The 50,784-nt window shown below is 54.0% G+C and overlaps 1 protein-coding gene across 1 annotated transcript; it reads left to right on the top strand.

Moving 5' to 3' along the window:
* The first annotated feature begins 8,573 nt into the window (after positions 1–8,573).
* TERB1 (telomere repeat binding bouquet formation protein 1) lies at positions 8,574–49,773 on the top strand. Its single transcript, XM_089667970.1, has 11 exons — positions 8,574–9,099; positions 14,865–14,990; positions 17,251–17,402; positions 19,714–19,941; positions 21,771–22,054; positions 24,489–24,538; positions 26,908–26,997; positions 35,737–35,904; positions 41,940–42,014; positions 44,769–44,834; positions 49,676–49,773. Exons 1-11 carry the CDS (start codon positions 8,796–8,798, stop codon positions 49,771–49,773), a joined length of 1,641 nt encoding a protein of 546 aa, XP_089524096.1. The 5' UTR covers positions 8,574–8,795.
* Positions 49,774–50,784: the final 1,011 nt, after the last annotated feature.

Below are 50,784 nucleotides of genomic sequence, written 5' to 3'. Positions count from 1 at the left end.
GGGAGAGCGGATGTAGTGAATGCGGGGTCCGGGGAGAGCGGATATAGTGAATGCGGGGTCCGGGGAGAGCGGATACAGTGAATGCGGGGTCCGGGGAGAGCGGATATAGCGAATGCGGGGTCCGGGGAGAGCGGATACAGTGAATGCGGGGTCCGGGGAGAGCGGATATAGTGAATGCGGGGTCCGGGGAGGGGGTCAGGCTCGGGGTCCAGTAGCAGTAGAGAGGCTCCCACCGACCAGCTAGGTAAGTACATGAGATGTCGGCTCTCCCGAGGTGCGGGGTCTGAGCACTAACCGGTATTCACCAGAGCCCCTGATGGTGGGGATGGGTTTTGCTGCATGTTAGTACCAGGCCCGGTCCTCAGGATCGCCCCACCAGGAGGTGGGCAGGCCGGGGTCCACTAGCAGACATAGCAGGTAGGGGTCAGGCAGAAGCGCAGGCAGTAAACAAGTAAAGGGCGGTACAAGTGGTTGCAGGTTGGGATCCGGCAGAAGCAAGGTGTGTCAGTGATGGTGACAACAGCGGGAGGTACACAGGTGAGGAGGATATTGGTTGGCACAACAATCTGGGAAGCAGGAAGTTGATGGCTGAAGGTGTTTTTATCTTCTTGTATTCTTTGTATGAAGGTAACAAACCTCCTGTGTGCAGCAGTGCCCCCCCCCCCTTCCCCGCCCCCCCCCCCCTTCCCCGGCCCCCCAAGCCTCCTCTCGATCCAGCGATGTGTACTGGAGTCTCAGCTATCCCGGGGCTCCCTTTCCTTAGATTCCCGTTGCTGTCAGTCAAAGCCAGTGAGCCAATGAGAAAGAGGGGGTGGAGCAGAGGCACGGCTGTGTGTGTGAATGGGCACACGGAGGAGCTGGTGCCCCCATTGCAAGCTACTTGCTGTAGGGGCACCTGAGAGGAGGGAGGGTCCAGGAGTACCTGCGGGGACCCGAGAAGAGGAGGATCTGCTCTTTGTCACACAACAGGTAAGTACGATGTGTTTGTTACTAAAAAAAATAATAAGCCTTTAGTATCACTTTAAATTGTAGGTTCGTGGGAGGAGCCAAGAGTTCAAGGTTCACCAGAAACAAGGCGGGATTATTCAAGGGATCAGATAGGATGCTGTCCAGGATCTCAGGTGGCTCAGCAAGAGGTTGTGGGTTCAGATCCCAGTCCTGACAGGACCGTTTATACTCACATGTGCATCCGGGCCGTTCTCTAGCGGAGTATGGACCGTCCACAGGAGTGGGTTTGTGGCAGTTGTGCCTCACTAGGAGGCACAGTGCAGCTCACAGGAGCAGAGATGACGGTATGACGTCACCCAGCTTTCACTTAGGAGGTTCAGCCTTTGTTTAAAGGACAATTCCACTTAAAGGAACGTTCCTTTATATATGTTCTCAGTAATCCTCGTAAATAACGGAAGCCTAGCCGTGTGATATACAGATCTCCATCACCTTCCTTACATACGTGTCAGTACCGTGATGTGGTATGTGCAGGACAACGGGATATCGGGATATATGGAGATGTAAGGCTCGGTCCACATCTGTGTGGGTGGTGCCGCTATGGATCTGCACAAGAATCTGTGCAACCGCACCACCCACACAGAGGAATGCGATCCGCGGGTAGGTGCCATTCTAGTGACACGCCGGCCGCACTGGGAACCGAGGATCCGTGTGGGCTGTGCCGGGACTTCCCTGCGTGTCCATCCAAATGACTGGGCTCTCGTACCCGCGCAAAACACGGCCCACACGGCTACATGTATGTGAACCGGAGAATATAGAGGTGTCAGGTTTTATGAAGCCATCGCTCAGCAGGACGTCTGTCTCCTCAGGGTTCTCTCAGGATCGCTTTGCTGCTGTCGGGGGGCTGGACACCTTGGCCAATCTTCTCCTGCAGATGGTGAATGGTGCGCACACGAGAGCGATGGACTGCACATTGGCCGTTGTGGTGTCCAAGACTCTGGATGCTTGTATCGCAGAAAAACGGTAAGCGATCGGCAGAACACGGTAAGCGATCGGCAGAACACGGTAAGCGATCGGCAGAACACGGTAAGGGATCGGCAGAACACGGTAAGCGATCGGCAGAACACGGTAAGCGATCGGCAGAACACGGTAAGCGATCAACAGGAAACGGTAAGGGATCGGCAGAACACGGTAAGCGATCGGCAGAAACACGGTAAGCGATCGGCAGAACACGGTATGCGATCAACAGGAAACGGTAAGGGATCGGCAGAACACGGTAAGCGATCGGCAGAACACGGTATGCGATCAACAGGAAACGGTAAGGGATCGGCAGAACACGGTAAGCGATCAGCAGAACACGGTAAGCGATCGGCAGAACACGGTATGCGATCAACAGGAAACGGTAAGCGATCGGCAGAACACGGTAAGCGATCGGCAGAACACGGTAAGCGATCGGCAGAACACGGTAAGCGATCGGCAGAACACGGTAAGCGATCGGCAGAACACGGTAAGCGATCGGCAGAACACGGTATGCGATCAACAGGAAACGGTAAGGGATCGGCAGAACACGGTAAGCGATCGGCAGAACACGGTAAGCGATCGGCAGAACACGGTAAGCGATCGGCAGAAAACGGTAAGCGATCGGCAGAAAACGGTAAGCGATCGGCAGAACACGGTAAGCGATCGGCAGAAAACGGTAAGCGATCGGCAGAACACGGTAAGCGATCGGCAGAACACGGTATGCGATCAACAGGAAACGGTAAGGGATCGGCAGAACACGGTAAGCGATCGGCAGAACACGGTATGCGATCAACAGGAAACGGTAAGGGATCGGCAGAACACGGTAAGCGATCAGCAGAACACGGTAAGCGATCGGCAGAACACGGTATGCGATCAACAGGAAACGGTAAGCGATCGGCAGAACACGGTAAGCGATCGGCAGAACACGGTAAGCGATCGGCAGAACACGGTAAGCGATCGGCAGAACACGGTAAGCGATCGGCAGAACACGGTAAGCGATCGGCAGAACACGGTATGCGATCAACAGGAAACGGTAAGGGATCGGCAGAACACGGTAAGCGATCGGCAGAACACGGTAAGCGATCGGCAGAACACGGTAAGCGATCGGCAGAAAACGGTAAGCGATCGGCAGAAAACGGTAAGCGATCGGCAGAACACGGTAAGCGATCGGCAGAAAACGGTAAGCGATCGGCAGAACACGGTAAGCGATCGGCAGAACACGGTAAGCGATCGGCAGGACACGGTAAGGGATCGGCAGAACACGGTAAGCGATCGGCAGAAAACGGTAAGCGATCGGCAGAACACGGTAAGGGATCGGCAGAACACGGTAAGCGATCAACAGGAAACGGTAAGGGATCGGCAGAACACGGTAAGCGATCGGCAGAACACGGTAAGCGATCGGCAGAACACGGTAAGCGATCGGCAGAACACGGTAAGCGATCGGCAGAACACGGTAAGGGATCGGCAGAACACGGTAAGCGATCGGCAGAAAACGGTAAGCGATCGGCAGAACACGGTAAGCGATCGGCAGAACACGGTAAGCGATCGGCAGAAACCGGTAAGCGATCGGCAGAACACGGTAAGCGATCGGCAGAACACGGTAAGCGATCAACAGGAAACGGTAAGCGATCAGCAGAACACGGTAAGCGATCTGCAGAAAACGGTAAGCGATCGGCAGAACACGGTAAGCGATCAACAGGAAACGGTAATCTATCAGCAGAAAACGGTAAGCGATCGGCAGAAAACGGTAAGCGATCGGCAGAAAACGGTAAGCGATCGGCAGAACACGGTAAGCGATCGGCAGAACACGGTAAGCGATCGGCAGAAAACGGTAAGCGATCGGCAGAAAACGGTAATCTATCGGCAGAACACGGTAAGCGATCGGCAGAACACGGTAAGCGATCGGCAGAACACGGTAAGCGATCGGCACAAAACGGTAATCTATCGGCAGAACACGGTAATCTATCGGCAGAACACGGTAATCTATCGGCAGAACACGGTAAGCGATCGGCAGAACACCGGTAAGCGATCGGCAGATCACGGTAAGCGATCGGCAGAACACGGTAAGCGATCGGCAGATCACGGTAAGCGATCGGCAGAACACGGTAAGCGATCGGCAGAACACGGTAAGCGATCGGCAGAACACGGTAAGCGATCGGCAGAACACGGTAAGCGATCGGCAGAACACGGTAAGCGATCGGCAGAACACGGTAAGCGATCGGCAGATCACGGTAAGCGATCGGCAGAACACGGTAAGCGATCGGCAGATCACGGTAAGCGATCGGCAGAACACGGTAAGCGATCGGCAGAACACGGTAAGCGATCGGCAGATGACCTCCAATTATCTGTGGGCTGATCTATAAATATCGGAGTCCAGAAATGTGGAGAAAAACCGGCATCCAAAGTGACAAAGATTAAAGGGCGACTGCTCTCCTTTTCTAGTGTTTGCCTTGTGCTCTTTGTTTCTCTTCAGATGAAGATTTCCCAGATTTGATTTACTCTCTGCAGTGTCAGATCTGCCATATTATAGTGTGAAACAATCATCTGTGGTGCACAGCCATGTGACCTGTCATGTGACCTGCCATGTGACCTGCCATGTGACCTGCCATGTGACCTGTCTTGTGACTCGACAGTTCCATAGTCCCACCCTATTGGTTCAAAGTGATTTGGAAAATAGTTCCTTTACTATTTTTGGTGACTTCAGTTGCGACCCATAGACCCCCGCGACGTATAGACCCCCGCTACCTATAGACCCCCGTGACGTATAGACCCCCGCGACGTATAGACCCCCGCGACGTATAGACCCCCGCGACGTATAGACCCCCGCGACGTATAGACCCCCGCGACCTATAGACCCCCGCGACCTATAGACCCCCGCGACGTATAGATTCCCGCGATGTAAAGACCCCCGCGACCTATAGACCCCCGCGACCTATAGACCCCCGCGACGTAAAGACCCCCGCGACCTATAGACCCCCGCGACCTATAGACCCCCGCGACCTATAGACCCCCGCGACCTATAGACCCCGCGACGTATAGACCCCCGCTACCTATAGACCCCCGTGACGTATAGACCCCCGCGACGTATAGACCCCCGCGACGTATAGACCCCCGCGACGTATAGACCCCCGCGACCTATAGACCCCCGCGACCTATAGACCCCCGCGACGTATAGATTCCCGCGATGTAAAGACCCCCGCGACCTATAGACCCCCGCGACCTATAGACCCCCGCGACGTATAGACCCCCGCGACGTAAAGACCCCCGCGACCTATAGACCCCCGCGACCTATAGACCCCCGCGACCTATAGACCCCCGCGACCTATAGACCCCCGCGACGTAAAGACCCCCGCGACGTATAGACCCCCGCGACCTATAGACCCCCGCGACCTATAGACCCCCGCGACGTATAGACCCCCGCGACCCATAGACCCCCGCGACCCATAGACCCCCGCGACGTATAGACCCCCGTGACGTAAAGACCCCCGTGACGTAAAGACCCCCGCGACGTATAGACCCCCGCGACCTATAGACCCCCGCGACGTATAGACCCCCGCGACGTATAGACCCCCGCGACCTATAGACCCCCGCGACCTATAGACCCCCGCGACCTATAGACCCCCGCGACGTATAGACCCCCGCGACCCATAGACCCCCGCGACCCATAGACCCCCGCGACGTATAGACCCCCGCGACGTATAGACCCCCGCGACCCATAGACCCCCGCGACCCATAGACCCCCGCGACCCATAGACCCCCGCGACCCATAGACCCCGCGACGTATAGACCCCTGCGACCTATAGACCCCCGCGACGTATAGACCCCCGCGACCTATAGACCCCCGCGACCTATAGACCCCCGCGACGTATAGACCCCCGCGACCCATAGACCCCCGCGACCCATAGACCCCCGCGACCCATAGACCCCCGTGACGTAAAGACCCCCGCGACGTATAGACCCCCGCGACGTATAGACCCCCGCGACGTAAAGACCCCCGCGACGTATAGACCCCGGGGCATGAAGTCTCTCCTGATATCGGACTGATTTGCAGCAGTGAAGTTGTGCGATTTCAGAGTCGCCTTCAGTGGGGATGAATTCCTGAAATATATACACCCAGGGGCAGACTGACCATTTGGAAACTCGGGCACTGCCTGAGGGCCCGGGGTCAGTAGGGGGCCCCATGAGATGCCCCTGGTACCTTTTTCATAGGCTTTTTTGAGTTTGGGCAAGGACACAGGGGCCCCATGATCCCCTATTTTCCGGGGACTCCATGAGTTGTCAGTCTGCCCCTACATATACCTAGTACAGGGACCTACCTGCCGGTCTGCTAGACTCCCAGTGTGCTGACAACACGGAGCCTCTGATGCACTCACATCCCAAGCATCGGTGTCAGCTCTGCCTGCTGGACTACAGAACTCCACCCTCCCTTCACCCTTCTCTGTCCCTCTCACATTGCTTTCATTGCCAGCAAAACAGTGCCCAAGAGCCTGTCCAGACACGGTGTGGGGGGAAGATACACAGTCCGGTCCGTATATATCTGCACGGTCCGGTCCGTATATATCTGCACGGTCCGTATATATCTGCACGGTCCGGTCCGTATATATCTGTCCGGTCCGTATATATCCGCACGGTCCGTATATATCTGCACGGTCCGGTCCGTATATATCTGTCCGGTCCGTATATATCCGCACGGTCCGGTCCGTGTATATCCGCACGGTCCGGTCCGTGTATATCCGCACGGTCCGGTCCGTGTATATCCGCACGGTCCGGTCCGTGTATATCCGCACGGTCCGGTCCGTGTATATCCGTCCGGTCCGTGTATATCGGTCCGGTCCGTGTATATCCGCACGGTCCGGTCCGTGTATATCCGCACGGTCCGGTCCGTGTATATCCGCACGGTCCGGTCCGTCTATATCTGCACAGTCCGGTCCGTGTATATCTGTACAGTCCGGTCCGTCTATATCCGCACGGTCCGGTCCGTGTATATCCGCACGGTCCGGTCCGTGTATATCCGCCCGGTCCGGTCCGTCTATATCTGCACAGTCCGGTCCGTATATATCTGCACAGTCCGGTCCGTGTATATCTGTACAGTCCGGTCCGTCTATATCTGCACAGTCCGGTCCGTATATATCTGCACAGTCCGGTCCGTCTATATCTGCACAGTCCGGTCCGTGTATATCTGCACAGTCCGGTCCGTGTATATCTGTACAGTCCGGTCCGTCTATATCTGCACAGTCCGGTCCGTCTATATCTGCACAGTCCGGTCCGTCTATATCCGCACAGTCCGGTCCGTATATATCTGCACAGTCCGGTCCGTCTATATCCGCACAGTCCGGTCCGTGTATATCTGCACAGTCCGGTCCGTATATATCTGCACAGTCCGGTCCGTGTATATCTGTAAAATCCGGTCCGTCTATATCTGTACAGTCCGGTCCGTGTATATCTGTACAGTCCGGTCCGTCTATATCCGCACAGTCCGGTCCGTATATATCTGCACAGTCCGGTCCGTCTATATCCGCACAGTCCGGTCCGTGTATATCTGCACAGTCCGGTCCGTATATATCTGCACAGTCCGGTCCGTATATATCCGCACAGTCCGGTCCGTCTATATCCGCACAGTCCGGTCCGTCTATATCCGCACAGTCCGGTCCGTCTATATCTGCAGAGTCCGGTCCGTATATATCTGCACGGTCCGGTCCGTGTATATCTGCACAGTCCGGTCCGTCTATATCTGCACAGTCCGGTCCGTCTATATCCGCACAGTCCGGTCCGTGTATATCTGCACAGTCCGGTCCGTATATATCTGCACAGTCCGGTCCGTATATATCTGCACAGTCCGGTCCGTCTATATCCGCACAGTCCGGTCCGTCTATATCTGCAGAGTCCGGTCCGTCTATATCTGCAGAGTCCGGTCCGTATATATCTGCACAGTCCGGTCCGTATATATCTGCAGAGTACGGTCCGTATATATCTGCACAGTCCGGTCCGTGTATATCTGCACAGTCCGGTCCGTGTATATCTGCACAGTCCGGTCCGTCTATATCTGCACAGTCCGGTCTGTCTATATCTGCACAGTCCGGTCCGTATATATCTGCACAGTCCGGTCCGTATATATCTGCACAGTCCGGTCCGTATATATCTGCACAGTCCGGTCCGTATATATCTGCACAGTCCGGTCCGTCTATATCTGCAGAGTACGGTCCGTATATATCTGCAGAGTACGGTCCGTATATATCTGCACAGTCCGGTCCGTCTATATCTGCAGAGTACGGTCCGTATATATCTGCAGAGTACGGTCCGTATATATCTGCACAGTCCGGTCCGTATATATCTGCAGAGTACGGTCCGTATATATCTGCACAGTCCGGTCCGTGTATATCTGCAGAGTACGGTCCGTATATATCTGCACAGTCCGGTCCGTCTATATCCGCACAGTCCGGTCCGTATATATCTGCACAGTCCGGTCCGTCTATATCCGCACAGTCCGGTCCGTCTATATCCTCACAGTCCGGTCCGTCTATATCCGCACAGTCCGGTCCGTATATATCTGCACAGTCCGGTCCGTCTATATCTGCACAGTCCGGTCCGTCTATATTTGCACAGTCCGGTCCGTATATATCTGCACAGTCCGGTCCGTCTATATCTGCACAGTCCGGTCCGTATATATCTGCACAGTCCGGTCCGTATATATCTCCCCTGTTTTGGGTTTCTACTCGCCCTGAGCCCAAGAATCGGAGTTCTGCTCTGTGACAGGAAATATAAAAGGTTCTGTAATCAGCTGGAATATTGGAAGCGGCTCTATTTCTCAGAGAAATGCACATTGTAAATGAATGTATTCCGTACACCCGGGGCGGACTGACAACTCATGGGGCCCCCTACTGACCCGGGGCCCTCGGGCAGTGTCCGAGTTTCCAAATGGTCAGTCCGCCCCGGGTGCACCGTTTGTTAAATGTGATTTGTTTTTTTTTTTGTTGGCAATAATACTATGGCTTGTTTCTGTAGCCGGAGCTGTTCATCGATTGTCAAAGTTCAGCATCGTGTCTAGTCTGATCTCCCTGCTGACCCTCAGAAGTCTGGATCCGGAGGACAGGTTCAGCATTGTGCTTACTCTGGGTCACTGCACTGAGGACTGCGGTAAGTACAGACCAGAGGAGAGAGAAGCCGGGGAGCCCAGCCAAATGAAATGTAGAGTGCGGTGCCTCCAGATGTACCTGCTAGGATGTTACATTGTTACACAGTTACATAGTTAGTCTGGCTGAAAAAGACAAAAGTCCATCCAGTTCAACTATTAAAAAAACAAAGTTATAATCCTCCCCCCACAGTGGATCCAGAGGAAGGCAAAAAAACAGCAAAGCACGATCCAATCTCCTCCTGCAGGGAAACATTCCTTCCTGACCCCCCGAGAGGCAATCGGATATTCCCGGGATCAATAATCAGATATTCCCGGGATCAATATTCGGATATTCCCGGGATCAATAATCGGATATTCCCTGGATCAATATTCGGATATTCCCGGGATCAATAATCGGATATTCCCGGGATCAATAATCGGATATTCCCGGGATCAATAATCGGATATTCCCGGGATCAATAATCGGATATTCCCGGGATCAATAATCGGATATTCCCGGGATCAATAATCGGATATTCCCGGGATCAATAATCAGATATTCCCGGGATCAATAATCGGATATTCCCAGGATCAATAATCGGATATTCCCGGGATCAATAATCAGATATTCCCGGGATCAATGTGCGGATATTCCCTGGATCAATAATCGGATATTCCCGGGATCAATATTCGGATATTCCCTGGATCAATAATCGGATATTCCCGGGATCAATATTCGGATATTCCCTGGATCAATATTCGGATATTCCCTGGATCAATAATGGGATATTCCCGGGATCAATAATCGGATATTCCCTGGATCAATAATCGGATATTCCGGGATCAATATTCGGATATTCCCGGGATCAATAATCGGATATTCCCTGGATCTATAATCGGATATTCCCGGGATCAATAATTGGATATTCCCGGGATCAATAATCGGATATTCCCGGGATCAATAATCGGATATTCCCGGGATCAATAATCGGATATTCCCGGGATCAATAATCGGATATTCCCGGAATCAATAATCGGATATTCCCGGGATCAATAATCGGATATTCCCGGGATCAATAATCGGATATTCCCTGGATCTATAATCGGATATTCCCGGGATCAATAATCGGATATTCCTGGGATCAATAATCGGATATTCCCGGGATCAATAATCGGATATTCCCGGGATCAATAATCGGATATTCCCTGGATCTATAATCGGATATTCCCGGGATCAATAATCGGATATTCCCGGGATCAATAATCGGATATTCCCGGGATCAATAATCGGATATTCCCGGGATCAATAATCGGATATTCCCGGGATCAATAATCGGATATTCCCGGGATCAATATTCGGATATTCCCGGGATCAATAATCGGATATTCCCGGGATCAATATTCGGATATTCCCGGGATCAATAATCGGATATTCCCGGGATCAATATTCGGATATTCCCAGGATCAATGTGTGGATATTCCCGGGATCAATAATCGGATATTCCCGGGATCAATAATCGGATATTCCCGGGATCAATAATCGGATATTCCCGGGATCAATAATCGGATATTCCCGGGATCAATAATCGGATATTCCCGGGATCAATAATCGGATATTCCCGGGATCAATAATCGGATATTCCCGGGATCACCTTCCCCTATAAATGTTATATCCAGTTATATTCTGTGTATCCAATAAGAATCCAGGACTTTCCTCCAGCAATCCCCTGATTGGCCACACCCACCTCTTACTAGAACAGACACCTGAAGGGCCTCAGAAACCTCATTTATTAGAAGTCAATAAACCATACAAAGTAAAGCACATTGCATCGGGGATCCCGAAACCCCTCCCCCATCCCTCACACGGGGGGGGACCTCCCATAATGAGACCTCCCACAATGGTACCTGGGGAGGTACCTAATATGCCCCGCTGTGTAACCACTGCACCCGCACCACCCCTAGAGACCAACCCCCCTCCCCCAACACCACAAACACCCCTCAACAAGTCTCTAGGGGTGGTGCGGGTGCAGTGGTTACACAGCGGGGCATATTAGGTACCTCCCCAGGTACCATTGTGGGAGGTCTCATTATGGGAGGTCCCCCCCCGTGTGAGGGATGGGGGAGGGGTTTCGGGATCCCCGATGCAATGTGCTTTACTTTGTATGGTTTATTGAGCTGTAGCCGGAGTACTCGGTGCCATCCTAGAGTCCCATCTGTCCCTCCAGCCCCAGGTCCAATCACTGACAACCTCGTGTAGACTCCACCTCCGCAACCCCTCCCACCTCCGCAACACCTCCCACCTCCGCAACACCTCCGACCTCCGCAACACCTCCCCCCTCCGCAACACCTCCGACCTCCGCAACACCTCCCCCCTCCGCAACACCTCCGACCTCCGCAACACCTCCGACCTCCGCAACACCTCACACCTCCACAACACCTCCGACCTCCGCAACACCTCCCCCCTCCGCAACACCTCCCCCCTCCGCAACACCTCACACCTCCGCAACACCTCCCCCCTCCGCAACACCTCACACCTCCGCAACACCTCCGACCTCCACAACACCTCCCCCCTCCGCAACACCTCCCACCTCCGCAACACCTCCCCCCTCCACAACACCTCACACCTCCGCAACACCTCCAACCTCAGCAACACCTCCCCCCTCCGCAACATCTCCCACCTCCGCAACACTTACCACCTCTGCAACACCTCCCCCCTCCGCAACACCTCCCCCCTCTGCAGCACCTCCCCCCTCCGCAACACCTCCCCCCTCCGCAACACCTCCCACCTCTGCAACATCTCCAAGATACGACCATTCCTAACCCCGGAAACCACTAAGCAACTTATTCACTCCCTGGTTATATCTCACCTTGACTACTGTAACTCCCTCCTCATTGGCCGACCTCATCACAGGCTATCCCCCCTCCAGTCTATCATGAATGCTGCTGCCAGACTCATCCACCTTACTAACCATTCTGTATCTGCCACCTCTCTCTGCCAATCCCTCCACTGGCCTCCATTTAGTGTCCTCCACCCCTCTCTGCCAATCCCTCCACTGGCCTCCACTCAGTGTCCTCCACCCCTCTCTGCCAATCCCTCCACTGGCCTCCATTCAGTGTCCTCCACCCCTCTCTGCCAATCCCTCCACTGGCCTCCACTCAGTGTCCTCCACCCCTCTCTGCCAATCCTTCCACTGGCCTCCACCCCCCTCTGCCAATCCCTCCACTGGCTCCACCCCTCTCTGCCAATCCCTCCACTGGCCTCCATTCAGTGTCCTCCATCCCCCTCTGCCAATCCCTCCACTGGCCTCCATTCAGTGTCCTCCGCCCCTCTCTGCCAATCCCTCCACTGGCCTCCATTCAGTGTCCTCCATCCCTCTCTGCCAATCCCTCCACTGGCCTCCACTCAGTGTCCTCCACCCCTCTCTGCCAATCCCTCCACTGGCCTCCATTCAGTGTCCTCCACCCCCCTCTGCCAATCCCTCCACTGGCTTCCGATTGCCCAACGCATAAAATTCAAACTCCTAACACTGACATACAAAGCCATTCATAACACTGCCCCGAACTACATCACTGACCTAATATCCAAGTACCACCCAAAAAGCACTCTTCGATCCTCAAAATAACTCCTCTCTAGTTCCCTGGTCTCCTCCTCCCATGCTCGTCTCCAGGACTTCTCCAGGGCTTCCCCCATCCTCTGGAACTCCCTACCCCAATCCATCAGACTATCGCCTACTCTCCTCTCCTTTAGGTGATCTCTGAAAACCCACCTCTTCAGTGAAGCCTATCCTCCCCCTGCTAATTACTGAACTCCTCCACTCTTCCAACCACTCCATCCCCCACAGTTATTACCTTTTGTACCACTAGCCCCTCCCTCCTAGATTGTAAGCTCCCAGGATCAGGGCCCTCGCACCCCTCGTGTATTGTATTGTTACTGTACTGTCTCCCGCCGTAATGTGCAGCGCTGAGCGAACTGTCGGCACCATATAAATCCTGTATAATAATATTGACTTCTGCGGATGTGTTTGAGGTCAGCCTTTCAGGTATGTCGTTTGTTTTCTTTCTTTCTTTGTTCCTGACGGTGTTAAGTACGTTTTATATACGTTTTCAGCTTCCCAAGTGCAGCTCAGACAACAGGCAGAAATGTAAATCATGAATCCTCTTTAGTGTCAGTGAATCTGCAACGTCCGACGGCTCGTCCCTTGACGCGTTTCGTCACTTCCTGTATAGGCCTGAAGAGCGCCTCACCATTTCACGTGTTTTCACAATTTTTCACATGTATATATGTTTCAATCACTGATTTATTGGGGGTAATACACTGTCTAGCTTTTGTTTCATTTCTTGGATTTATACGGCGAAAATGGATCATATTTTGGGATTATTACTCAAAAGATTCACCGACACTAAAGAGGATTCATTATTTATGTTTTTGGACTTTCAAGGGTGAAAGTGACTTTTGTCAACATTTAGGATATTTATTTATTCAGATTTTGTGGGCACCCGGTGGGGACAGCTTGCGGCTTCACAGCTGGGTGCCCACTGAGCATGTGCGAGAAACGCTGCGCTTCCTGATTGGTCCCGTAGTCTTCTGGGACCTGTCACATGTCCCACAAAACTACAGGGAGGGGGAGGACACTTTTCGTTTCACTTAGGCGATTGGACCGGAAGTGGGAGGTGGGTACCTGTCAAATTCGGGTACCCACCCTCCCCCCTTGCCCCCCAAAGGTGCCAATCCGTAATGGGGAGCGGGGGAGCAGTTCTTAAAGCGGCACTTCCCCTTTTGGGTGGAGCTCCGCTTTAATGATGCCCATTGTGTTCCATCCCAGAAAACCGAGGACATACTGTGAGTGCCGAGCATCATAGACCCCCCTCCTGACGGGACATCATCGGACCCCGACACTCACAGGGGTGATATCTCAGAGAGCAGTGCAGGCGGGGTGACTTTTTTTTGGGACTGCCCAAATCTGAAGACAGAAGGGGAGGAGAGGACCCCGGTGTCATGTGACCGGCATGAAGAATTCAGGAAAAGATAAGTAAAACTCCATGATGGGTGGAGGTCTCCTAGGGAAGGTGGAGCACTGGCGTTGGCGGTGGAGTCTTGGCGGTTGAGTGGTGGGGCGTTGGAGTGCTGGCGGTGGGGCGTTGGCGCGCTGGCGGTGGGGCGTTGGAGAGGTGGGGCGTTGGAGAGGTGGGGTGTTGGAGCGCTGGGGCGTTGGCGGTGGGGCATTGGAGAGGTGGGGTGTTGGAGCGCTGGGGCGTTGGCGGTGGGGCGTTGGCGGTGGAGCGTTGGCGGTGGAGCGTTGGCGGTGGAGCGCTGGCGGTGGAGCGCTGGCGGTGGAGCGTTGGCGGTGGAGCGCTGGCGGTGGAGCGTTGGCGGTGGAGCGCTAGTGGTGGGGCGGCTCGGCGTTGGACTCTTCCTTCCTTACAAGCTGTTCAGGTTTGATTGGAATGAACTTCTAAACGCATTTCCTATAAAGTGTTCTTCCTTGTACTCGTCATGTGTGCAGCAGAAGGAGTGAGACGCACACAGCGCCAACCTATTCATGTCACACAGCTTGCTGGTAAAGAGCGCTCAGCCCTACAAATTATACAATGTCATGTATTGGCCGCACTCCGCGGGAAATAAATATCTCTTAATTTGTTTTTATCTTCCCTCTGCCGTCGCGTTTTATTGTCCGCCATGCTGAGCCGCCTAATGAAAGGATTGGCCGCTGCCTAGCGCTGGGACACCAATGATCAGGAAGAAGCACGCCATAACTAATGTGATTGTAATGAGCCTCTCATTCCACAGAACCCAATCAGTACGAGCTGCTGAGAAGCAACGGACTTCCCCTCATGATTCAGGTGCTGACAGAGTCACAAGATGACGAGACGCACAAAGCCGCCACCTATGTCCTTCAGAACTGCAGACGTACAAGTAAGAGCCAAACGCATGACAGTGACTGTCTACCCACACATCCCCTCTCCCCGGACCCCGCATTCACTACATCCCCTCTCCCCGGACCCCGCATTCACTACATCCCCTCTCCCCGGACCCCGCATTCACTATATCCGCTCTCCCCGGACCCCGCATTCACTACATCCCCTCTCCCCGGACCCCGCATTCACTACATCCCCTCTCCCCGGACCCCGCATTCACTACATCCCCTCTCCCCGGACCCCGCATTCACTATATCCGCTCTCCCCGGACCCCGCATTCACTACATCCCCTCTCCCCGGACCCCGCATTCACTACATCCCCTCTCCCCGGACCCCGCATTCACTATATCCGCTCTCCCCGGACCCCGCATTCACTGTATCCGCTCTCCCCGGACCCCGCATTCACTACATCCCCTCTCCCCGGACCCCGCATTCCCTACATCCCCTCTCCCCGGACCCCGCATTCACTACATCCCCTCTCCCCGGACCCCGCATTCACTACATCCCCTCTCCCCGGACCCCGCATTCACTATATCCCCTTTCTCCGGACCCCGCATTCACTATATCCGCTCTCCCTGGACCCCGCATTCACTACATCCCCTCTCCCCGGACCCCGCATTCACTATATCCGCTCTCCCTGGACCCCGCATTCACTATATCCGCTCTCCCCGGACCCCGCATTCACTACATCCCCTCTCCCCGGACCCCGCATTCACTACATCCCCTCTCCCCGGACCCCGCATTCACTATATCCGCTCTCCCCGGACCCCGCATTCACTATATCCCCTCTCCCCGGACCCCGCATTCACTATATCTGCTCTCCCCGGACCCCTCATTCCCTATATCCGCTCTCCCCGGACCCCTCATTCCCTATATCCGCTCTCCCTGGACCCCGCATTCCCTATATCCGCTCTTCCCGGACCCCGCGTTCACTATATCCGCTCTCCCCGGACCCCGCGTTCACTATATCCGCTCTCCCCGGACCCCGCGTTCACTATATCCGCTCTCCCCGGACCCCGCGTTCACTATATCCGCTCTCCCCGGACCCCGGCGTTCACTATATCCGCTCTCCCCGGACCCCGCATTCACTATATCCGCTCTCCCCGGAGCCCGCATTCACTATATCCCTCTCCCCGGACCCCTCATTCCCTATATCCGCTCTCCCGGAGCCCGCATTCACTATATCCGCTCTCCCCGGACCCCGCATTCACTATATCCGCTCTCCCCGGACCCCGCATTCACTATATCCGCTCTCCCCGGACCCCGCATTCACTATATCCGCTCTCCCCGGACCCCGCATTCACTATATCCGCTCTCCCCGGACCCCGGCGTTCACTATATCCGCTCTCCCCGGACCCCGCATTCCCTGTATCCGCTCTCCCCGGACCCCGCGTTCACTATATCCGCTCCCCCCGGACCGCGCATTCACTATATCCGCTCTCCCCGGACCCCGCATTCACTATATCCGCTCTCCCCGGACCCCGCATTCACTATATCCGCTCTCCCCGGACCCCGCATTCACTATATCCGCTCTCCCCGGACCCCGGCGTTCACTATATCTGCTCTACCCGGACCCCGCATTCACTATATCCGCTCTCCCCGGACCCCGCATTCACTATATCCGCTCTCCCCGGACCCCGCATTCACTATATCCGCTCTCCCCGGACCCCTCATTCCCTATATCCGCTCTCCCCGGACCCCGCATTCCCTGTATCCGCTCTCCCCGGACCCCGCATTCACTGTATCCGCTCTCCCCGGACCCCGCATTCACTATATCCGCTCTCCCCGGACCCCGCATTCACTATATCCGCTCTCCCCGGACCCCGCATTCCCTATATCCGCTCTCCCCGGACCCCGCATTCCCTATATCCCTCTCCCCGGACCCCGCATTCACTATATCCGCTCTCCCCGGACCCCGCATTCCCTATATCCGCTCTCCCCGGACCCCGCATTCCCTATATCCGCTCTCCCCGGACCCCGCATTCACTATATCCGCTCTCCCCGGACCCCGCGTTCACTATATCCGCTCTACCCGGATCCCCTCTTTGAAGTCGGGATCTTTCCCCAGCCTGGCCTTTAGCCTGCTGTCAGCTGAAAAGGGGTCACAGAGGAGCACTCCTGTGATCCACACCGGAAGGAGCTTTGGCTGTACTTCTCCTGTAATCCGGTGTCGGGGTCATTGATTGGACGGTTACCTACCCGGGCGTACATGTTTAGTTTGCTCTTTGTTGATTCACCTTTCCTCTCGCTATGAACAGCTGAAACCTTGTCTCTCAGTCTAAGTGGACAAACGCCAAATACAACACCGGCTTCAACCTGGAAGATTCCGGAGAACTGCCGCGGGGAATTCTGGGAAAAAGCTAAAGACATTTTTCACAAAATAGAATATCTACAGCAACAGCATAATGAGGTAAGTGTGCATGTGAAGGTGGCCATGAGCAGCCCCAATGTGACAGGTAGGTATCGGGGTATTTGGAGCTTCTTCAGGTGGCAGGGTGTTATTATACAGGATTTATATGGCGCCAACAGTTTATGCAGCGCAGTACAACATGGGGGCAGACAGTACAATCACAATACAAATGAGTACAGGGGGGATCAGCGGGGTTCTCTGACCAGATTCTGTTATCCCCGGTGTCTCTGTGTGGGGGGGCCGCCATCTGATGAGTGCTGGAGGAATATTCAGGCAGCGCCATTTGTCAGAGCTGATCCCTGGTGATTGGCTCTGATAACCGGATGATCCCTGGTGATTGGCTCTGATAACCGGATGATCCCTGGTGATTGGCTCTGATAACTGAATGATCCCTGGTGATTGGCTCCGATAACCGAATGATCCCTGGTGATTGGCTCCGATAACCGAATGATCCCTGGTGATTGGCTCCGTTAACGGATGATCCCTGGTGATTGGCTCCGATAACCGAATGATCCCTGGTGATTGGCTCTGATAACCGGATGATCCCTGGTGATTGGCTCTGATAACCGGATGATCCCTGGTGATTGGTTCTGATAACTGAATGATCCCTGGTGATTGGTTCTGATAACTGAATGATCCCTGGTGATTGGCTCTGATAACTGAATGATCCCTGGTGATTGGCTCTGATATCCGGATGATCCCTGGTGATTGGCTCTGATAACTGAATGATCCCTGGTGATTGGTTCTGATAACTGAATGATCCCTGGTGATTGGTTCTGATAACTGAATGATCCCTGGTGATTGGCTCTGATAACCGGATGATCCCTGGTGATTGGCTCTGATAACCGGATGATCCCTGGTGATTGGTTCTGATAACTGAATGATCCCTGGTGATTGGTTCTGATAACTGAATGATCCCTGGTGATTGGCTCTGATAACCGAATGATCCCTGGTGATTGGCTCTGATATCCGGATGATCCCTGGTGATTGGCTCTGATAACCGGATGATCTCTGGTGATTGGTTCTGATAACTGAATGATCTCTGGTGATTGGTTCTGATAACTGAATGATCCCTGGTGATTGGCTCTGATAACCGGATGATTCCTGGTGATTGGCTCTGATAACCGAATGATCCCTGGTGATTGGCTCTTATAACCGGATGATCCCTGGTGATTGGCTCTGATAACCGGATGATCCCTGGTGATTGGCTCTGATAACCGGATGATCCCTGGTGATTGGCTCTGATAACCGGATGATCCCTGGTGATTGGCTCTGATAACCGGATGATCTGAGGTGATTGGCTCTGATAATCGGATGATCTCTGGTGATTGGCTCTGATAATCGGATGATCCCTGGTGATTGGCTCTGATAACCGGATGATCCCTGGTGATTGGCTCTGATAACCGGATGATCCCTGGTGATTGGCTCTGATAACCGGATGATCTGAGGTGATTGGCTCTGATAATCGGATGATCTCTGGTGATTGGCTCTGATAATCGGATGATCCCTGGTGATTGGCTCTGATAACCGGATGATCTCTGGTGATTGGCTCTGATAATCGGATGATCCCTGGTGATTGGCTCTGATAATCGGATGATCCCTGGTGATTGGCTCTGATAACCGGATGATCTCTGGTGATTGGCTCTGATAACCGGATGATCTCTGGTGATTGGCTCTGATAACCGGATGATCTCTGGTGATTGGCTCTGATAACCGGATGATCGCTGGTGATTGGCTCTGATAACCGGATGATCTCTGGTGATTGGCTCTGATAACCGGATGATCCCTGGTGATTGGTTCTGATAACTGAATGATCCCTGGTGATTGGCTCTGATAACCGGATGATCCCTGGTGATTGGCTCTGATAACTGAATGATCCCTGGTGATTGGCTCTGATAACTGAATGATCCCTGGTGATTGGCTCTGATAACCGAATGATCCCTGGTGATTGGCTCTGATAACCGGATGATCCCTGGTGATTGGCTCTGATTACTGAATGATCCCTGGTGATTGGCTCTGATAACTGAATGATCCCTGGTGATTGGCTCTGATAACTGAATGATCCCTGGTGATTGGCTCTGATAACCGAATGATCCTGGTGATTGGCTCTGATAACCGGATGATCCCTGGTGATTGGCTCTGATAACCGGATGATCTCTGGTGATTGGCTCTGATAACCGGATGATCCCTGGTGATTGGCTCTGATATCCGGATTGGTAATATGGAAGAACCAGTACATGGAGTTCATTTAGATTCAGTTGTTCGCACATCATGTTGGCTCTGCATATTTGTTATATTTCCCCCCTTTCAGGATATTGCCGACATGGAGGAAGCAGAAGGATGCAGAGATAAAAGTCCTAATCAGAGACAGGCCGCCGATGCCGTGTTCAAGGTGCCATTTATAAACAGCCATTCAAAGCAGCCGAGTCCTGATCCCAATCTGGGTTGTTCCAGTCGGAGATTACTGGAGCAGAAGAACCCTTCCTGTGCTAGAAGTACTGACCAAGGGGGTAGTGCACACAGGTACCGAGCGCCCAAGGTAGGTTATGTTCATAGTTATTGTTCTTCCATGTAATCCAATGAGAATCCCGCGCTCGCGGAATGCCCGGAACACCCCGCGCTCGCGGAATGCCCGGAACACCCCGCGCTCGCGGAATGCCCGGAACACCCCGCGCTCGCGGAATGCCCGGAACACCCCGCGCTCGCGGAATGCCCGACACCCCACGCTCGCGGAATGCCCAAAACACCCCGCGCTCGCGGAATGCCCGGAACACCTCGCGGAATGCCCGGAACACCCCGCGCTCGCGGAATGCCCAAAACACCCGCACTCGCGGAATGCCCGGAACGCCCCGCGCTCGCGGAATGCCCGGAACGCCCCGCGCTCGCGGAATGCCCGGAACGCCCCGCGCTCGCGGAATGCCCGGAACGCCCCGCGCTCGCGGAATGCCCGGAACGCCCCGCGCTCGCGGAATGCCCTCAGCACAGTTTCTAACCTGGAAGTCTGGAGACATCTTCTGGCAGAGGAGAGGTATTGCAGACAGACTGCAGGGGAGAGGTAAGTATTGCAGTGTGAGCTGCTTTTGTAACATTTGAGTTGGGCTTCAACAATCGGGTACCTAACAGAGTGGTCCCATATACAGTCCTGGCCAAAGGCTTGGAGGACGACACAAATATTGATTTACCTGCTGCTACTACAACTGCACCTAAACCAACCAATTATCAGATCCTCCAGAACTCCGAGGAGAGAGGTTCATTGTTGTGAAGACGGCTTCAGGGCGCCCAAGCAAGTGCAGCAAGTGCCAGGACCGTCTCCTAAAGTGGATTCAGCTGCGGGATGGGGGCACCACCGGTGCAGAGCTGGCTCAGGAATGGCAGCAGGCAGGTGTGATGCATCGGCACGCACAGGGAGGAGAAGACTTGGAGGACGGCCTGGTGTCAAGAAGGGCAACAAAGAAGCCACTTCTCTGCAGGAAAACCATCCGGGACAGACCTATATTCTGCAAAAGGTCCAGGGATTGGACTCCTGAGGACTGGGGGGTGGAGCCATTTTCTCTGATGAATCCCCTTTCTGATTGTTTGGGGCATCTGGAAAAAACCTTTCCTGGGAAGAAAAGGTGAGCGACACCATCAGTCCGGTGTCATGTCAACAGTAAAGCATCCTGAGACCATTCATGTGTGGGGTTGCTTCTCCGCCAAGGGAGTGGGCTCACCCACAAGAACACGGCCATGAATGAAGAATGGTCCATAAAGCTCATCCGAGAGCAACTTCTCCCAACCATCCAAGGACAGATTGGTGAGGAACATCGTCTTCTCCACCATGATGGAGACCTTCGCCAGAAGGCAAAAGTCACAACTAAGCGGCTTGGGGAACAAAACATCGAAATTTTGGGTCCATGACCTGGAAACTCCCCAGACCTTCATCCTATTGGGAACTTGTGGTCAATCCTCAAGAGGCGGGTGAGACCCCCCCCCCCCCCCACATTCTGACCGACACCAAGCATTGATTGTACAAGAATGGGCGGCCATCAGTCATGATGTGGCCCAGAAGTTGATGGACAGCATGCCGAGGCGAATCGCAGAGGTCTGGAGCAAGACGGGTCAACACTGCAAATATGGACTAAACTTCATGTCGTTGTCAATAAATCCTCGGATACGTATGAGATGTTCGTCATTCTACTTCAGTATCCCGGAGGAACATCGGACCCAAAGATGGAGAAACACGGAAGCAGCAGACTTGGTGAACATTAATATTTGGGTCATTCTCTTTCGGCCGGGGCCGTATATTCTGCACTGCGCGCTGTATGTGGGATCGGCGCTTTATTGTCTTTTAGCATTTACAGATTACATCATCAAATAATTCATTCCTAGGAAAAGGCAAGTCAAGCAGCGTCCCCAGACAGAGCCGCAAAGCAGAAATCCGCAGCTTCACCGTCGGGCTCCTCCAATAGAAGTGACCGCCATCCAGCCGCGCAGAAATCACATGCAGTCCCAACAAGCCGAACCCAGAGCTGCAAATCCGACTCTTCCAGAAAGCACGCCGCCACTCAGACCACCGAACATCACATGACAGACGACTCCCCAGACAGGTTCCCCCAGCCAGTCACCGAAGGAGAGCAGACTCGTCCTCCTGGACTTTCTGTGTCCAATTCAAGGTATAAAGTGCTGCATGTTGCCTGTTAGTTGTTAAAGGAGAACTCCGCAAAGCACATTGCAGCAGCGCTTGAGGCGGCACGGAGCTTACCTCTCCTGAGCCCCAGATTGGAAGCTCAGCCAGAGAACATTGGCTTTCCATAGTTCACCTACCTGGCTCTGCTGTCATTTCAGGTGACGTAGTCATAAAAACCTGCGGAGTCGCAGCAATGCAGAGTAGAGGGCCGGGGCCACAAGCAGCGGATGAATGTGGGAAGAGATGCAGCCATGTTTGCAGTGAAGGACATCTCGTTCGCTTTGGATGATTGGCCATGGATGTGGACAGGGCTGCAGTACACCTGGCTGTCCTATAGGGGGCCCAAGAAATCGCAGCATGATTGATTACATGCGAATGGCTGCAGGTCATCAGTCGTCCCCACATGCAGCTGTGATTGGGACCCTGAAGAGGCGTTGCAGCTGATTTTGTGTTTATTAACAGTCAGTAGCTGAAAAAACGGGATCTACTGACTGATAAACACGCACTCACCTGTCCCCGAGTCCAGCGACGTGCTTCCCCGCACCGTCCCTTCTCTCCCCCCGCGCCGTCCCTTCTCTCCCCCCGCGCCGTCCCTTCTCTCCCCCCGCACCGTCCCTTCTCTCCCCCCCGCCGTCCCTTCTCTCCCCCCGCACCGTCCCTTCTCTCCCCCCCGTCGTCCCTTCTCTCCCCCGCGCCGTCCCTTCTCTCCCCCCGCGCCGTCCTTTCTCTCCCCCCGCACCGTCCTTTCTCTCCCCCCGCACCTTCCTTTCTCTCCCCCCCACCGTCCCTTCTCTCCCCCCCCCCCCCGCCGTCCCCTCTCTCCCCCACACCGTCCCTTCTCTCTCCCGTCCCTTTCTCTCCCCTGCGCCATCCCTTCTCTCCCTCTTTTCTCCCCCCACGCCGTCGCTTCTCTCCCCCGCACCATCCTTTCTCTCCCCCCCACCGTCCCTTCTCTCCCTCCCGCCGTCCCTTCTCTCCCTCCCGCCACCCCTTCTATCCCCCGCGCCGTTCCTTCTCTCCCCCCGCACCGTCCTTTCTCTCCCCCCCCGCCGTCCCTTCTCTCCCCCCCCGCCGTCCCTTCTGTCCCCCCGCACCGTCCCTTCTGTCCCCCCGCACCGTCCTTTCTCTCCCCCCCACCGTCCCTTCTTTCCCCCCCCGCCGTCCCTTCTCTCCCCCCCCCCCCGCTGTCCCTTCTATCCCCCGCGCCGTTCCTTCTCTCCCCCGCGCCGTCCCTTCTCTCCCCCGTGCCGTCCCTTCTATCCCCCGCGCCGTTCCTTCTCTCCCCCGCACCGTCCCTTCTCTCTCTCCCGTCCCTTTCTCTCCCCTGCGCCATCCCTTCTCTCCCTCTTTTCTCCCCCCACGCCGTCGCTTCTCTCCTCCGCACCGCCCTTTCTCTTCCCCGCGCCGTTCCTTCTCTCCCCGGCGCCTTCTTTTCTCTCCCTCTTCTCTCCCCCGCACCGTCCTTTCTCTTCCCTGCGCCTTCTTTTCTCTCCCTCTTTTCCCCCGCACCGTCCCTTCTCTTCCTCTTCTCTCCCCTGCACCGGCCTTTCTCTCCCCTGCACTGTCCTTTCTCTTCCCCGCGCCGTTCCTTTTCTCCCCCGCGCCGTCCCTTCTCTCCCTCTTCTCTCCCCCGCGCCTCAACTGTGGGCACCAGGCTGCGCTCCTGATTGGTCTGGCAGTCTTCTGGGACCTGGAAAGTGTTCCAGAAGACTGCGGGGGGGAGGGAGGGGGCAAACTGAGCCGGAAGTGGGAGAGGGTACCTGTCAACCAGGTATCCACCCCCTAGAAAGTGCCAAATATGGAAGCGGATGAGGTAAACAGGCGGAGCGTCCACTTTTGGGTGGAACTCCGCTTTAAATGGTTTTTTTTTGCTTGAAAACAATTATTCTTCCGGGAACAATCGCTACTTTCAGTTATAGTTTATGAATCAAATCTTCTGGAAGATAAAATTCTTTCATCATAAGGACTATGATATGACGGCATTGCCATGCTGACATGCGGCGTCCCGTGTATATATCTGTATACAGGCTCCTTGTGCTGCGTCCGTATACCATGCAGAGCTGCCATCAGATTGGATCATGAATGCCGCTGTGTGAATGAATTCCGACAACAAAGGAATACCAGCGAGGCTCTGTACTCGGGCCCAGCACCTGGCATTGGATGCGTCTGTCCGCCCGCCCGTCTGTCTGTCCGTCCGTCCGTCCGCCCGCCCGCCCGTCCGTCCGCCCGCCCGCCCGCCCGTCCGTCCGTCCGTTCGTCTGTAAAGGAAGAACGATAGAGATCTCTGGAAAACAATCCATATTCTGGATGTGGGGAATCTGCATTGCCATGGGATGCGAGGGGAAGCCTGCGATAAGCGGCCGCTTCTTTTATTGCAGCAATAATACATCTGTAACATTATCTCTGCGGATCTTTTGTAGGGTCGATGCGGCTGGACATTCGCCTTCAGTGACAAGAAGAATGAATATAGGTGATTATGGAAATATAATGCTTCTGGTTTGTTTCTAAGGCCAAACGATCGATGAAAGTCCCAATGTACATCGATCAGCGGGACAAATGTAACCATTGTCAGATCATTGGATTTCAGGAAATAAAAGTTCCCCTTCTGTGACCTCTAACCCAGGAAATGATGTCACACTTGAACCCCCTCCTGTGACCTCTAACCCAGGAAATGATATCATTGTCTCTATGATTGTGGATGTTTCAGAATATTAGAGACTGCAGAGCACCTGTTGTTTGTAATCTGTGTCCCTAATACTTGGAGAATGGATCAAACCAGGCCGATGTGTAAACTGTTGCAGGTTTAAAGTGCACATCGAGGCACCTGCCTGTACCTGACCTAGAGGCACCTGCCTGTACCTGCACCTAGAGGCACCTGCCTGTACCTGCACCTAGAGGTACCTGCCTGTACCTGCACCTAGAGGCACCTGCCTGTACCTGCACCTAAAGGCACCTGCCTGTACCTGACCTAGAGGCACCTGCCTGTACCTGACCTAGAGGCACCTGCCTGTACCTGCACCTAGAGGCACCTGCCTGTACCTGACCTAGAGGCACCTGCCTGTACCTGACCTAGAGGCACCTGCCTGTACCTGCACCTAGAGGCACCTGCCTGTACCTGCACCTAGAGGCACCTGCCTGTACCTGCACCTAGAGGCACCTGCCTGTACCTGCACCTAGAGGCACCTGCCTGTACCTGCACCTAGAGGCACCTGCCTGTACCTGCACCTAGAGGCACCTGCCTGTACCTGCACCTAGAGGCACCTGCCTGTACCTAGAGGCACCTGCCTGTACCTGCACCTAGAGGCACCTGCCTGTACCTGCACCTAGAGGCACCTGCCTGTACCTGCACCTAGAGGCACCTGCCTGTACCTGCACCTAGAGGCACCTGCCTGTACCTGACCTAGAGGCACCTGCCTGTACCTGACCTAGAGGCACCTGCCTGTACCTGACCTAGAGGCACCTGCCTGTACCTGACCTAGAGGCACCTGCCTGTACCTGCACCTAGAGGCACCTGCCTGTACCTGACCTAGAGGTACCTGCCTGTACCTGCACCTAGAGGCACCTGCCTGTACCTGCACCTAGAGGCACCTGCCTGTACCTGCCCCTAGAGGCACCTGCCTGTACCTGCACCTAGAGGCACCTGCCTGTGCCTGCACCTAGAGGCACCTGCCTGTACCTGCACCTAGAGACACCTGCCTGTACCTGACCTAGAGGCACCTGCCTGTACCTGCACCTAGAGGCACCTGCCTGTACCTGCACCTAGAGACACCTGCCTGTACCTGCACCTACAGGCACCTGCCTGTACCTGCACCTAGAGACACCTGCCTGTACCTGACCTAGAGGCACTTGCCTGTACCTGACCTAGAGGCACCCGCCTGTACCTGCACCTAGAGGCACCTGCCTGTACCTGCCCCTAGAGGCACCTGCCTGTACCTGACCTAGAGGCACCTGCCTGTGCCTGCACCTAGAGGCACCTGCCTGTACCTGCCCCTAGAGACACCTGCCTGTACCTGCACCTAGAGGCACCTGCCTGTACCTGCACCTAGAGGCACCTGCCTGTACCTGCCCCTAGAGGCACCTGCCTGTACCTGCACCTAGAGGCACCTATCTTGCTTGTACAGATAAATGACAGGATTTGTTATCAGCAAGCAAAGCTCCAGCCATTCCTGCCAAGCCTCATCCACTCCCTCCTACCTCCTGCACCTTCGGATCATTAGGCTGTTTGACAACCGAACCTACAGAACCCCCTGATAGGTCCAAAGCATATCTGCCCCTTGGTTCCTCCTCCACATTCCTATTGGTCACTGAAGTTGCTCGTTATGGTGATGGGCCAATAGGAATGTGGGTGGGGGAGGTAGCAGCATACTTTGACACTACATAAGGCAAGCCATAGATTGATTTTCTCTCGATTTCTCCATCGACTCTCGCGGCCCCCCGCGTAGCTGTTGTGTTCTGCTGGCGGGTCGCCTTCCCAGCTGTCACAACACAATATTACCGCTAGTGGCTATAGCCTCCAGCAATAATCGCATGCAAGCAATCCGACAGGCTGGTTGTAATGAAGTCGATGGACTGACTTGGGTACAACCAGCCTGCCCATAGATGGATATCATCTTGGCTGATCCCTGCTGAACCATCCGAGATTCGATCCATCCACGGCCGGCTCAGAATAGCCAGGATACAAAGTAGAGTGTTCCTGCCGGCATGTGAACCTCCAACGGTTATAGATTAGGTCCAATGTGAACGGCAAAACCCGCCTAATATGTTCTAAAAGTTAAATGAAAAGACCAATCATCTGCCTTCTGCTAAACGTTTCCCGTCTTCTCTGCTGTTTGCGATTAGATCCTCTGTCTGTGTGCAGCGACATCATCAACAAGGAGATCAGCAGCGTTCTCGGCTCTCCTGTCCCTCAGACCCGGCTGCCGTGTTCAGGTAATAACGGCTCTCCTGTCCCTCAGACCCGACTGCCGTGTTCAGCTAATAACGGCTCTCCTGTCCCTCAGACCCGGCTGCCGTGTTCAGGTAATAACGGCTCTCCTGTCCCTCAGACCCGACTGCCGTGTTCAGGTAATAACGGCTCTCCTGTCCCTCAGACCCGACTGCCGTGTTCAGGTAATAACGGCTCTCCTGTCCCTCAGACCCGACTGCCGTGTTGAGGTAATAACGGCTCTCCTGTCCCTCAGACCCGACTGCCGTGTTCAGGTAATAACGGCTCTCCTGTCCCTCAGACCCGACTGCCGTGTTCAGGTAATAACGGCTCTCCTGTCCCTCAGACCCGACTGCCGTGTTCAGGTAATAACGGCTCTCCTGTCCCTCAGACCCGACTGCCGTGTTCAGATAATAACGGCTCTCCTGTCCCTCAGACCCGACTGCCGTGTTGAGGTAATAACGGCTCTCCTGTCCCTCGGACCCGACTGCCGTGTTCATGTAATAACGGCTCTCCTGTTCCTCACACCCGACTGCCGTGTTCAGATAATAACGGCTCTCCTGTCCCTCAGACCCGACTGCCGTGTTGAGGTAATAACGGCTCTCCTGTCCCTCGGACCCGACTGCCGTGTTCATGTAATAACGGCTCTCCTGTCCCTCAGACCCGGCTGCCGTGTTCAGGTAATAACGGCTCTCCTGTCCCTCAGACCCGACTGCCGTGTTCATGTAATAATGGCTCTCCTGTCCCTCAGACCCGACTGCCGTGTTGAGGTAATAACGGCTCTCCTGTCCCTCAGACCCGACTGCCGTGTTCAGGTAATAACGGCTCTCCTGTCCCTCAGACCCGACTGCCGTGTTCAGGTAATAACGGCTCTCCTGTCCCTCAGACCCGACTGCCGTGTTCAGGTAATAACGGCTCTCCTGTCCCTCAGACCCGGCTGCCGTGTTCAGGTAATAACGGCTCTCCTGTCCCTCAGACCCGGCTGCCGTGTTCAGGTAATAACGGCTCTCCCGTCCCTCGGACCCGGCTACCGTGTTGAGGTAATAACGGCTCTCCCGTCCCTCAGACCCGACTGCCGTGTTCAGATAATAACGGCTCTCCTGTCCCTCAGACCCGGCTGCCGTGTTCAGGTAATAACGGCTCTCCTGTTCCTCAGACCCGGCTGCCGTGTTCAGGTAATAACGGCTCTCCTGTCCCTCAGACCCGACTGCCGTGTTGAGGTAATAACGGCTCTCCTGTCCCTCAGACCCGACTGCCGTGTTCAGGTAATAACGGCTCTCCTGTCCCTCAGACCCGACTGCCGTGTTCAGATAATAACGGCTTTCCTGTCCCTCAGACCCGACTGCCGTGTTGAGGTAATAACGGCTCTCCTGTCCCTCGGACCCGACTGCCGTGTTCAGGTAATAACGGCTCTCCTGTCCCTCAGACCCGACTGCCGTGTTCATGTAATAACGGCTCTCCTGTTCCTCAGACCCGACTGCCGTGTTCAGATAATAACGGCTCTCCTGTCCCTCAGACCCGACTGCCGTGTTGAGGTAATAACGGCTCTCCTGTCCCTCGGACCCGACTGCCGTGTTCATGTAATAACGGCTCTCCTGTCCCTCAGACCCGACTGCCGTGTTCAGGTAATAACGGCTCTCCCGTCTCTCAGACCCGACTGCCGTGTTCAGGTAATAACGGCTCTCCCGTCCCTCAGACCCGGCTGCCGTGTTCAGGTAATAACGGCTCTCCTGTCCCTCAGACCCGACTGCCGTGTTCAGGTAATAACGGCTCTCCTGTCTCTCAGACCCGACTGCCGTGTTCAGGTAATAACGGCTCTCCCGTCCCTCAGACCCGACTGCCGTGTTCAGGTAATAACGGCTCTCCCGTCCCTCAGACCCGACTGCCGTGTTCAGGTAATAACGGCTCTCCTGTCCCTCAGACCCGAATGCCCTGTTCAGTTAATAACGGCTCTCCTGTCCATCAGACCCGACTGCCGTGTTCATGTAATAACTGCTCTCCTGTCCCTCAGACCCGACTGCCGTGTTCAGGTAATAACGGCTCTCCTGTCCCTCAGACCCGACTGCCGTGTTCAGGTAATAACGGCTCTCCTGTCCCTCAGACCCGACTGCCGTGTTCAGGTAATAACGGCTCTCCTGTCCCTCAGACCCGACTGCCGTGTTCATGTAATAACGGCTCTCCTGTCCCTCAGACCCGACTGCCGTGTTCATGTAATAACGGCTCTCCTGTCCCTCAGACCCGACTGCCGTGTTGGGGTAATAACGGCTCTCCTGTCCCTCAGACCCGACTGCCGTGTTGAGGTAATAACAGCTCTCCTGTCCCTCAGACCCGACTGCCGTGTTCAGGTAATAACGGCTCTCCTGTCCCTCAGACCCGAATGCCCTGTTCAGGTAATAACGGCTCTCCTGTCCCTCAGACCCGACTGCCGTGTTGAGGTAATAACGGCTCTCCTGTCCCTCAGACCCGACTGCCGTGTTCAGGTAATAACGGCTCACCTGTCCCTCAGACCCGACTGCCGTGTTGAGGTAATAACAGCTCTCCTGTCCCTTGGACCCGACTGCCGTGTTCAGGTAATAACGGCTCTCCTGTCCCTCGGACCCGACTGCCGTGTTCAGGTAATAACGGCTCTCCCGTCCCTCAGACCCGGCTGCCGTGTTCAGGTAATAACGGCTCTCCCGTCCCTCAGACCCAACTGCCGTGTTCAGGTAATAACGGCTCTCCTGTCCCTCGGACCCGACTGCCGTGTTCAGGTAATAACGGCTCTCCTGTCCCTCAGACCCGACTGCCGTGTTCAGGTAATAACGGCTCTCCTGTCCCTCAGACCCGACTGCCGTGTTCATGTAATAACGGCTCTCCTGTCCCTCAGACCCGACTGCCGTGTTCAGGTAATAACGGCTCTCCTGTCCCTCAGACCCGACTGCCGTGTTGAGGTAATAACGGCTCTCCCGTCTCTCAGACCCGACTGTCGTGTTGAGGTAATAACGGCTCTCCCGTCCCTCAGACCCGACTGCCGTGTTCAGATAATAACGGCTCTCCCGTCCCTCAGACCCGACTGCCGTGTTCAGGTAATAACGGCTCTCCCGTCCCTCAGACCCGACTGCCGTGTTCATGTAATAACGGCTCTCCCGTCCCTCAGACCCGACTGCCGTGTTCAGGTAATAACGGCTCTCCTGTCCCTCAGACCCGACTGCCGTGTTCATGTAATAACGGCTCTCCTGTCCCTCAGACCCGACTGCCGTGTTGGGGTAATAACGGCTCTCCTGTCCCTCAGACCCGACTGCCGTGTTGAGGTAATAACGGCTCTCCTGTCCCTCAGACCCGACTGCCGTGTTGAGGTAATAACGGCTCTCCTGTCCCTCAGACCCGACTGCCGTGTTCAGGTAATAACGGCTCTCCTGTCCCTCGGACCCGACTGCCGTGTTCTGGTAATAACGGCTCTCCTGTCCCTCGGACCCGACTGCCGTGTTCAGGTAATAACGGCTCTCCTGTCCCTCAGACCCGACTGCCGTGTTCAGGTAATAACGGCTCTCCTGTCCCTCAGACCCGACTGCCGTGTTCAGATAATAACGGCTCTCCTGTCCCTCAGACCCGACTGCCGTGTTGAGGTAATAACGGCTCTCCTGTCCCTCGGACCCGACTGCCGTGTTCAGATAATAACGGCTGTCCTGTCCCTCAGACCCGACTGCCGTGTTGAGGTAATAACGGCTCTCCTGTCCCTCGGACCCGACTGCCGTGTTCATGTAATAACGGCTCTCCTGTTCCTCAGACCCGACTGCCGTGTTGAGGTAATAACGGCTCTCCTGTCCCTCAGACCCGACTGCCGTGTTCAGGTAATAACGGCTCTCCTGTCCCTCAGACCCGACTGCCGTGTTCAGGTAATAACGGCTCTCCTGTCCCTCAGACCCGACTGCCGTGTTCAGGTAATACCGGCTCTCCTGTCCCTCAGACCCGACTGCCGTGTTCAGGTAATAACGGCTCTCCTGTCCCTCAGACCCGACTGCCGTGTTCAGGTAATAACGGCTCTCCTGTCCCTCAGACCCGACTGCCGTGTTGAGGTAATAACGGCTCTCCTGTCCCTCAGACCCGACTGCCGTGTTGAGGTAATAACGGCTCTCCTGTCCCTCAGACCCGACTGCCGTGTTCAGGTAATAACGGCTCTCCTGTCCCTCAGACCCGACTGCCGTGTTGAGGTAATAACGGCTCTCCTGTCCCTCAGACCCGACTGCCGTGTTCAGGTAATAACGGCTCTCCCGTCCCTCGGACCCGGCTACCGTGTTGAGGTAATAACGGCTCTCCCGTCCCTCAGACCCGACTGCCGTGTTCAGATAATAACGGCTCTCCTGTCCCTCAGACCCGGCTGCCGTGTTCAGGTAATAACGGCTCTCCTGTCCCTCAGACCCGGCTGCCGTGTTCAGGTAATAACGGCTCTCCTGTCCCTCAGACCCGACTGCCGTGTTGAGGTAATAACGGCTCTCCTGTCCCTCAGACCCGACTGCCGTGTTCAGGTAATAACGGCTCTCCTGTCCCTCAGACCCGACTGCCGTGTTCAGATAATAACGGCTTTCCTGTCCCTCAGACCCGACTGCCGTGTTGAGGTAATAACGGCTCTCCTGTCCCTCGGACCCGACTGCCGTGTTCAGGTAATAACGGCTCTCCTGTCCCTCAGACCCGACTGCCGTGTTCATGTAATAACGGCTCTCCTGTTCCTCAGACCCGACTGCCGTGTTCAGATAATAACGGCTCTCCTGTCCCTCAGACCCGACTGCCGTGTTGAGGTAATAACGGCTCTCCTGTCCCTCGGACCCGACTGCCGTGTTCATGTAATAACGGCTCTCCTGTCCCTCAGACCCGACTGCCGTGTTCAGGTAATAACGGCTCTCCCGTCTCTCAGACCCGACTGCCGTGTTCAGGTAATAACGGCTCTCCCGTCCCTCAGACCCGGCTGCCGTGTTCAGGTAATAACGGCTCTCCTGTCCCTCAGACCCGACTGCCGTGTTCAGGTAATAACGGCTCTCCTGTCTCTCAGACCCGACTGCCGTGTTCAGGTAATAACGGCTCTCCCGTCCCTCAGACCCGACTGCCGTGTTCAGGTAATAACGGCTCTCCCGTCCCTCAGACCCGACTGCCGTGTTCAGGTAATAACGGCTCTCCTGTCCCTCAGACCCGAATGCCCTGTTCATGTAATAACTGCTCTCCTGTCCCTCAGACCCGACTGCCGTGTTCAGGTAATAACGGCTCTCCTGTCCCTCAGACCCGACTGCCGTGTTCAGGTAATAACGGCTCTCCTGTCCCTCAGACCCGACTGCCGTGTTCAGGTAATAACGGCTCTCCTGTCCCTCAGACCCGACTGCCGTGTTCATGTAATAACGGCTCTCCTGTCCCTCAGACCCGACTGCCGTGTTCATGTAATAACGGCTCTCCTGTCCCTCAGACCCGACTGCCGTGTTGGGGTAATAACGGCTCTCCTGTCCCTCAGACCCGACTGCCGTGTTGAGGTAATAACAGCTCTCCTGTCCCTCAGACCCGACTGCCGTGTTCAGGTAATAACGGCTCTCCTGTCCCTCAGACCCGAATGCCCTGTTCAGGTAATAACGGCTCTCCTGTCCCTCAGACCCGACTGCCGTGTTGAGGTAATAACGGCTCTCCTGTCCCTCAGACCCGACTGCCGTGTTCAGGTAATAACGGCTCACCTGTCCCTCAGACCCGACTGCCGTGTTGAGGTAATAACAGCTCTCCTGTCCCTTGGACCCGACTGCCGTGTTCAGGTAATAACGGCTCTCCTGTCCCTCGGACCCGACTGCCGTGTTCAGGTAATAACGGCTCTCCCGTCCCTCAGACCCGGCTGCCGTGTTCAGGTAATAACGGCTCTCCCGTCCCTCAGACCCAACTGCCGTGTTCAGGTAATAACGGCTCTCCTGTCCCTCGGACCCGACTGCCGTGTTCAGGTAATAACGGCTCTCCTGTCCCTCAGACCCGACTGCCGTGTTCAGGTAATAACGGCTCTCCTGTCCCTCAGACCCGACTGCCATGTTCATGTAATAACGGCTCTCCTGTCCCTCAGACCCGACTGCCGTGTTCAGGTAATAACGGCTCTCCTGTCCCTCAGACCCGACTGCCGTGTTGAGGTAATAACGGCTCTCCCGTCTCTCAGACCCGACTGTCGTGTTGAGGTAATAACGGCTCTCCCGTCCCTCAGACCCGACTGCCGTGTTCAGATAATAACGGCTCTCCTGTCCCTCAGACCCGACTGCCGTGTTCAGGTAATAACGGCTCTCCCGTCCCTCAGACCCGACTGCCGTGTTCATGTAATAACGGCTCTCCCGTCCCTCAGACCCGACTGCCGTGTTCAGGTAATAACGGCTCTCCTGTCCCTCAGACCCGACTGCCGTGTTCATGTAATAACGGCTCTCCTGTCCCTCAGACCCGACTGCCGTGTTGGGGTAATAACGGCTCTCCTGTCCCTCAGACCCGACTGACGTGTTGAGGTAATAACAGCTCTCCTGTCCCTCAGACCCGACTGCCGTGTTCAGGTAATAACGGCTCTCCTGTCCCTCAGACCCGACTGCCGTGTTCAGGTAATAACGGCTCTCCTGTCCCTCGGACCCGACTGCCGTGTTCTGGTAATAACGGCTCTCCTGTCCCTCGGACCCGACTGCCGTGTTCAGGTAATAACGGCTCTCCTGTCCCTCAGACCCGACTGCCGTGTTCAGGTAATAACGGCTCTCCTGTCCCTCAGACCCGACTGCCGTGTTCAGGTAGTAATGGCTCTCCTGTCCCTCAGACCCGACTGCCGTGTTCAGGTAATAACGGCTCTCCTGTCCCTCAGACCCGACTGCCGTGTTCAGGTAGTAACGGCTCTCCTGTCCCTCAGACCCGACTGCCGTGTTCAGGTAATAACGGCTCTCCTGTCCCTCAGACCCGACTGCCGTGTTCAGGTAATAACGGCTCTCCTGTCCCTCAGACCCGACTGCCGTGTTCAGGTAATAACGGCTCTCCTGTCCCTCAGACCCGACTGCCGTGTTGAGGTAATAACGGCTCTCCTGTCCCTCAGACCCGACTGCCGTGTTCAGGTAGTAACGGCTCTCCTGTCCCTCAGACCCGACTGCCGTGTTCAGGTAATAACGGCTCTCCCGTCCCTCAGACCCGGCTGCCGTGTTCAGGTAATAACGGCTCTCCCGTCCCTCAGACCCGACTGCCGTGTTCAGGTAATAACGGCTCTCCCGTCCCTCAGACCCGACTGCCGTGTTCAGGTAATAACGGCTCTCCCGTCCCTCAGACCCGGCTTCCGTGTTCAGGTAATAACGGCTCTCCCGTCCCTCAGACCCGGCTTCCGTGTTCAGGTAATAACGGCTCTCCTGTCCCTCAGACCCGACTGCCGTGTTCAGGTAATAACAGCTCTCCTGTCCCTCAGACCCGACTGCCGTGTTCAGGTAATAACGGCTCTCCTGTCCCTCAGACCCGGCTGCCGTGTTCAGGTAATAACGGCTCTGATGGCTGATATCAGATATAGTGCTTTCAGATCAGGAAGGTGATGAATATCGATGCCAGTCATTGGGGTCCACATCAATCTTTATTGGGGTGAATAATCTACTTATTATGATGATTGGAAATAGATTAAGTCCAGAAAATGGGCATTTGTGCTGTTTTTGCCATTTTTCCAAATATATAGATCCATAGTTAGTCTGGCTGAAAAAAGACAAAAGTCCATCCAGTTCAACCATTAAAAAACCAAAAACATTTAGATGGCAGCAGTTCAGCGGCTCAATGGAAGGTGTGATCCTCCTCTGAGCATTGAATGAACGATTCCTCTGCCGCCCAGGGGGCGTGGTCTGAACACCCTATAATATCACCACACACCCCAATGACAGCAGCTCACCCGTCATTTTGATTGACAAAGTCAAACGCTTCACTATGTATCCACGATCCAAAGGCTCCCGTCTACCAATTACAAACCCCACAAGGAGATCTCACAGATAAAGATCCGTTTGTTGACATCCAAAGAGAACCGAAGCCAATAGTCATATACCATCAGAGACTTTATTTCAAATGAACAAAATGGCGCTCACATAATCCGAACCTCAAAAGGCCGGCATGAGGGCAAACCGGACCATCCTGTCCCTCAGTATCCACCTGTGTACATGTGGTGACATCACGGGACCCACGTCATGTCGTCTCCTTGCCGCCTGTTATAACTCCTGAAAACCTGTGCCGCAACCGCATGCATTGCAGTTCAGTGGGTCACAATTGGCTGGTGGTACTGGACACTGAACGTGACAGAGGGTAGGGGGCAGTATTTGCATCATTGCCAGGGCATGTACACCCCGCCTGCTGCCTTCGCTCTCCTTGGACCCCGCGTTCACTATATTCACTCTGTTGCAGCCAGCACTGAAATCCAAGGCATTGGGTTGTGATGGACGCTAAGGGGAGCGGTAAAGTCATGAGGCTACTAGACCAGAGTGCTGCCATATTGGAGTAGGTCACATGCCCTGACGCACCAGGTATGGTCGCCGGCTGCAGGAGTGGCGTGTGATCATGTGAGTATGACCGTACAAAGGCGCTGTCACTGTCCCGACATTGGCAATCATATCTATAGATATTGTATATCAGATCTTGTCTGCCCTTTGCCATGATTAGAATCACTGCAGTTCCCGGGACGCCATGACGGTGCAGAACAACGAGCTGCGTCCCCATGGCGGAGGGATGTGTGTGCGGAATATTGGGCCATAATCCTGTCTGTCTTCCAGGCTGCCTAGTGACAGGGCTGTCCATGAATAGCAGGAACTGCAGCAACATCTTGCAGAGAAGCCGCCACTTGTGTGACCGGCACAGAGTGATTCTACAGGCGGAGGAGCGATATAAATCCGAATGGAGGAAATCACTGAGCAGCACCAGAATCTGCACCCCTCAGAACAGTAAGATCCATTTTATATTTCACCTAATGCACTGTCATGTCTTCATCGGAGTTCTACATCTGAAGTTCTAGATTCTCTTTGAGGAAGAATTCATTCATAGAGATGTTCCTCTGGGCAGAGCTGACTTCTCCCAATCCCAGTGAAGTCTCCAGCAGTCACTGTAGTCTTGTCATCCTGGAATGGCCGGTCATGTTACCAGCTGCACCCAACTACCTAACAAATGTGAAGTGTATGGAACACGAGAACATAAAACGTCGTTATGGAAGACAGTGGGACTGTAAATACCCCTCCAGTGGTGAAATCTGCACACGGCACATTTATTAGGGTTCGATCAACGCATTTCAGGGATGGCCCACTTCCTCAGGACCTTAGATCTCAGATATACGAACAATAATCAGTGGAATGATATCACAAAATGGTTTTATATTATTCTAGTGATTATTTTACCGAGATCTGAGGTCCTGGGAAGTCGGTCATCCTGCGAAACGCGTCGACTTACATAAAGATCTCTGAGGACCTCAGTGCTACAGCTCCTCCACTATTACACATGGAAGACAAGCAGTACAACCAACGTCCCTTCTTATCAATGTTTTTAATTAAAAAAATGTCTTTTAAATGATTGGAATGAAGTTATGTAAAAAGAATGTTAATAAATGTGTTGTGCAGATTTGACCACTGGAGGGGTATTTAAAGTTCCACTTTTTTGTTTTTCCTACTACAATGATTTGATGTGGATGACACCCTCCAATGGCATAACCCACAAGTAGCATCACCTCCCTAGACACCTACTGTGTGTTTTCAGTCCTTAGATGCGGTGGCTACATGTGTAATTGTTCATGTTTTATTTGCCTTTGTTTTTACCATCCAGCAAAACGACGCCCCTCAGTTTCCTTGTGCATAAAGGTTCCAAGCCTCATGGTAGTCCCCTTCGAGGCAGTTCCTTTTGCCAAGTTTCACTCCAGACCTCTTCAATCCAACATGCTCAATATGTGCAACAAGAAAACCCAATCCTTGGATCGTCCAATGCTGATGTCCAGGGAAAGATCTCCCTGCATAGTGGATCTCCGGCCCTGCCCTGGAATTGGGAAAGTAATTCCTTCACATGCCTTGGAATGTGGTAATGATGCCAGATTTACACGCTGGGATGGAGTTTACAATTTCCTGACTTTCTGGGAGACACGGTCTCTGCAGGAGTCACAAGTCCACATCCACATTCTGGAACTGAGAGCCAGCAGATTGTCTCTACAGCATTGGACCTCCTTTCTTCAAGATCACCCAGTCGGTATAATCAGACAATGCCACAGAAGCAGCTGGCATAAATCAGCAAGGGGGCACCAGAAATCGAGCTACCCTGAGAGAAACAAGTCTGATTCTGTCCTGGGCGAAAACTTACATTCCAGCTTTGTCAGCAGTCCACATCCCTAAAGTGGACAATTGGCAAGTGGACTTCCTAAGCCACCAATGCTTAGACCTGGGGAAGATGTGTCTGCATCCTCGAGGTACGTCAGAATCTCTGTCAGAAGTTGGGAAAACCAGATGTGGACATCCTTTGCTCCAGGTTCCACAACAACCTGAACAAGTTCATGGCCAAGACCAGGGATCCTCTGGCCTTTGCAGTAGACATTGTGGTGGTTCCTTGTACAGAATTCCATCGGGGGTTTTGCCTTCCCTGCAATAATGAGCCTCACTGTCTGCAGTGCAAAATAGAGCAGGAAAGGGTCCCGGTGATTCTCCTCACACTAGATTTGCCCAAGAGAAGGTGGCACACAGACCTATTCAGACATCTGGCAGATGAGCCTTGGTCTCTTGCAAACAGAGCAGACATACTGGCCCAAAGCCACTAGCCACTGTTCCATCCTACTTCTCAGTCGCTGACTTTAACTGCATGGCTATTGAACCCCAAATCCTAAAGGATATCTCTGCTTCAGTTACTCGCACCTTACTCTAAGCAAGAAGATCCAACTCCCGCAAGATTTACCATTGCACATGGAAGGTCCATAGAATACTCTATTACTCGTATTTTGGCCTTTGTTCAGTCTGGTCTTGACCAGCGTATGGTCCTGAGTGCCCGCAAGGGAAAGGTTCATGTGTTATCTGTCCTCTTCCACAAACCTCTTGCCTTGCATCACTTAATCAAGACCTTTCCTTTCTGGAGTTGTTCATATCAATCCCCAAATTCAGCCTTCTGTGTCACCTTTGGATCTCAGTCTGGTACTCTGCTCCTCAGAAGCCCCCCTTTGAACACATTAAGAGACGTTCCTTTGGAGGACCTTACATGTAAGGTTGTCTTCCTGTTTGCCACAATGTCTCGCACCTCTTGTGAAGAGCCATTTCCACAAGGACAAGGTGCTTTGAGACCAATACCTTCCATTTTACCAAAGGCCCATCCTTCTGACCTGCTAAAAAACATGACAAACTCCCTGTTTGGATGTGGTTAGGGCTGTCAGGGTCTACTTGGCCACAGCCTTTATTCAAATATTGATCCCTTTATGTTCTTCCTGGAGGTCCTGGTAGAGGACATCCTGCTCCCCCATTGCCAGGTGGAGTCAATGACTTCTCTCCAGGGACTATGCCCTCTAATAAAACAGTTTCTCCCTTCCTCATCAGAGTTCATTCCACCAGGCCTGTTGGTATGTTGTGGACTTTCCAACATCAAGTATCTGTATCCCTGATTTGCAAGGCTGCCACGTGGTCCTCTATTCACACCTTTTCCGAGCTACTGCTGCAAAACCTCTAGTATCTGACACACTTCAGGGTTTGTTGGATACCTGGTCCCCTGCTGAGCAATTGGATTCAGTTTGCTGGCCACTATATCACTATTGTATCCTATAGCGGTGTAGGGGCCGTGGGGTGGAGCCATAGAAGGCAGAGGGTGGCCAGGCTTCTGACACTCCAGGAAGTGTCAGATGCTGATGGGTCTTTAACAATGGTAGGCAGCAGGACTAGTAAATGTCTCCGTGGCATGCATAGTTAAAGCAGTCTGACCCCATCCCCAGTGAGACTCTTGGGTGCATATTTGGATGTCTAAAGCCCTAGTGGGGGATGGTGGGCCCTTCCAGTCATCATAAGAACTGCAGCTTGTTGAGAATTGTTGGTGCAGCTCCGCTAATTCCTCAGTCTTCCCAGCGAGGCTCATGGACACGGGTGGATGGAGAATACTTATGTCTATGCTGGATCTTGTTGTCGGAGGCTGACAGAAACGTGTGATGAGTGCATGTAATGGGGAATAAATGACCAGGGTCCCTCCTGGGTGGAGGCCTAGGGACCCATAAATGGGAAAAGTAAGGGGCTCCGTAGCCAATATAGAGGAAACCGGTGTATGTAGCATCATCATGACCTATATTGGCATCCCAAGGATTACAACGAATTATAAATATACTCATCTTAGTAACAATAGTAACAATCATAAATACAAATCAAATCCTCTCTCCTCACATTATTCATGGAAGGCGGAGCTCCCCATATCTACTACACAATCCAGAGTGATAACCAACCAGGGAGTTCCACCATCCTTGTCCTCTACATGTTTTGTGGTTTCCCGCATCTTCAGGAGGATGTGAAGACCAGGAACAATTCTTATCTAAATGTGAACATGAAAGATTATCGGACTCATGTGTTGTATATCCTTAGATTCATATTTGTCATTCTTTCATTTGTACACTTACTAAAGACGCGTTTCTGTGTCATGGATGGTGTCCCGAATGCATTGTCATCCCTGGGCGGGGGGTGGAAGCGTACAAATGGGAGAGGATATCTGTACGCTGAACCAATATATACACATACAGAGGCGAGGGGGTGGATTCACTAAAGGCAAATAGACAGTGCAGCTGCTCCAGAGCTTAATAAACGAGCAGAAGCTCTGCTGACTTCCATCATCCAATCATTTGCAAGCAAAAGTGCTTTTTTCCCGTTTTCCTTGCATGTGATTGGATATTCATTGCAGAGAATCTTTATCTCATTTGGAGAAATTGCACCTTGTATGGAGCACAGTCTATTTGCCTTTAGTAAATCTGTGCTTCTACAGGACTTTGCTGATGTACTTCAATCATCTGCAGTCTTCCCCCAGATCCTGCCGCAGCGTGCGTTGTCACAGCGGGGAGGAAGTGAAGGTCCGGCAATAAGTTGTCAGGACTTCATGTAAATATATACCTGTCGGTATAAATCATTGCGGGCAGTTACCATGGTGACTGATGCCTGGCAGAAGGAAGTGCAGCCAAATACATCCCATTCAACACAAGAAGTAAAACGCATAATATTTCAGGCATTTATCATCACCTTGTCTTCCTGACGCTGATCAGAAGGACCCCCTGATGTGTGAGTGGAGGGGCTACAAAGCCGTTATCAGACGTCGCACTACAACACGCTATTGACAAATACAACATTTAATACGGAAACACAGTAACCCATAGCAACCAAGCCGTATTCTCCTCACTAATTGAAATTGAATTGGTTGCTGTGGCCAGAAAACCCCAAAATTGAACATCATTTGTGTATGTGGCCACATAGATCAGCCAACGTTACAAGGCCAATCCACCCAAAAGTCCCATTGTGGTCATTGGTGGAACCTCGAGCGTGGATTCATCTCCTGACTTCTATGTGTTGGGTATTCCAACAATAAGATCTCCAGCTGTGTTCTCCTCCACCTAGGAGCTGTATGTTCCCACCCACCATTGTGGGGTCCAGCACCTCCAGGGAGGATGAACATGACAACATCTGTCTGTACAATGAAATGCTGGCAGACTGGGAGGTCCTCATACTGACCACAAAGGGTGTGAAGAACCCGGAACTCCGCCCAGACATCTCACCAAAGGGATATAGGAAGCTGTCCACTGGCTTTAATGTATACAAAACCCTTTCAGATGGCATAGGAAGGGTTAAAGCCCCTGCCGGGGTATTTGTGCTGTCTGTGTACCAGTGGAGAAATTTCCCATCACTTCCTGTCCCAGAACTCTTCCCCTTTAGACAGTTGCCCCGGATCGGCTGTCCCCATTGGACGCTTTCTTCTCCCCTCTTGTTCTAGGGACAGCTCTGAACGTTGGATTTCCCCCCACTTTTCTCTGTAACTCACCAGGACAAACAAAGGGGCAAACCTTCCCAATGGGGGAAAACGTGACCCTTCCCCACTCAATCCAAAACCAAAAAAAAAAAGGTTTTGCCCGGAGATACACTTTAACTTCTCCAACGGAGACATTAATTGATATTAAAGGCAATTTTGTAAAAATAACAAACATGTACTTACCGGCTTTGCAATGGTTTTGCACACAGCAGCCCGGATCCCCCTCTTCTTGGGTCCCCCACCGGCTCTGCCGGCCCCTTTTCTCCTGCCAAGTGCCCTCAGAGCAAGATGCTGGCTACGGGGGCACCCAAGCAGGCTTGCTCTTAAACCGCTGCTTTGTGTATCCATTCACACACACAGCCGTGGCTCGGCCCTGACCCCTCTCTCTCCTCATTGGCTCACTGGCTGTGATTGCCAATGGCTCCTGCTGCTGTCTCAGCCAGTGTGGAGGGAGAGTCCCCAGAGAGCTGAGGCTCTCATGCGCATCGCTGGATTGTGATGGGGCTCAGGTAAGTATTGGGGGGGGGGGGGGGTTTACCTTCATACATAGATTGTGATGAGCACTATCATGATCCAGCGACGTGCACAAGAGCCTTGGCTCTCCCAAGTCTTTCCCTTCTCATTGGCTTGCTATGGGGGCAGAAGGGAGGGACCTGAGGAGAGGATCCCGGCTGCTACAGAACAGGTAAGTATGGCAGGTTTGTCATTTTTGAACAAAATAAAAAACATCTTCCTTTAATATCACTCTAAGGCGAGAGATTCACACCTCTGAGCGCAGCTTTGTACGTTTCCAGTGCGTTGATGCCCTTTACATCAAGGCAATCAGCCTCGACACGCAAAAACACCTACCTGCATTTACTTGGGGCCAACCCAATGAGCATTCATGTGTGTTGTGATTCCCTGTAGTGTGGATACAATTCTGTGTATTGCGCACATGCGTTGGGGTCCAGTATAATAACATGCAGTTTGTATGATGCAGGAATGTCGCTGACACCAATCAGAACAGGAAGACAAGAGGCCGGGCAATCTCGCCAAAAAGAGCGTCTCCCACATGGTGAGTATTGTAGATGGCGGGTGGGAGGATTAGAAACCACCTACAATAAGGTATTACACCACCAAACTCAATCTACATAGAAACCGAGTTGTGGGGGCAGGGAGTCACGTGATTGTATGTGTGTGCCCTTCAGAGTAAATTGTTGGCACTTTAGAAATGGCTGTGATAAATCAATGGTGATAAATAAAGCCCGGGGGGTAGGAGGGCTCAACACTTCTGTCAGGATTATTTGCCATCTTTGTCTCCGTTGGAGAACTTTCCCATCGCTTCCTGTCTGGTGGGGAGACTTCCCATCACTTCCTGTCTGGTGGGGAGCTTTCCCACCACTTCCTGTCTGGTGGGGAGACTTCCCATCATCTCCTGTCTGGTGGGGAGCTTTCCCATCACTTCCTGTCTGATGGGGAGACTTCCCATCGCTTCCTGTCTGGTGGGGAGCTTTCCCATCATCCATCTGGTGGGGATCTTTGCTATCACTTCCTGTCTGGTGGGGAGCTTTCCCATCACTTCCTGTCTGGTGGGGAGCTTTGCTATCACTTCCTGTCTGGTGGGGAGGTTTCCCATCACCTCCTGTCTGGTGGGGAGGTTTCTCATCACCTCCTGTCTGGTGGGGAGCTTTCTCATCACCTCCTGTCTGGTGGGGAGCTTTCCCACCACTTCCTGTCTGGTGGGGAGGTTTCCCATCACTTCCTGTCTGGTGGGGAGCTTTCCCATCACTTCCTGTCTGGTGGGGAGCTTTCCTATCACTTCCTGTCTGGTGATGGGGTGTCACAGGACAGGAAGTAATGGGAAATGGTTTTAATGTGGCTACAGAAAGACAAATAAAATCCTTTTGTTAGTAGAGTGGGGAAGGACTTTCTTTTCTGTGTCTCTCATTCCTAGGGAGATCTATTTCACCTGAAGTTGCAGGGACAAGACACAAGGGCGGCGTCCTCACGGGGATTGTAAACGCTCCTTTGTAAAAAATAACAAACAGGTTTATACTTTCCAGCTCTACAAAGGAATTACACACAGGGGCCCTGATCCTCCTCTTCTTGGGTCCCCCACCAGCGCTCCTGGCTCCTCCTCTTCTTGGGTCCCCCACCAGCGCTCCTGGCTCCTCCTCTTCTTGGGTCCCCCACCAGCGCTCCTGGCTCCTCCTCTTCTTGGGTCTCCCACCAGCGCTCCTGGCTCCTTCTCTTCTTGGGTCCCCCACCTGTGCTTCTTGGCTCCTCCTCTTCTTGGGTCTCCCACCAGCGCTCCTGGCTCCTCCTCTTCTTGGGTCCCCCGCCTGTGCTTCTGTCTCCTCCTCTTCTTGGGTCCCCCACCAGCACTCCTGGCTCCTCCTCTTCTTGTGTCCCCCGCCAGCGTTCCTGGCTCCTGCTCTTCTTGGGTCCCCCACCAGCGTTCCTGGCTCCTCCTCTTCTTGGGTCTCCCACCAGTGCTCCTGGCTCCTCCTCTTCTTGGGTCCCCCGCCTGTGCTTCTGGCTCCTCCTCTTCTTCGGTCCCCCACCAGCGCTCCTGGCTCCTCCTCTTCTTGTGTCCCCCGCCAGCGTTCCTGGCTCCTGCTCTTCTTGGGTCCCCCACCAGCGCTCCTGGCTCCTCCTCTTCTTGGGTCTCCCACCAGTGCTCCTGGCTCCTCCTCTTCTTGTGTCCCCCGCCTGTGCTTCTGGCTCCTCCTCTTCTTGGGTCTCCCACCAGCGCTTCTGGCTCCTCCTCTTCTTGGGTCTCCTACCAGTGCTCCTGGCTCCTCCTCTTCTTGGGTCCCCCGCCTGTGCTTCTGGCTCCTCCTCTTCTTGGGTCTCCCACCAGCACTCCTGGCTCCTCCTCTTCTTGGGTCCCCCACCAGCGCTCCTGGCTCCTCCTCTTCTTGGGTCCCCCACCAGCGCTCCTGGCTCCTCCTCTTCTTGGGTCCCCCACCAGCGCTCCTGGCTCCTCCTCTTCTTGGTGTGTCATCATAGGAAGCTGCTTTCTATTGTAGCACACACTGCAGGCTCGATCCTGAGCTGCGCTGCCTGTGTCCATAGACACAGATAGTACAGCTCAGATTGGCTCCACCCCCCATTCCCTTGTCACAGGATCTGACTGACAGCAGCAGGAGCCAATGGCTCCCACTGCCTCAGCTGTGTAAAGTGAGAGGGAGAGCCGCTGTAGACGGGCACAGCACTGGATCATATGAGGACTCGGGTAAGTACCAGGAGGGGTTGATACTAATAATGATTTTCCTTATTGCAAGGAATGCATTCAAGTGTTTGTAACCCTCAGACATGAGATATGAACAAAGCACATCCCTCTATAGTGTGTCCTTGTCTCAGTCCAGAGCACTGAGTGTCATTTCTGTCTGCTGCCTCCTTCCTCTGCTACCAGCATGAGTCACTTTTGACAAGTTTTCCTGACACCAAGAGAAAAAATGGTGACGGGGAAGGAGCTCCAGCGCACAACCTGAGATTGACAGCCTCAGCTCTGTTCTGTGTGCTATGTGAAAAGGGGGGTGTGTCCCTTCCCTCCAATCAGCTTTCAGAGCTCTGCAGAGTGTAACTTCAGCTTTTCAGAGCTGAGAGATTCTGTGTAAATTCTGCACATTGAATGGATGTAGGGGAGAGATGGCTGCAGATAAACAGGAACAACTTATGTAGGAGGATTTGTTTCCTCTCTGTATCACCTGAGGCATTGCCGGGAGTTGGGCTTCAATGCTGTTATTGGCAGGAAAATGAATTGAGATACAAAATGTGTCGTCTTTGTCCTCCCGAAGGATAACGTCCAGCTTGTGTGTTCCAGGCATCGCGCTGACCCCTATAAGAAGACTGCCAGAGGACGCGGCCAATCCGGAGGCTTTCCCGCACAGTTAGTATTGCGTTGATATTCTTAGGTGGGCGGTACAAATGTAAATCCTAAATGTCACCTGATGGTCCCCAACATGTCAATGGTCCCCAACACGAAATCGTCTCCTAGCCCCCCACCTACCCAAACCCTTCGAATGGAACTGAACTATAAAGCATCCGATGGGCCGTGGTGTGGGAAATGTTCATTGTGCCTCACATGCTCTGAGATGTGCCTTTTGGGTGGAATTCCTCCTGAAATATGATGTACTTCCTGCTACTTCAGGGTGCCTAGGCTCTCCTGTGGCTGCGGCCTCTTCGCACACTGTGACACCGGAGCGCTCGGGGGGACCTGAGAAGCCGGATAGGTGATGTAAGGTGATATCATCGGGTCCCTGTCATGACGGGAACGTCTGGCCAATGCTACCCTCATGAGATTGGGGAATCTGGAAAGACGCAAACAAAGCAAAGGGCGCATTACCATCTCTATATTCTCCTACTCCTAATAGGAGGACATGCAAACTCCAGGCAGGTGGTGCCGTGGCTGGGATTCGAACCAGCGACCCGAGTACTGCCAGGCGGGAGTGCTGACCTCTTACATTGCTGTTTACTCAGACAAGCCAAGGCAGAAGACAGAAGACGTCACATTCAGGGTCCTCACATGTAACCAACTGCCACTGATGTGTATTGAGGGACAGGCCCTGAGGAAGAGGGATATCCCAGGAAACGTGTCAGTGGCAGTTGGTTACATGTGAGGACCCTGAATGTGACGTCTTCTGTGTGCTGGTTTTGTAGGTTTCTGCCTTGGCTTGTCTGGGTAAGCACTCATTGGTCAGAGCTCGGGTCCACACTGACGCCGGGTGCAATTCTCAGCGTTCCGCATCAGAATCGCACCCCATTCATGCGAACCGCTGCGGGGGTGTATGTTAAGTGAACAACGCCCCAAAAGCGGTCTGTAAAATATGGTGCGATGTGCAGAATCGGATCCCAGAGCTGTGAATATCCATGCGATCCGATTCTAGTGGGGACCCAAAAAAGGGTTCTGCGTGTTTTTGGTGTAAAATGTACGTCTCTGATCGCATCGTACACAAATCACGTGATCTGCAGGGAATGCGGGGCGGTTCCTGTGCAAATCACATGTTATACCGCACCGCATGTATGTGAACCCGGGCTGCATGTAATAGATGAGGATGGTTCTGCGCCCTTTCTTTGTCAGAACTGTATATCTGCAGGGTGAGGTGTGAGGCTCCGCTGCCTCTGACTGCTGATTCCAGAAGATTCCAGCGAGGTTCAGTGATGTCACTACTGTGCGCCTCACTGTTCTCCTTGCTGAAGGTTCTGACATAAGGAAGCAAAGCCCCGCCTCTACCAATATGGCCGCCTCTACACAGAGCAAGGCATGGGAATCTAGTAATTGGAGAAAGATCAATTGAAGAGGACCTCAGGTGATACTGATGGCTGGTCGTCTCACTGACTGTCTTTGTAGAACAGCTTCCAGCGATCAGTTCTTCCTCACCACCAAACCCCAAAGTACACCCCCCCCATTCTTCAGGTAACAGACTGATTCCATCTACCAGGATCCGCCTCCACTGATTCCATCTATCAGGATCCGCCTCCACTGATTCCATCTACCAGGATCCGCCTCCACTGATTCCATCTATCAGGATCCGCCTCCACTGATTCCATCTACCAGGATCCGCCTCCACTGATTCCGTCTACCAGGATCCTCCTCCACTGATTCCGTCTACCAGGATCCGCCTCCACTGATTCCATCTACCAGGATCCTCCACTGATTCCGTCTACCAGGATCCGCCTCCACTGATTTCATCTACCAGGATCCGCCTCCACTGATTCCATCTACCAGGATCCTCCTCCACTGATTCCGTCTACCAGGATCCGCCTCCACTGATTCCATCTACCAGGATCCGCCTCCACTGATTCCGTCTACCAGGATTCGCCCTCCACTGATTCCATCTACCAGGATCCTCCACTGATTCCGTCTACCAGGATCCGCCTCCACTGATTTCATCTACCAGGATCCGCCTCCACTGATTCCGTCTACCAGGATCCTCCTCCACTGATTCCGTCTACCAGGATCCGCCTCCACTGATTCCATCTACCAGGGTCCGCCTCCACTGATTCCGTCTACCAGGATCCGCCTCCACTGATTCCGTCTACCAGGATCCGCCTCCACTGATTCCATCTACCAGGATCCGCCTCCACTGATTCCATCTACCAGGATCCGCCTCCACTGATTCCATCTACCAGGATCCTCCTCCACTGATTCCATCTATCAGGATCCGCCTCCACTGATTCCATCTACCAGGATCCGCCTCCACTGATTCCATCTACCAGGATCCGCCTCCACTGATTCCGTCTACCAGGATCCGCCTCCACTGATTCCGTCTACCAGGATCCGCCTCCACTGATTCCGTCTACCAGGATCCTCCTCCACTGATTCCGTCTACCAGGATCCTCCTCCACTGATTCCGTCTACCAGGATCCGCCTCCACTGATTCCGTCTACCAGGATCCGCCTCCACTGATTTCGTCTACCAGGATCCTCCTCCACTGATTCCGTCTACCAGGATCCGCCTCCACTGATTCCGTCTACCAAGAACAGCCTCCACTGATTCCATCTACCAGGATCCGCCTCCACTGATTCCATCTATCAGGATCCGCCTCCACTGATTCCATCTACCAGGATCCGCCTCCACTGATTCCGTCTACCAGGATCCGCCTCCACTGATTCCGTCTATCAGGATCCGCCTCCACTGATTCCGTCTACCAGGATCCGCTTCCACTGATTCCGTCTACCAGGATCCGCCTCCACTGATTCCATCTATCAGGATCCGCCCTCCACTGATTCCATCTACCAGGATCCGCCTCCACTGATTCCGTCTACCAGGATCCGCCTCCACTGATTCCGTCTATCAGGATCCGCCTCCACTGATTCCATCTACCAGGATCCGCCCTCCACTCATTCCATCTACCAGGATCCTCCTCCACTGATTCCCTCTACCAGGATCCGCCTCCACTGATTCCATCTATCAGGATCCGCCTCCACTGATTCCGTCTATCAGGATCCGCCCTCCACTGATTCCGTCTACCAGGATCCGCCTCCACTGATTCCGTCTACCAGGATCCACCTCCACTGATTCCGTCTACCAGGATCCGCCTCCACTGATTCCGTCTACCAGGATCCTCCTCCACTATTTCCGTCTACCAGGATCCGCCCTCCACTGATTCCGTCTACCAGGATCCGCCGTCCACTGATTCCATCTAGCAGGATCCGCCTCCACTGATTCCGTCTACCAGGATCCGCCTCCACTGATTCCATCTACCAGGATCCGCCTCCACTGATTCCATCTACCAGGATCCGCCTCCACTGATTCCGTCTACCAGGATCCGCCTCCACTGATTTCATCTACCAGGATCCGCCTCCACTGATTTCATCTACCAGGATCCGCCTCCACTGATTCAGTCTACCAGGATCCGCCTCCACTGATTCCGTCTACCAGGATCCGCCCTCCACTGATTCCATCTACCAGGATCCTCCTCCACTATTTCCGTCTACCAGGATCCGCCCTCCACTGATTCCGTCTACCAGGATCCGCCGTCCACTGATTCCATCTAGCAGGATCCGCCTCCACTGATTCCGTCTACCAGGATCCGCCTCCACTGATTCCATCTACCAGGATCCGCCTCCACTGATTCCATCTACCAGGATCCGCCTCCACTGATTCCGTCTACCAGGATCCGCCTCCACTGATTTCATCTACCAGGATCCGCCTCCACTGATTTCATCTACCAGGATCCGCCTCCACTGATTCAGTCTACCAGGATCCGCCTCCACTGATTCCGTCTACCAGGATCCGCCCTCCACTGATTCCATCTACCAGGATCCGCCTCCACTGATTCCGTCTACCAGGATCCGCCCTCCACTGATTTCATCTACCAGGATCCGCCTCCACTGATTCCATCTAGCAGGATCCACCTCCACTGATTCAGTCTACCAGGATCCGCCTCCACTGATTCCATCTAGCAGGATCCACCTCCACTGATTCAGTCTACCAGGATCCGCCTCCACCAGCGATCACCTTTATATAAGGACAGTCATGGGCGGGACAATTGTTTTAATTAATGTTGGGATTTGTGGAGCGATATATTGGATGGATAACATCAAATCTGTTATTTCCTCCATTCACCCCCCCTCCCCTTCTCCTCCCTTCCCCCTTCCCCTTCTCCTCCCTATATTGGATGGATAACATCAAATCTGTTATTTCCTCCATTCACCCCCCCTCCCCTTCTCCTCCCTTCCCCCTTCCCCTTCTCCTCCCTCCCCCCCCCCCTTCTCCTCCCTTCCCCTCCTCCCTTCCCCCTTCCCCTTCTCCCCCCTTCCCCTTCTCCTCCCTCCCCCCCCCTTCCCCTTCTCCTCCCTCCCCCCCCCCCCTTCTCCTCCCTTCCCCCTTCCCCTTCTCCTCCCCCCCCCCCTTCTCCTCCCTTCCCCCTTCCCCTTCTCCTCCCCCCCCCCCTTCTCCTCCCTTCCCCCTTCCCCTTCTCCTCCCCCCCCCCTTCTCCTCCCTTCCCCCTTCTCCCTTCCCCCTTCCCCTTCTCCTCCCCCCCCCCTTCTCCTCCCTTCCCCCTTCCCCTTCTCCTCCCCCCCCCCCTTCTCCTCCCTTCCCCCTTCTCCCTTCCCCCGAGGTGCGATCATTCTAGAAGTTACTTTCTCCGCAGTCGATGTGACTGTAGATACTCAGCAGGAATGATGAGGCCATTGGCTGTAAGGATGCCAGGATTGCGGTCGATCGCCGCGAGGAACGAATTGCTCTTCCTTTGTATTAATGGGACGGGTTTTTTTTTTCAGTAAGAAAATCGGATTTGAAGTTGGAGCGACGGAAAGGTTCACCTGGAGAAAAGCGGGAAATCCTGAATAATGAGCCGCCGACGGTTCAGGTACCGTGATCCAATTATCTTCAATATAGAACTTTATTGACAAGGATTACATAAAGCAGAGCCATGGGGGCGGGGTGGGGGCGGGGTTGGCAGGAGTCCTTCGCTGAGATAGTTTCTTTGGGGGGGAGGTTTGTGGCAGCAGAAGATTATAGTCCCTCTATGGGGGTCCCTCGTCATGAACGGTCCCCGCAATCTTCCTTCCATACTGACACCCCTAGTCTGGGCGGAGGAGAATTGGTGGATCCGACGCCCAGACTCAGCAGGTAGGAGCGGCAGGGGGAGGGGAATGACAAAGTCTGAAAGTGAAATAGATTGCAGCCAGCGGCTCCTTCGCTGTGCCGGCTGCGATTCGATGTGATGTGTTGTCAGAGATGCTATGGATTGCAGTTCGTTCTGCTCTCCTGTGACCCGATTTCTGAAGTCCGCTGATGTCACTCAGCCATTCCAGGCTCTGAAAGGATCCCGACCATATGATTGGAATCCACCAAGAACCCTGGACCGGCACCTGGCTCCGCCTCTCAGTGATCCACTGAGAGCCTACACCAGCTGGTCCCGCCCCCTCCACAGCCTGGAGATCCAGTGAGCTCTGGAGTGGCAGAGCAGAGCGCCGGAGACTGAGCGAGCACTGGAGACCGACAGAGAGCCGGAGACCAAGAAAGCGCCAGAGATTGACAGCGCCGGAGACTGAGCGAGCCGGAGACTGAGAGAGAGCCGGAGAGAAGCAGAGAGCCGGAGAATGACAGAGCACTTGGAGACCGACAGAGAGCCGGAGACTGACAAAGCGCCAGAGATCGACAGAGCGCCGGAGACTGTCAGAGAGCTGGAGACTGGCAGCAAGCAAAGACTGAGAGGCAGAGACTGAGAGAGAGCCGGAGACTGGCAGAGAGAAGCAGAGAGCCGTAGACTGACAGAGAGCCAGAGACTGAGAGCGAGCCGGAGACTGAGAGAGAGATGGAGACTGAGAGAGAGATGGAGACTGGCAGAGACTGAGAGAGAGATGGAGACTGGCAGAGACTGAGA

Source organism: Staurois parvus, unplaced genomic scaffold (genome assembly GCF_062004578.1).
Source record: "Staurois parvus isolate SC_StPar_1 unplaced genomic scaffold, SC_StPar_1.0 ptg003716l, whole genome shotgun sequence".
In the NCBI taxonomy this organism is placed as follows: domain Eukaryota; kingdom Metazoa; phylum Chordata; class Amphibia; order Anura; family Ranidae; genus Staurois; species Staurois parvus.
Note: the sequence above shows the minus strand (reverse complement) of the source record. Positions and strands in the feature narration are given on the sequence as shown.

What these genes read in the sequence shown, in the direction of transcription:
- TERB1 (XM_089667970.1), top strand. Translation starts at nt 8,796, where the DNA reads ATGTATTCCGTACACCCGGGGCGGACTGACAACTCATGGGGCCCCCTA. An exon ending in CTTTCTGTGTCCAATTCAAG is followed by an intron (nt 22,055 to 24,488) that starts GTATAAAGTGCT and finishes GATCTTTTGTAG; the next exon opens with GGTCGATGCGGCTGGACATT. An exon ending in TCCGGAGGCTTTCCCGCACA is followed by an intron (nt 44,835 to 49,675) that starts GTTAGTATTGCG and finishes TTTTTTTTTCAG; the next exon opens with TAAGAAAATCGGATTTGAAG.